General features: G+C 52.4%; 2 protein-coding genes and 1 non-coding gene across 5 annotated transcripts; all 3 read left to right on the forward strand.

The window, feature by feature from the left end:
• Nucleotides 1–12,398: 12,398 nt before the first annotated feature.
• PATL1 (PAT1 homolog 1, processing body mRNA decay factor) lies at nt 12,399–32,261 on the forward strand. Of its 3 annotated transcripts, none has more exons than XM_065403018.1 (19): nt 12,399–12,488; nt 15,134–15,245; nt 15,537–15,751; nt 15,851–15,928; nt 17,095–17,289; nt 17,969–18,070; nt 18,613–18,702; nt 18,969–19,186; nt 19,299–19,388; nt 19,654–19,837; nt 20,238–20,361; nt 20,757–20,854; nt 21,019–21,078; nt 21,595–21,743; nt 23,027–23,186; nt 25,431–25,586; nt 27,265–27,356; nt 30,308–30,457; nt 30,920–32,261. In XM_065403018.1, the coding sequence occupies exons 1-19, from the start codon at nt 12,474–12,476 to the stop codon at nt 30,939–30,941; spliced, it is 2,310 nt and encodes a 769-aa protein (XP_065259090.1). In that variant the 5' UTR covers nt 12,399–12,473; the 3' UTR covers nt 30,942–32,261. The 3 variants fall into 3 exon arrangements, with proteins under 3 accessions (XP_065259090.1, XP_065259091.1, XP_065259092.1); XM_065403019.1 differs by having other exon boundaries at nt 12,419–12,488; nt 15,854–15,928; XM_065403020.1 differs by lacking the exon at nt 18,613–18,702 and having other exon boundaries at nt 12,419–12,488.
• A 2,895-nt stretch (nt 32,262–35,156) lies between these two features.
• Nucleotides 35,157–58,726, forward strand: OSBP (oxysterol binding protein). Its single transcript, XM_065402646.1, has 14 exons — nt 35,157–35,488; nt 45,104–45,312; nt 48,531–48,781; nt 49,682–49,880; nt 50,468–50,570; nt 50,888–50,942; nt 51,371–51,502; nt 51,711–51,956; nt 52,187–52,307; nt 54,338–54,441; nt 54,703–54,798; nt 56,109–56,281; nt 56,528–56,748; nt 56,849–58,726. The coding sequence occupies exons 1-14, from the start codon at nt 35,157–35,159 to the stop codon at nt 56,989–56,991; spliced, it is 2,385 nt and encodes a 794-aa protein (XP_065258718.1). The 3' UTR covers nt 56,992–58,726.
• A 3,653-nt stretch (nt 58,727–62,379) lies between these two features.
• Nucleotides 62,380–62,452, forward strand: TRNAV-UAC (transfer RNA valine (anticodon UAC)). The gene has a single exon. It is a non-coding gene; the product is annotated as a tRNA-Val (tRNA).
• Nucleotides 62,453–69,508: the final 7,056 nt, after the last annotated feature.

Below are 69,508 nucleotides of genomic sequence, written 5' to 3' on the forward strand. Positions count from 1 at the left end.
CTGCGTCCCCTCCAACCTCTCAGTCTATTTTCTTGGGACACTTCCCTGCAGCCTCAGCACCTTCTTCACCCTTATCTCAGGGCCTTTGCATGCCAGTTTCAGTAGTCAGCCAGGAGCTTGCTCTCACTTCTCTGAGCCTGCCCAGCATTGCTCTGTCCAAGGTACTATCTTTCTTCCTTCTGCAAGGCAGACAGTTCTCCCTCCTCGAGCTCCAGAGAGCAACTGAATCTGCTCTGCCCTGCAGCTCTTCTTATATGGGCCTGCCCGGCACTGATTGGCCCTCTCCTATTGGCTGCTTTTTGCGCAGCCTCCCCAGGGCTCCATTTACCCCTTACCAGTCAGTGTGGAGTGGATGCCTCATCACACTGCCTAATAGCTGTGTGTCTGAGAGCAGCAGTTGTCAAAGGCACCAACGTCTTTCTTCTCTGCAAAAAGGATTTCAGCTGTAGTAACCATACACTGCTTAATAATGTCCATGTAACGAGGGGATGTGGCCTCCCTCTGAGACTGACAGTGAGGAACCTCCGCCCAACCCCCGGGTGGGCAAAGCCAGGACACCCACCCCGCCAGAAGCAGAGACAGGAAGTATAAAAGGTGGGCCTTGCAGCTCAGTTGAGCTGGAGCTGCCGAAGGAGAGAGATGCCTCCCGCCCGTTGCTTGGGCTTGAGTCTGAAGAGGACCCCTGCTGTGGCGAGAACTGATCAGAGCTGCCAGAGCCACCAGCCGACCAGGGCACCAAGGAGCTGCTGGGACTCCTGCTAGCCAGTGTATGCTGGGGAGACGGAAGATGACCTCAAGCCAAAGGTACACCATGGGAGGAGTGTAGGAAGTAGCCCAGGGACACCAAACTGTAGTCCTGTTGTGTTGTTGCCTGAACCCCAGTCAGCGTGTTTTGGTCGGATCCCCATTGACCCAGTGGTGGAACATTCTACCACTGTTAGGACCCTGGGCTGGGACCCAGTGGAGTAGGTGGGCCTGTGTCCCCCTACACCCTGCTGCCAACCCCACCCCTGGGGTGGCAGCTTCCCCACCTTAGGCCAAGAGGACTGCGTTTGTCTGCCCTATGCCAGAGCCAGGATGTCAGACTGTCTGTTTGGTGCTCTGCCTTGCCTGAGGGTCTGAGCCCGTAGACCAGGGGTGGGCAAACTTTTTGGCCCAAGGGCCACATCTGGGTGGGGAAATTGTATGCAGGGCCATGAATGTAGGGCTGGGGCAGGGGGTTGGGGTGTGGGAGGGAGTGCAGGGTGTGGGAGGGGGTGCGGTGTGCAGGAAAGGTCTCAGGGCAAGGGGATTGGGGTCCAGGAGGGATGCGGGGTGCAGGAGGGGGCTCAGGGTAGGGGGCTGGGGTGCAGGAAGGGTGTGGGGTGTGGCAGAGGGCTCAGGGCAGGGGGCTGGGGTGCAGGATGCAAGAGGGGTTCGGGGTGCAGTCTCCGACCCGGCACCGCTTACCTCGAGTGGCTCCAGGGTGGCAGAGGCGCGCAGTGGGGCTAAGGCAGGATCCCTGCCTACGCTGGCCCCATGCTGCTCCCTGAAGTGGCCAGCATGTCCGGCAATGGCTCCTGGGGGTGGAGTGGGGCAGGCGGCTCTGCCGCTTGCTGCCCTCACCTGTGGGTTCCATCCCTGAAGCTCCCATTGGCCGCAGTTCCCCATTCTCGGCCAATGGGAACTGCGGGGGGGGGGGGTGCCTGCAGGCGAGGGCAGCGGACAGAGCCCTCTGCCCCGCCTCTCCCCCGGGGCCACAGGAACGTGGTGCTGGCCACTTCTGGGAGCGGCGCGGGGCCAGGGCAGGGAGGGAGCCACGAGGCTGGCAATCCCATGGGCCGGATCGAAAGCCCTGATGTGCCGGATCCAGTCCACAGGCAGTAGTTTGCCCTCCCCTGCCCTAGACTGTATGGTACTCCGCTCTGCCTGAGGTCCTGAGCTCCTGTTCATCGCTCCACCCTGCTGGAGGGCCCGAGCTTGCTAGATTGTTTGTTGCTCTGTCCTGCCGGGGACCAGAGACCTGGACTCAGGGGTGAAAGTGAGCCAGTAAAGGCCATGGCAGCGCTTTAATGTGGGCTGCATACGGGCCAGTACCAGTTTCTTACTGGTACGCTGTACTGGCCCATACTGGCTCACTTTCACCCCTGAGTCCAGGGATGCCCTTCCACTGAGCATCCATGCAATGAGTGTTCACAGGGACTGGGGAATGCCCCTGCACTGTGGCCAGAGCCGGTGCAAGGAAGTTTCGCGCCCTAGGCGAAACTTCCACCTTGCGCCCCCCCCCCTGCCCTGCGGCAGCTCCCTGCCCCCCCTCCGCCCTGAGGTGCCCCCCCCGCGGCAGCTGCCCCCCCCTGCCCTGAGGCCCCCCCCACGGCAGCTCCCCACCCCAGCTCCGCCACCTCACCAAGCACGCTGCCTCTACTCTAATTGTCCTCCCCTCCCAGGCTTGCGGCGCCAAACAGCTGATTGGTGCCACAAGCCTGGGAGGCGGGAGAAGTGGAGCAGCGACGGTGTGCTCGGGGAGGGGGGTAGCAGAGGTGAGCTGGGGTGGGGAGCCCTGCGGCAGCTCCTCCCCCGCCCTGAGGCACCCCTGCGGCAGCTCCCCACCCCCCCGGCCCGGGGAGCCGTGCGGCAGCTCCCCACCCAGCTCACCTCTGCTCCGCCTCCTCCCCGAGCAAGCCGCTCCGCTCTAATTCTCCTCCCCTCCCAGGTTTGTGGTGCCAAACAGCTGATTGGCGCTGCAAGCCTGGGAGGCTAGAGAAGTGGAGCGGCGACTGCGTGCTCGGGGAGGGGGCGTAGGAACGCTGTAAAAAAAATTTGGGGGCACCGCTTTTTGGCGCCCCCAAATCTTGGCACCCTAGGCAACCGCCTAGTTTGCCTAAATGGTAGCACCGGCCCTGACTGTGGCACGGTTACAAAGCCAGCAGCAGATCTCCATACTCCTCCAGTGGCTGCAGGGCGGCTGCAGGAGCAGCCCATTAGAAATTTGATATCTTCCTGCTAGCATGTAAGACTCAGGAAAGGAAACTGGCTGTGAACGCAAAAGTGAAACTGACAGAGCACAGAGTATCTATTTTGTCTTTACTAACTTTCTGCCACAGTCTCCTGGAGCACTGCTAGGAATTCTGCAAGCCAAAGAACATCAGACAGCAGCGAGTCTTTGAGGCGCCTAGCCCAATGGGACTCTAATCTCGGCTCAAGCCTGTAGGACAGGGGTCGGCAACCCTTCAGAAGTGGTGTGCCGAGTCTTCATTTATTCACTCTAATTTAAGGTTTCGCATGCCAGTAATACATTTTAACGTTTTTAGAAGGCCTCTTTCTACAAGTCTATAATATATAACTAAACTATTGTTGTATTTAAAGTAAATAAGGTTTTTAAAATGTTTAAGAAGCTTCATTTAAAATTAAATTAAAATGCAGAGCCCCCTGGACCGGTGGCCAGGACCCGGGCAGTGTGAGTGCCACTGAAAATCAGCTCGCGTGCTGCCTTCAGCACGAATGCCATAGGTTGCCTACCCCTGCTGTAGGCCCTACTGTAATGCAAATGCAACCCAGCCTCATCCATTCTGCCTAGTGCTCTGTCCCTGCTAGTGGTGGTTGGGCCACAGTTAGAGGTTGATGAGCATGCTCCATCCTTGGCTAACAGAGTTGGCCCTTTTAACTCAGACAGGGGCATCTCATGCTTTAAAATCCAGAGGTCCGAAGGTCAATCCCTGCTGCTGACAACACACCCCAAGCAATGCAGCATTCCACAGACAATGAACCATAATTATAATAGGTTTCAGAGTAGCAGCCGTGTTAGTCTGTATCCGCAAAAATAACAGGAGTAGGAAATTTGTTAGTCTCTAAGGTGCCACAAGTACTCCTGTTATTTTTGCATAATTATAATTTCCTAAGAAATTTGTTTGCATAATTATAATGACAACATCCACTTCAAAGGTGTTGCACTTATATTGCTGTTTCCCTAGCTATCCAGGTTCCCTTCCTAAAATAGAGTGTCCTAGTGGTTGTTAGACTAGGGCACTGGCGCTTAGGAGCCTCTATTTTCAGCTCTGCCTCTGGAAATCCTTAACATTAGTGCCTCAGTTTCCCCCAAATGAAACATGGAGATAATAATAATGATGCACCCACTAATTAATTAGTTAAATTTTGTAAAACACTTTGAACATCTAAGCATATAAGAAATTGATTAATATTATTGTCCTCCCAATTATGCACTCGGTGTGGTTGGAGGGTGTATATAAAAGAGTAAAGCAGGAAGGGAGTGAATGCTAAAAACACATGAATTATGAATATCTTGTTATTGTGGTTGCTATTTGTATAGCACTGACAGCGTGCACAGCACTTTATAGACAGGTATAGCGAGCAGGTCCTTCTCCTCAAAAGCTGACAATCTAACCAGTCAGCTTACAAACAGAGAGAAGAGGACACAACAAAAGCCATGTACATGGCTGGGGTGGCCTAGCGCGTGCCTCCAGGGCACCATGACTTAAGAGGGATGGGGGCTGGTGGAGATTTGCTAAAATCCAAGGCCAGAATCTGCCTCTTACAAGGTGCAGTATCACCAAACCCAGGTGTTCAAAAATCACGAGTCAGGTGCCCAAAAATTCATGAGCTGGCACTAAGAAATGCAGAAATCTCAGCAAAGACACCAGAAATGAAACGTATGTTATTCCTGGCCACAGAGGAGAGACAGGACTTGGCTGTAATCAGTGCTTGAAGTGGTAGGCAAAACAATTAAAAAAAAGAGGGGGTCTCATCACCAGCAATTAATTCTGCTCCCCAACCCCCAAACCAATACTATCCCCCCAGTTTTACCCCTCCCCCAATCAACTTTGCCTTCACATCTGTTCTGCCCCAAGCCTCACCTCTGCCCCGCCTGATTGGGGGAGAACTCTGCTTGCCTCCTGCAGTAACCCTGATGCTCTTCCCCAGGAGGTGGGGAAGTGGGGAAAGCAGCCAATCAGAAGGGGATTCTCCCCACCGCCCCAGTGAGCCTGAAATGTGCGCCCATCTTCAAAATTTTATTTGTTGGATCTGTGCCCCTTCATGACCCAGCACACTTTACTCACTGGCTGTAACAGATAACAACGGGATTCCTGCCTAAGATAGGCCTCACTGTTTGCTCTGGTGCTCCAGCTCCCAGACTGACTGACAACCCGTACTTTCTAGTACCACCAAACATCGTCTCCCTAAGCCCTAGCCTGGGGTAGGCAATCGTAGGAGGAATTGAGGACTCCACCTTATAAAAACCCACGGGGGGGGGGGGTGTATGACAATAGGTAGACATAGATATGAGAGAGAGGGAGAGAGATAGGACTGTATGGTCATATGAAGATAGATAGCAGGGGTGTAGATAGATAGATAGATTAGATAGAAAGAGGGGGTTTATGGGGATAGATAGATCGTAGCAGGAATGTAGATAGATAGATAGAGGGGGTGTATGGGGATAGATAGATGGTAGCAGGGGTGTAGATGTAGTGAAACATGCTGTGCTGGCAAACCACACACGTGTTTATTACATTTACTCCTGGCTTATTCTCAAGGTAAGCAATGCAAGGTAAAACTATGCTCAGGTTATTGATTAAGCATAGACTAGGCAATAGCTCACGTAGTCCCCTTGAATAGTTCACGTAGCCCCTTCACCAATCATGATTTATTGCACAAGGGGAGATGGCTATGGGTGAACCAATCAATATGTTACAAGTAACTATGATCTCATGCCTTTTGATCTAATTACTAATAAAAACCCCAGCTCAAGAGAGCTTGGGACGCCTGCTTGACAAACCTCTTGACTCCGCGTCTCCTTGATCCCAACATCTGGTGACCCCGACGTGATACACCGGATCCCGAGGACCCCTGCTCATCCGACTGGAATAGTCTAGGTGCACCCGCTGGAAACAGCCACTCGTGAGTATGGGGGGTGATTTATCAGTGCCACAAAAGGCTCATGCTAAGGAATTATTTAAGCTCATTGAGGGGAGCGGTTGCCCAGCGGTTACGCTGCGGCATGTAGAGGATTTTGTTAAGGAAATAGAATGTCAATGCCCCTGGTACCCCGAAGAGGGGTCCCTGCAGCAAGAAGATTGGCAAAAAATAGGAACACAGCTCTTTGAGAAACCGAGAGCAGCAGTGCAGCACCTGCTCATGTGGCAGCGCTGTACTGAGGCAGTGGGAAAACTGGGGCTACAGGCGTCTCTCACTGCCGCCCCGCTTCTCACGCTGACGACACCGCCTCCGTACCCGCGGGTGCTACCACCAGCGCCTGCGGTGTCGGATACGGGGCAGCGGCCCTCGGATCCCCCCATTGATAAAGGAACTGATCAGCCTTGTTTCCGGGGGAATCGTGGGGGCTGCGTCCGGGCGGCGGTTGCGTTGGCGCGTGAGACAGGGGAATTGAGTTTGGAGGAAGAACATCAGTGGGAGGGGGAGTTGCCCATGCTAATGCCTATAACGGCAGAAGTCGATGCACAGGGCAATGCCGTCAGACAGTGGACGGCGCTACCGTATACAGTACTGAGGGAGGTGAGAAAAGCTATCACGGAGACAGGCATCAGGTCTAATTTCGTGACAGGCATCTTAGAAGGAATTGGAAATGGCTACACAATGGCTCCACAAGATTGGAAAGACTTATTTCGTATGGTGCTGACCCCCGCCCAGTATATGGTGTGGGATAGTGAGTTCAGGTTAGCTGCTGTAGGTTACTCAACCCCAGCTGCCATACCCGACCAGATTTATGGAGCAGGCCAATTTAGCACTATAGAGAGACAGTTGGAGTTAGACCCAGACACATATATTCGTACTAAACTTAGTGTTATGAGAGCTTTCAGAAGGGTTCCTGTAAGTGGGAAACCGACTAGGTCTTTCACAGCCACCCGGCAGCAGCCTACAGAGCCGTATCCGCAGTTCATAGATAGGCTCAAGGAAGCAGTACAGCGGCAGATCGATAACGAGGAGGCACAGACAGAGCTTTTACGGCGACTGGCTTATGAGCAGGCTAATGCTGATTGCAAAAAGGTACTGCAATCTATAATACATCGCCCCTCGTACACTTTAGCGGACATGATTCAGGCTTGCGCTGATGTCGGTAGTCAAACCCATGCTATGGCTCTTTTGGCGGGGGCTATAAGACAAGGTAATAAACCAGCAGGAAATTGTTTTAATTGCAAAAAACCGGGACACTTTAAAAGCCAGTGTAGGGCACCCGGGGGAGGAGCACATAAAGGAAGACCCCAGGAAGGGGGTAGGCCCTCCAAAAAATGTCCTAAATGCAACAAGGGGTATCATTGGGCAAATCAATGTCAATCAGGACTAGGGCAGGGAAACCAGTAATCGGGCCCTCCCCGGGCCCCGGAAAAACAACGGGGGCGGAAGAATTGACTAGGGCACAACCGGCAACGACCGGCAGTGCTGGAATAGACTTGTATAATCAAGAAGAAAAATCCTCATTCTTACCGGGGGAAGTTCTTTTAATGCCTACTCAACTGAAAGGGCCCCTTCCTGAAGGGACGGTGGGCATTATACTCCCTCGGTCATCAGCAAGTAAACAAGGAATTATGGTAGTTCCAGGAGTGATTGATGCTGATTATCAGGGAAAAATATATGTTCAGTATTGGAGTCACCTGCCTTTTACTTTAAGACAAGGGGACTCCTGGGCACAGATGATACTGTTGCCATATGAGCTCCCTGGAGAAAAATCACAGGTAACACGCACAGGAGGATTCGGATCCACCCGTACTGAAGGCGACAGCGATTCTTCCTTTCACCCACAGGTGGCAGCATTGGTACACCGAATATCCCTGCAAAAACCTCAACGTAAGTATATACTCCAAGGTAAGTGGCTGACCGGTTTGTTGGACACAGGGGCAGATGTTTCTGTCATAGCTGAAAAGGATTGGGAGCCTACATGGCCTTCTGAGCTAGCCCCTGCGGTATTCGGGGTAGGAGGAAGCCAAGCATCTCAAAAGAGCTCTCAATGGTTACCAGTAAAATCCCAGGAACAAGGCCCCATAATAGCATATATTCAACCCTGCATATTGCCTTTACAGTTTAACATTTGGGGAAGAGATTTGTTAGAACAGATAGGGGCAAAACTGGTTTTGGAAGATGAGTAAGCCTCAGGCTCTTCCGTTACAGTGGAAAACTGATAAGCCAGTCTGGGTAGAACAATGGCCATTACCTAAAGAGAAATTAGAAGCTTTGCAGCAATTAGTTGAGCAACAATTAAAAGATGAACACATTGAGCATACTACAAGCCCGTACAATACTCCTGTTTTTGTAATTAAGAAAAAATCAGGAAAATGGAGGCTCCTTCATGATTTGCGTGAAATTAATAAAATACTAGAACCAATGGGCCCCCTGCAGTGTGGCCTCCCCAATCCAAATTTAATCCCATATAACTACCAGGTAGCAATAATTGATTTAAAGGATTGTTTCTTTACGATACCATTACAGGAAAAGGATAAAAAATATTTTGCATTCACAGTGCCAGTCCTAAACAATGCCCAACCCACAACACGTTATCATTGGAAAGTGTTACCCCAGGGCATGTTAAATAGCCCTACCATGTGTCAGTATTTTGTAAACACTGCTCTTCAACCTTTCAGAAATAAGTTCAAAAAGCTACTTGTTTACCATTATATGGATGATATCTTAATAGCCGGTAGGCCCCTACCCACCACATGGAAAAGTGAGTTAACGGATATCTTAAGTCAATCGGGTCTGGTAGTAGCCCCGGAAAAAATACAGGAAGCCGAACCTTTTCAATATTTAGGTCATAAAATGCTTGCAGCATACTCCATGCCCATACTTCCAAAACTTACCTTGCCAAAAAAATTAACATATGTAGTGCTACAGCAAATTCTGGGATCCATAAATTGGATAAGACCGTATTACAAGATTCCCACATCTATGCTGACTCCACTGTTTAATGCCCTAAAATTAGGAAAGCAACCGGGAGACATAATATCACTGACAAACGAACAACAGGAGGTAGTGCATAAGGTCAACGAAGCCATGGCAGAAAGGTGGGTAGATAGAGCAGTACCTAATGTGCCCCCGTCCTTAATCATTCTTGGGGACATTAAGCAATTCATGGGGGCATTACTTCAACATACAAATGAAAGAGAATTTATCCTCGAGTGGATGTATTTACCACACACACACAAAAACACACTCGTCCCATTGTCTGGAATGATTGCTCAATTAATCACTAAAGGACGCAATCGAGCATTAAACTTGTTTGCCATGGATTTAGTAAACATTATTATACCCATCCCCATCGCCACCTGGGAAGTTGCATGCATGCACTCGGAGGAGGTGCAAATAGCACTAGCCAATTATGTTGGGTGCGTAACTTACCATGCTCCAAAGGATCCTCGTCTCCAAGTTGCTCAACATATTCCACTGAAAGTATTCTACTTGGTATCTCCCGTTCCCATAAAAAAAGCTCTTACCATTTTCACCGATGGTGGCCCCTCCAGAGGGGTGGTCGCTTGGAAGAAAAATGACCAGTGGCAATCCCAGTTTACCTTACCGCAACGCTCTCCTCAGCGTGCGGAGCTAGCTGCGTTAATTCTTGCCTTTAACACATTTTCTGATCAACCAGTTAACCTCATAACAGACAGTTTGTATGCTGCAAATGTTGTTAGTAATATTGCTTCTAGTTGTGTTACTGCATCTTTGGATAATAATTTGCTTGGTTTATTTCTTTCCCTACAACTGATATTACGTCACCGACGACATCTATTTTTTATCGCACATGTTAGAAGTCATCAGCCTTTCCCCGGAGAAATCTCGCAAGGCAATGCCTATGCTGATAACGCCTTAAAGGCTTTCCCCTGCTCTCCTATGGAAAGTCACTCCTTACATCACCAAAATGCTAGGGCGTTGGCCAAGCAATTTTCCATACCACTATCTGATGCAAAAGCTGTTATTCAGCAGTGCCCTGAGTGTACTGGAAACCTCGCAGGACCCGCTATCGGGGTAAATCCTCGGGGGCTAGGTGCAAACCAATTGTGGCAAATGGACGTCACTCGGTTCCCACCATTAGCTCCCTGGTCCTATTTGCATGTAGTCATAGACACTTATTCTGGATATATATGGGCAACGCCACAAAAAGGGGAAAAGGCAAAACACGTCTGTAATCACCTCATTCGTTCCTTTGCAGTGATGGGAAAGCCATCAGCTTTAAAAACTGACAACGGCCCAGCCTATTGCTCTTCAGCAATGGCAGCGTTCTGCACGCGATGGGAAATCAAGCATACCTTTGGCATCCCATACAATTCCCAAGGACAAGCCATTGTAGAACGAGCTAATCGCACATTAAAAAATGCTCTCCTGCGGCAAAAACAAAAAGGGGGAATTGTCCCCGGCAGCCTGACAGAAAAGGAAGAATGGCTGGCTCAAGTACTGTTTACACTCAATCATTTAAATCTATTACCTTTCAATTCTCAATTTTTCACCAGGGCACAACGGCATTATCGGACGACCGAAGTTCTTCCTGCTCCAAAGGTAACCTATCGTCAGCTACCTGGCCCGGAGTGGAGCGAACCTGTGCCACTAATCACCTGGGGGCGCGGTTACGCAGCTGTATCAACACCAAGCGGCCCGCTCTGGGTACCTGCACGATACGTTCGACCATACAAGGATGGCGTGGCATCAGGGACTGAGCAACCCCATCCCTGACTTCAACATACACTTATATGATGAACAAGGAAAAGTGACAACGGGCCGAAAACGAGGGGGCCAACGAAATGCACCTGCCACATGGGGCCAAGTGAAGAACCTAGCTAATCAGGCTGAACAACTGTTGGAAAAACCTGCTCAGCAGTAAAAGCCTTAAATACAACTTCTAGAGCTCTAGCCTTGTTAAATGAGGAACAGAGCGAATTAAGACATGGACTTTTGCAAAACAGAGCGGCCATAGATTATCTTTTAATGCAACATCATTATGGGTGTGAAAAATTGGATGGTATGTGTTGCTTTAACCTAAGCAATAATGAAAAAGCAGTGGACAACCAAATTGTAAAACTACATACTTTAACAAAAGAAGTTACAATGGATGTTGGTTTTTCAGGATTCTGGGACTGGCTTACTGGGTGGCTGCCAGACCTATACTGGCTAAAGCACATGTTTGCATATGTTATTGTTATAGTTATAGGATTAATAGTTTGTTGTTGTATATTACAGTGTATTCCTTCCCTTATTAGCCTATTTGTCCAAGGCTGCCCTTGGCAACGACTTAATACTAAACAGAGCATTCATTATGCCTGCAAATTGCTTAAAAACAAAAAGGGGGAGGTGTAGTGAAACATGCTGTGCTGGCAAACCACACACGTGTTTATTACATTTACTCCTGGCTTATTCTCAAGGTAAGCAATGCAAGGTAAAACTATGCTCAGGTTATTGATTAAGCATAGACTAGGCAATAGCTCACGTAGTCCCCTTGAATAGTTCACGTAGCCCCTTCACCAATCATGATTTATTGCACAAGGGGAGATGGCTATGGGTGAACCAATCAATATGTTACAAGTAACTATGATCTCATGCCTTTTGATCTAATTACTAATAAAAACCCCAGCTCAAGAGAGCTTGGGACGCCTGCTTGACAAACCTCTTGACTCCGCGTCTCCTTGATCCCAACATGTAGATAGATAGATAGATAGATACACAGTAGGATTAGGGGGAGAGCAGCCCAAGGTTTTCTTAATTCACTTCTTCGCAGCAAGAGCCTGGTGAGAATGGAGGAGGAGGAAGATGACCCCTGAAAGCCGTGTTGGAAGGAAGACTTGCAGGAGGCGGGGGGTCACCTCAGGACAGGGTGTCCCGGAGAAGGGCAGGACGAAGTAACCTTGGGGTGGGCTAACCGAGCGAAGGGTTCAGGGGCACGTGAGCTCTGCCCATGCCGCAGCAGCGCTGCAGGGGAGCGTGGCACACGGGTGGGGCTGGGTACCCCCATGTGCAAGGCCTCCTGACAGTGCTCAGCAGCCCCCGCAGAGACCCCAGGCCAGGGGTGGATGATGAGACCCGGGGCCTTTGGCCGGGTGGCTTTGTCCTTTGGGGGAGTGGGGCTTTGGTGCCAGCCCCCGTTTTGTGGAGGCTGGTGAGGCTGCCCACAGAGCTGGGGCAAAACAGTGGCGGTGTAAAGCTGGGCCTGTCTCTAGAGAGGCCTCCCCCAGCCTCAGTGCTGTGGTCAATGGGAGAGGAAAGAGACACTGCCCCTTTAAGAGGCCACAGGCAGGGAATGAGACACTGCCCCTTTAAGACACCCCCGGCGCTGTTTCTTTAACGGCAAAAGCGGGGCCGCTAGACGTATCGCGCCTGCGCATCGGCTCTTTCTGGCCCCGCGGATGGGAGGGGGGGACTTGCGGGATGACGTCATGTACGTGTTCCGTGACGACGAAGCGTGCGTATCGAGGGGCGGGGGCTCGGAGCCGGAGCGGGGTCCGCGCGGGGCCTCCCTGGCGGTGGGAGTCTCCGCGCCGTTCACCATGTTCCGCTACCAGGTGAGGGGCCACCCGGGCTGCGACCTTTGACCTCTGACCCCAGTCCCTGGGTCACTTCTCCCCCCTTCCAGAGCCCCAACTTCCTCCTCGGTCACGGGGGGGCTGGCGGGCACGGGCCGGGGGTGTGGCTGCGGGGGGGACACGAGGTTCTGGCGGGGCTCGGGCCGGAGGGGTGTATCTGGGGAGGTACGGGCCGGACGGGGGTCTTTGTGGGAGGCACGGGGTGGGATATGTCTTAAGGGGAGATGGGGTCGCGGTGTGTGTCTGGGGGATACGGGCCAGGGTGTGTTTCGGGTGGCCTAGGGCTCGCGGGGGCACAGGGTTTTGGAGGCATGGGCTGTGGGTGTGTCTGGGGGGGTGCAAGGTTCTGGGGAGCAAGGGCCGGGAGGGTGTCCGGGGGGTGCAGAGTTCGGGGGGCATGAGCAGGGGGAGTGTGGGGGGACATGGGGTTCTGGGGGGCGTGGGCTGAGGTGTGTGTTGTGGGGGGGATATGCTGGGGAAGGTATAGATTGGCAGGTGTATGTCGAGGGAAAGGGATTCAGGGTGTGTGTCTGGGGGGTGCATGAGCTGGGTGTTTCTGTTGGGGGCATGGAGTTCTGGGGGGTCTCTGGGAGGCATGGGGTGGGAGGTATCTTTGGGGGAGTATGGGCTGGAGGGTCTCTGTAGTGTGGAGGGTGTGCAGGAGGCATGACTTAGGGAGGGGTTTCGTTGTGGGGGCGATGGGCTACAGGTCAAGAGGAGCCTCTATTGCAGGGTGCATGGTTGGGTACGTGACAATGTGGGTTGTATGTGTGTGGAGAGGGTAAGGGGATGGGTCAGAAAGGGATGTGGAGTAGGGAGTTCTCTCTCTCTGGGGCTGGGGACTATGGGTCTGTGGGATGCTTGTCCAAGGGGGAGGCCCTCCCACCTTGGAGTGGGGGTGAGTGTTTGAGAAGGTCACACTCAGTGGGTGCCCAGGAGACCTCCCTGTGCGGGAGCTGTTTGGCGATGGAGGCTGCTTCAGAGGGGTAGAGCTAGGTATGCACTTAGCAGTCTGGCACTTGGAATGCTTGGCTAAGGTGACTGCTTGGTATATGGGCTCTGCAGGCTCAGGCAGGGGGGCACACACAGGGTACAGATATTGCGGGCTGGAGTAGGGGGCTCTGAAGGTAAATGTACAGGGTGTGGGCTGGGGCATCTCTCAGAAGGGGGCAGCATGTCGGACAGGCTGGGGCTGCCTCTATGAGATGGGACTGCACAGAGTGTGGGCTGGAGTTAAAGAGACTCTGTGCTATAGGCTGGGGATGCCATGTAGGGTATGGGCCAGAGCACATCCCAGATTTGGGCTGTGGTGTCTTTCTTAGGGAGATAGATATAGGATATGGAGGGGACATGTCTCTCAGAGCAGGAACTACTGGGATACAGGCCCAGGGGCAGCCTTTCTGAGTATAATGTGCATGTGGGGTATGTGTGCCTCAGAACTATATTCAGATGGCTACTCTGGATATGTGTGCACCAGGTTGGGATCAGAAGTTGGTTTGGGAGGATGCCCAGGATGTTGGCCCATCAGATTGGGCTTGATGATGATTGATTCTATTCTGTCACATGCTATGTTATCTGAAGAGTTATGTGCCTGGCTGGTGGGGCCCTGAGAGTGGAACAGCTTGAGGGAAAACGTGATTGAATGGATGGTATGGGGTAGTAAGTGCCTGCTGGCCATTATGTGTTTGGGAACTGGGGCTAGGGGCACACTTGTTTCTTACCCAGCTGGCTTGGGTGGGGAAGGCATTTGAGTGGACATGCTTGGTCCATGCCCGGAGGCATGGGTACATGTGTCATAGTTGTAGGGTGTATTTGTTGCATGGTGTATGTAGAATGCCATGTTTGAGCGGGGTACATGGGAGGACTATGGGGGTATGCTTGGTCTGTCATGGGTGGGTGGGGGAGGAAGGTTCCTTCTATCCCTTGTATTTATGTGGCTCCCGTCACTATCACAATCTTTAGTGTATTTATCCTTGCAGCACCCATGTGAGGCAGGGCTGTGCTATTATCCCCTTTACATAGATGGTGAACAGGCCCTGAGAGACTAAGTGACTTGCCCAAGATGTCACAGTAGCAGAGCAGGGAAATTGATCTCAGACTGGCCCCCTAACCACTGGATTATTGTCCTTCCCCTCCTGCTGTGAGAGGAGGTGTGCTTGAAATAGGATGTTTATCTCGGGGGTGGTATTGCCTCATTTAAGGAGGCATGCTTAGTAAAGAGGGTGTGTGTAATGGGTATGTGGGAGGGGAGTGATGCCTTACCTGTGGGGATGCACTTAGTCCATGCTTAGGCAGAGGTACCTTGTCTGATGGTCATGGGTGCAGTTTGGATGTGTGGGGGTGTCTTGGGACACACTTGCTGTGGGGTGCCTTGTCTGAGGAGTTACGTTTTGTGTGTGCTGGAGGTGATGTCTCTCTTTTTCCTCCGAAGGGCCACATTTGTGATGTGCTGGTATAGGGAAATGAGACAATCTCCAAGAAAGGATTCAGACAGACAGACTCGGTGCCCCAGCTTTGGGCACGAGGTGGCTGAGGGGAGCCCACTTTGGTGATGCTGGTAGGGCAAATAAAACTGTGGCATATCTGGAGGCCTGCTCATTGTTCTCTCTTTGCTCTTTTCCAAGTCCCTGGAGGACTGTCCTCTGGATGAAGATGAAGATGCCTTTCAGACCCTGGGCGAGGAGGATGAAGATATCGACCAGTTCAATGATGACACGTTTGGAGCCGGTGCTATTGGTGAGAGCTGCATCTCCCGTTCACTTCCCCTTCCTCGTCTCTGCCCCCAGCTCTCCTTCAGGGAATGCCATATCTGGATGGAAATCCCCTCAGTCCTGCCCTTAACCACCCCACCCCTGCAGCTCCAATTCTGGGTTGCTCCACCCATAGCTCTGCTGATGTCCCTCAGTCCTGAGCCCCAGCATTCCCTGCTGTTCCAGTCCATTGGTGCCTGGGAGGTGTAATTGGCTGAGGAATAAATGAGTGGTACTAAGGTGCCAGCCCCGCTTCCTTTCTGTGGTTCCTTTGCAGATGATGACTGGCAGGAGGCACATGAACGGCTTGCAGAACTGGAAGACAAGCCTGCGACAGCTAGAGAGCTGGAAGATGGGGCGGTCAGTGATGAGATGGACCTGCTGGGGCACCATGAGGAGAACCTGGCCGAGAGGCTGAGCAAGCTGGTCATTGAGAACGAGTTGGAAGATCCAGCCATCATGCAGGCTGTGCAAACCCAGCCTCCAATGCAGGTGAGTGCAGTATTAGTGGGGGAGGAGCCTGGCTGCATGGAATGGATGGAAAGACAGGAGAGCCCTCTCCATGGTAACTCATCATACTCTCTTTTACAGCAGCCAGGAGGCCTCAACTCCAGCATCTGGGATGGATCCGCAGTTCTGAGGCGCATCCGAGGACCACTTCTCACTCAGGTGCTGTGTCCTGTCTCGTTACTAATCCTGCAAAGGGAGCTCAGAGGCTTTCAGGGGAGACATTTTCCTCCCACCTCAGGAATCCCTTTCCTGTGCAGAGCAGAAGCTTCTGCCATTTCCAGGAGCATAAGATTTGCCAGTTCTGTGTCCTGTTGCACTGGATCAGGCCACTAGCCCTTTTTGTCTGGTGTCCTGCTTCCTGTTGCTCGGATGAAGCTGTTGCCCGGGGGTGCTGGTTGTGGATGCATCAGAGAAAGTTTCAGTTTTCCATAATGTACTTAGCTTATTGTATTGCACCCCATGCCAGGTGGGCGATTCCTTCTTGACTTCTGTGAAAGCCAGCTTAGACCCTGAAGTATGAAGACCCATTTTGCTCTGTAAAGTGACTCTAAGATAGTATTGTGGAGGGTGGGCCAGCACTTACTTCTTGCTGACTCTAGATCAAACATGATCTATTCATGAGAAATAGTCTTTTAGCTGCCAGCTCCGCCAATTTCCTCTTGGATCTGCGAGCCAAGCTGGGTTGTTTCCTGCTTGTGTATTATCCCCAATAACCCTGCCCCGTTTGAGAGATGTTACAGGAGTAGTTAAGTTGATGTGAACTACTCGAGATAAAGATTCTGCCATCACAACTTAGCTAAGAATGCTGATCCTTGAACCAGAATAGAGTCCAACTAATTCTTCTGCATCTGGGCTGGCTCTGCAGGGCTAGTAGGGCTAAAAAGTAGCAAAAATATGTATACTGCCATGAAAGGCAGCAGATGGAACAATAATACATAGCATGCAGCTCTGTTCTCCCTGAGTCTCTCAGCGCTTTGCAGAGCTTTCTAGTGACAGATGTGGTGACAGAGGTTGTGACTTGTTCTTTGCTTTGCAGTGAATCCGTGGCAGAATCCCAGATAGAACTCAGTCACCTGACTTCCAGCCTAGGGTTTCATACTCTAGGCCAGGACACCTGCCCAGTAGATCATAGCTGCAGGTGACACATTGACGCTCCCCAGAGAGCATTTGCTTTCCTCACCATCTTCTCCCTGTTTCTCATTAGGCAGATTTCCTTGCTCTAGCTGTGCCTCTGTTCTCACCGAGCCCCACTGGCAAGCTGGTAAATTACACACAATTCAAAGTAGCTAACCACTAGCTGTGTTTTCCCCTCCTCCCATGTGCAGGAGATGCCCTCGGTGTCTGTGCTGGAATATGCTATGCCTCAGAGACCCCCGCAGGGCCAGGAGGATGAGCGGGACCTCTCGGAGCGGGCACTGCCCAGGCGCTCGTCCTCCCCAGTCATTGGGAGCCCCCCTGTCAGGGCTGTCCCCATCGGCACCCCACCAAAGCAGGCCGCCGTGCCCAACTTCAACCAGCAGGTACCTCTGCCCTTCACACTTCTCTGGCAGGAGCTGGATCTGGTCACCATTGTTTCAGGAAAAGGAGGTGTTTCCAGGAAGGAGCAGGGTAGAAATGAGAAAGGGAGGCCCCCAGAAGGTGAAGACCCTGAAATTTTTAGGACAGCTTAAGGGAGCCTGCCACTAGTTTTTTGCCACCACACAATCTTTAGAGCAGCAACACAGCTGGGTGCGTACCTGGATGCTGATAGGTGGAGAAGAGAGATTAATGGTAGGATGGGTAGGCTTGTCCTCTTAGCCGCTCTGTCCTTTAGGTGCCACAACTGTGCCCGGAGCCTGCATGATCCTCCTTCATATGCTGCTCTCACATGCCAGCAATTGGCAGACGGGGAGGGACATAGCATTGCTGCCCAAAACCAGATGCTATCCGGCCAGAGTCTCCTCCAGAAGAAACAGTCTGAAGATGCTGATGCTGCTGTGTGTACTGGGGGTTCCCCCTCTACCACAAGATGGGGAATTGGGGGAGGTGGAGGGGCTCTACATATGGCACACTGCAGGCTGGTCTGCATTCTGCTCCGTGAGTGAGCCCTGGGTGACAACTCTGTGGGAGGAGCTGCCTGGCAGATGTTGGCAAGGAAAGGGGAAACTAGTTTCTAGGACTACGATCAGTTCCCTTGTTTTGGTTTCTCCCTCCTGATAGATCCTGTGTCCAAAGCCTGTTCACATCCGGGCCCCGATGCAACAGCGTTATCCGTCCCCCTATGGCGAGAGGATGTCCCCAAACCAGCTCTGCAATGTCCCGGTATGGAGTGTCTCATGCTCTGTGTATTCCCAGCCTGACCCCTCACTCTCTAGGTCCCCCGCCCCCAATAACCGTCCCTTCTATCATCCCTAAAGTCCATTCTCTATCAACTTCACCCCTGGGCCTCTCACTCTGTCTCAGTAATTCTGAAGTCCTTTCCCATAACCATCACACTTGTCCTCTGATCCCTCCTATAATGCCATTCCCTTCCACAGATCCAGGCTTCTGTGTCTATACTAACTTTTTCTTAAAGGGGAATCATCTTGTGTTTAATGTTCTGACTTCCATTTGTCAGCTAGAGATCTCAGCACCTCTTTCCCTTTCCCCGTTCCCCTCAGGCCCGGGTGTATCCCACGTGCTGGAAGCTCATGTGCCTATCTCTTGGCCTCTCTGTTACTTATCTGGGTGTAACTGTGGTCTCTCGTTTTCTCTCTGATCCGAGTGTATCTGGAGCATGCACCTGCTGAATGTCCATGTTGGGTTGATTGGTTCTTTGTTTAGAATTAGTGTTTCCTTTTTGCTCTTCCGTTTTCTTTCCCCAGAATTCTTCCCTCCTGGGCCACCCGTTCCCTCCCAGCGTCACTCCCGTTTTCACCCACCTTCAGAGAGCGCAGCTTCTAGGAGGAGCACAGGTAAAGCTCTGACTATTCCCTCTTGTTCTCCGTCTTTCCTCAACAGCACCTTGTGTGCGCTGCGTTGTCCTCTGGTGTCTGTGTCCTCTGTTCTGCCTTTGCATGGCTGTCTCTGTGCTGCTCCTTCTCAGACAGTTGCTGGTGGTTCCCATTGCCTGCTCCCCCGGATGACTAGAGCTGTGCCACTCAGTCTTGTCTGTCCCACTCTCTCTGTCATAGTGGTAAGGTTTGTGGTGGTCTCTCTCCCCTCCCCCCCATCTCTGCAGGCTGGACGAATGTCTCCTAGCCAGTTTGCTCGTGTCTCTGGACTCGTTGGCAGCCCCCTCACATCCATGAACCCCAAGTTGCTTCAAGGCAGAGTTGGGCAGATGATGTCTCCAGCCAGTGGGTTCCGTGCCTTTTTTGGGGCGCCACCGCCTTCCGCGCCACCCCCATCCCAGCAGCAGCACCCCCCATGTCCTGGGTCCCACTTGCAGAACCTAAGGTACGACACTTATCCTCTGTCTCCCATCATTGAGCTCACTGCACCAAGTTTGAGAGTCTCTGTTGACTTTCTCTGGAGATGACAGACCTGAGGTTACAACTCTCTTCTCTAGGCCTCACCCGCAGATGTTCAGACCAGATACAACTCACCTTCACCCGCAGCATCGGCGGCTCTTACATCAGAGACAGCAGCAGAACAGGAAGTGAGTACTGGAATCACCTGCGTTTGGGTGGTGGGGGGTAATGAACTCCGCTGCGGGATGAGAAGATTCACCTGGGTTCTAGTGCCAGAGAAGGAGGATCTCACACACACACACCCCCACCCCTTGGGGGTCTCCTAGGAGTTCCTGCTCCCCACAGTTGGGCGTTGCCTCTCAAGAGCCATCCTGCAGTGCAGGCTGTTATCCATGTCTCTTCTCCACTGTGCCCTTTCTGTATCTTCTGAATTTTTATGGGTCCTCCCACCAGCCAGCACCGGAGTTTGAATGGCTCGGCAGGGGACCGAGCCGGCCACCGGAGCAGCCATCAGGAGCAGCTGCGGAAGGACCCCTATGCCAATCTCATGTTGCAGCGGGAAAAGGACTGGGTATCAAAGATCCAGATGATGCAGTTGCAAAGCACTGACCCTTACCTGGATGACTTCTACTATCAGGTAAATGCTTTGCACTCACTAATAGAGCCATCCTGACCTAGCTTCCACCTAGGGATGAGCTTGGCTGTCCCAGTGGCTACTGGCCTACTGTGCTAATCCCCTGTCTGCAGTACCTGCACCCCCAGATAAGTGACTGCTGGGAGGGTGGCTGCAGCTGAGCTCCCAGTATGATGCTGTTAGCTGGCTCTGTAACTGTGCTTCAACACTCACCCTTCACTCCTTACACCTGTGTCACTACACTGCCTACATCCACTCAGGCTGGCTTGTCAGCCCCACCAGCTGCAGGACTCTGTGTGTGATGGCCCATTGGTTCTTGGGGCCAAGCTGCCCATGGTTTCTCTGTGCTGGGATCCTAACCACCACCACCTCCTCCTCCTCCTCCTCTTCCCTTTTGTCTCAGAATTACTTCCAGAAGCTGGAGAAAGTGTCAGCGGTAGAGGAGATGCACGGCGATGGCCCCAAGAAAGAACGTACTAAACTCATCACACCCCAGGTGGCCAAGTTAGAGCATGCCTACAAGCCAGGTAAATGTCCCCTCCCTCAAACAGCATCCTGGGCTGGGGAGAGGTAGGGGGTTGATGGGCCATCAGGGAATTGACAGACCTGTGGTGATGTATTGGTCGTCAAATAGCATCTCATTCCCTAGCTGTACTGTTCTTTTAATGGTGGAGGATAGTTACCTGTCATGGGGCTGGGGGTAGAAGAACCGCTGTAGACTCGCTCTGGAGAGGGCTGGCGTTAGGGACACCTGCAGGGATTGCTTGGGGAGGGCAGGGAGAGATCAGGGTTCTCTGGGGCATTGGTGCAGAGGCAGGGTGAAGCTGGAGGAGTTTGCGTGTAAGATTTCTCTGGGGTGGATAGAGGAGCAGAGGCTTGGGGTGATGACTCCATCCACATTGCTATTCCTTTGTCCTTGCAGTGCAGTTTGAGGGCTCGCTGGGGAAGCTCACAGTCTCCAGTGTAAATAACCCCCGGAAAATGATTGACGCGGTGGTGACCTCCCGCAGCGAGGACGATGTAAGTAACAGCAGACGTGGCTGCCGTGCACAGCCTGGGCCCTTTCTTTCCACCCGGGGTTCGGTCCTCCTCTCTCTTTGCTCACTCCACTCCCCATCCTCTCCTTTCTGACACTGCTTTTTGTTCCGTGCTCCACCTGGGCCCGCCTCGCTCTCTTTCCCTAGGAGACGAAGGAGAAGCAGGTTCGAGACAAGAGACGTCAGACCCTCGTCACCATTGAGAAGGTGAGTGTGAGATGAGACCCCCACACACCACCACCCTTTGCTCCGCAGCAAGAGTGAACCAGGCCAGTGCTCCAGGGGAGCTGCCAAACCCAAGTGCAGCGGCTGCCCCTTGGGGATGGGGACATGTGTCCCCAGTAAGCCACACCCCCCTTCCCAGACCCCTGTGCTGAGCCGGGCATGCTCCTCACTCTCCAGGCACTGCCTTACTTCTTGCTCTAATCGAAGCTCATAACAAACAATGGAAACACCTTCCCTCTTCGTTGCCTGCTTCAGCAGCCAGGCCAAGGAGAGAATGGTGGCTTCTCTAGGCTGGGGCTGAGGCACACTGACAGCTTGCTGCCGCCCATGCTGTACCCACTCTGGGGATCGACAGCACTCTCTCTACAGGGCTTGCTGATCCAGCAGCACACTCTGGTTCTGAGTCTGCTCGGAAGGCAGTGGCTTCCTGTCCTGACTAGCTGTGGGGGATAGCAGGGGTTCCTGTGGCTGGCTCTGATCCGGCTGCGTGTCATGCAGACGTACAGCCTCCTCCTGGATGTGGAGGACTACGAGAGGCGCTACCTCCTGAGCCTGGAGGGGGAGCGGCCGGCCCTGATGGAGGAGAGAAAGCAGAAGATCTGTGACATGTATGACAATCTGAGGGGGAAAACACCTGGCCAAGAGAGGTGAGGAACGTGAGTCTGCTACAGCGCTCTTGGTGCTGCAAAGATGTGTGCCACCCCCAACCTCGTCTCCCCACCCATGTGTAGAGAAGGGAGAGGACTGGAATTCTTCCCTCATTTGCTTCGGGATGGGGTGAACGTCTACAGTCCATTCCCATACCCACATGTGTGGGGCAGCCCCCTTTCTAGTAACAGGCTCGCTGAAACAGCAAGGGAACTCTCCTTTGGGTGCTGCCCCCCTTCAGTTGGAAAGGTGGAGTAGGAAGAGGCCGAGGCACTGGGGGGGGCTCTTGCCCAGTACTGCCTGGAGTGAGGCCTCTTCACCAGTTCATATGCAGGGCAGGGTCTCTTCCAGGAAACATGGGAGAAACCAGGCAGGGAACCGAGGGGGCCTGGGCTGAGGAGGAAAGTGTGACCAGGGCAGCCCCAGGGAAGGATTTTATTGCCACCCTCGTACCTCACGTTCACAGGCCCTGTGGGGCCTGCACCTTTAGTCCTTGGAGATAATCAGCAAAGTTTTTGTTGTGCAGAGAAGGTAAACGTGTATTTCATGGGCATGGTGGGGCGATGCTGCACGGGCCCTGGGTGCAAGGGGGTAGCGTGGGGGCCAGTGCTGCACGGGCCCTGGGTGCAAGGCGGGGGGCGGTGCTGCACTGGGCCAGAGGTGCAAGGGGGTGGGGGGGAGTGATGCTGCACTGGCCCAGGGTCCAAGGGGGGTGGAGGCAGTGCTGCATGGGCCAGAGATACGGGGCAGAAGTGGTGGTGCTGCACGGGCACTGGATGCAGGGGGTTGGGGTGGTGCTGCGGGCCAGGAGTGCAAGGGGGTGGGGGCAGTGCTGCACGGGCCTGGGCTGGGTGATTCTCTTCTCATGCCTCCCCCCTCCCTTCCAAAAAACAAAAAGTTGACTTCTGCCCAAGCCTGGAAAACTTCAACCCTGTAAATGAGGAGGAGCTAACACATGTGGGGAGGGCTCAGCATGGAAACTGTAATGCGACTTTAGCTAGAGCTGTCATTGTTGCCCCCATTATAATAAACTACTAAAAGGAAGCTTGAAGGCATGAAGCAGCATTGTGTGATTTATTTTTTCCCCCCATGTGCTTCTCTTCAGGCCAGATCAGCGATGCTTTTGGGAAGGTATTCTTTCTGGCTGGGGAGAGGTCACAAATGCAGGCCCATGTTACAGGGACGTGGGGTCTCCTGTGAGTCCCTTGCATACACCCACTGTGAACTAAGGGGTCATTCCTATATCTGGCTAATGACAGTCCGAACGTTCTCCTCTTGGCAGGCCAAGTGACGACCACTTTGTGCAAATCATGTGTATCCGGAAAGGGAAGCGTATGGTTGCCCGGATCCTGCCTTTTCTGTCCACGGAGCAAGCGGCTGACATACTCATGGCAACAGCCAGAAATCTGCCCTTCCTGATCAAGAAGGATGCTCAGGATGAGGTAACCAAGGAGGCTGTGGCAAAAAGAACTTCCATTCAGGTTGTTGGTACGAGTTATCTGTTTGCATCTTGGAGGCAGCGTTGTCCAACGATCAGAGCAGGGGACTGAGAATCCGAACTCATGCCTTCACTCTCTGGCTCACTGTGTGAACATGGGGAAGTTGCTTTGCATATCTGCAACTCCATGAATGGGGGTAATAACTGATTGGTATCTACATAGTATTCCTGGCTTCATATGGGTTTGTGAGGGGTTTCAATATTTAATGTTTGTGAAAGTGCTTTAAGATCCTTGGACAGGATGGTCCAGTTAGATATGCAGATGTCCATTGTGTGCCCATTTTCATCACACACTTAACTCTCCCAGAAATTCTCCCTCTAGATTGAAACTGGCCATGATTTCCCAAAGGTAGAAAGTGAAAGCTTGAGGAAAGTCCCCAGACAATTAGCCTATTTCTTTCCCTACTTTCATAGGCAATGTCTATACTAGAAACATTACAGCGACATAGCTGTGGTGTCATCACTGTAGTGTAGACGCTTACTATGGCAACACAATGGGTTCTTCTGTTGCTGTAGTTAATCAGCCAGAGCTGAGCGGTGGGAACTGGGTTAATGGAAGAATTCTTCCATTGACCTAGCAGCGCCTATGACAGGGCTTAGGTTGGTTTATCAATGTCACACATGGCATGAAATTTTTCACAGCCCTGAGCAATGTACAGGAAGAGGGAAATAATTTTTGTTAAACTGAGCATTTTGTTTTAATTAATACAAACACTTGCCAAATAATTGAGAGAGAGAAGTTTGTGAAAGACTCAACACTTGCGTTTCTTCAACTGAGGAATGAGAGCACTCCCACTTCAGTTTTGTCTCTAAGGAGACATCTAGCAGAAACAGGAAAGACCAGTATTTCTAAGGTAAAAAGATGAGCTGGAAAAAAAATTAAAAGAAAACAAGAAGGCTTTCAGACCTTCTTCAGACTCTTTTTTTTTTTTTAAATAAGCAAAAAAGGCATTATTCCAATCTTCCTTTTCTTTTAAAATACAATTTAAAATGGAGAAATTCTCAAAAACGGCTGAACTTAAAAGGTCAAAGCTTTTTCCACCCTCTGAAGAAGTGTCAGCTGTTTTATGGGACACATGGAAAGTAATGGAGTTGAGAGATTGAAATTTCACTTCTGCTTATGTAAAGTTCACAGTTTGATCTTGGAGTTGTTGTTTATGTGGCTGTGAAGGAGAGTAAATACATAATATCACTTGATACCCTTCCTGAGGGGCTAGAGGGAGTCTCAATTTCCAGGTACCTGATCGAAAGCCTATGGAATTAATAATAGTACAGGGCTTTTAATAAAATAATAGAGACCAGAGTGAAATCACTAGTGAGGCCATTTGTTTGGGGTTTTTTTGCTGATTTTTTTTTTTTTTTTTTTTTTAAAGTGAAATGAAATGCAAAGACCTCAAACTTTAACCTCAATGTTGCATTTACAAGTACTCAAACGTCAGGAACTGTCAAAAAAACAGGTCTTGGAGTAATGTTAGCCACGCTGCACATGAGGTGCATTTCAGAGTGCTAGCAGGATCAGGTATTGAGGGCGCGTGCTGTGCTGTGCTGTAACCTGCTGAAAGATTCAGAGGCCAGACTTCAGTGCAAAGAACAGGGATCAGGAAATAAATCCGGTTCAGATAAAATAAGAATCCTCCCTGGACATTCACCCAAACCCATACTGAACCAACCCTTTTTCTGGGGCTGCCTCAGAACAATACGTCAGCAACAAGTGGAATGAGGGAATATTAGTAGCATGACTCCGTTTGTATTGCAGCAGCACGTAGAAGCCTTTGGTGTGATTGGGGTCCTATTGTTCTGGGTGCTGCACAAACACATAGACAGTCCCTGGCTTCAAATGGTGGCAATCTCCATAGACAAGATCGTGTGGGAGAACTTAATAATGTGTAGCCACCCCTGTCTCATCCTGGAGGTGATGCTGTCACTTCATTCCACGCAGGCAAACACCCCATTACTACTTTCCCTTCAGTTCCTGCCCGTCTTTTCTCTCTCCCGTTTTGTTAACCATCTCCACTCTGTGTCACTTGGATAACTGGATTTACTCAAAAAGGGAACGCCCTTGAGAGCCCTTGCCCTGCTCACCAATAGGAAATGATACCTGGATTCAGTCCTACGGCCCCTCCTGGAGCCTGGGGAGCTCCCTGCCTAGTCAGCTGTCTGTGACTGATGTTGCTCTTCTCTCCCTCAGGTGCTGCTGTGCCTGTTGAGGCCCTTCTCTCTCGTTCTCTATCATCTTCCGTCGGGGACAGTCACCAGCCTTCTGCAGCAGCTAGCGAACCTACCTCAGAGCGCCACGGCGCCAGCACCTGCCAACCTGCACCTCGCAGCTGTGCTCCAGAACAAGGTGCCTATGCCTGAGCTATTGCTGAGCACTGAGAGGCTGCAGCATCTGCATATTCATTCCCTTCACTGCTGGGAACCAATTTGGGTCTACACACATCTGGTACCCTCAGAGCGTGGGAGATGCTAGAGACACTTCCCCTTCCTTGAGTCTCTCCTTTCTATTTTTAAATGAGGGGTGCCCTCATTAGTCCAGACAACCTCCACCCAATAGGAGAGCGAGAGAGTTGGTCCCCTTCTCCACCCAGGAGGTGTGGAAACTCCCTAAATGTGATTCCTGAACCCAGAGACAGGCCAACAACTCATTGAGAGGCCGCCCTTTCTGACCAGCAGTTTCCTTGGCAGGAGAGGTAGCGCTGAGCTAACTGGCACTGGAGTCTCCTGCATTGAATTGCAGCAACAGGGGTGGATGAGCAAGGAGCTAATGGAGTGGGACTGACTTGGGGAAAGGGAGTAAAATCTTCCTGCAGAGCACTTCCACTATCTCCCCTCTCCTTGCACTGCACAGCCAGCTGCAGGATGGGTAGCTTTAAATGCATATCAGAGTGAAAGACACCTTAGAAGTACCACCAGTTGGATGTGCAGATAATAGGAGTCTTTCTCCTTGTGTGTCTCTTTCTCAGTGTAGGGTCTGTTTCCCTGGTCTTCACTGCTTTTGCTTTAATGGTAGATAAGGCTGTAAAACGCTCCTGGGGCCTGCGACATATCAGTTACTTTCTCCAGGATTCATTTGGATCCAGAGGAGAATTAATGTAAAGCATGAATCCTAGAATTATATTTATATTATATAGATCATCTCTAAAAGCTTGCTGAACAGATCCTAGTGGCTCTCCAACCAAGGCAATTAATGTGCCAAAGCACAATGATGCTGGCTGTAATTCAATGCAGGGACTGTACAATTCCCATAGCGCTGTTCCACCTTTGCAGTGTACTGCCCCAGAACAGCACGCTGCTCCCAAGCCAGCCCAGCACCGTTTGTGCTTTGGCTGGCTTGGGAGCAGCGTGCTGTTCTGGGCAGTACGCTGCAAAGGTGGAACAGCGCTATGGGAATTGTACAGTCCCTGCATTGAATTACAATCTTTGATGAATCTGGGAATAGGCTACTTCTGGGCAGGGGGAGTGTCTGCTTTGATTAAACCCGGCACAGCAGAGGAACCAGAAAAGTATAATGGGGCTATTACAGACAGACGGGAAACCAAGAAGCACATGTCCAGAAAGCTGAAGGGAAAGAGAAGACATGTTGTAGTTGTAGCAAAGCAACACCTCACGTTTCCAATCCTGCCCAGTGTCGCTCTTGCACAGTCTCAGGCTAAGCATGTTAGGTAGATGGTTTGTGTCTTAATCTGACTCTTTTCCTCTTTGTTGTTACTAAGTCTTGTATCTAGGGGTCCTGGTCTATGACTAGGGCTCCCAGGTGCTGTGGTAATACAAATAATAAATGAGACTGTTGGCCTCTGAAAACAGTGCCTGTGCTGGAGTAGGCCTCGCAGATACTGGCTGCAGTCAGAATGAGCACGGGGAAAGGCAGAGGGCAGAAAAGGGGAAGTGAAGGCTCCAAACTCAGGAGTAGGAAATGTGGTGGTATAGCAGCACCAGGAAGAGAGAAGAGTCTTCCTGCTGTGGGTCAGGCCCAGAGTCGTCCCCTCCTCCAGGCGCATGCTGTCTTACTTCTCTCTCTGCAGTTTGGCCTGTCCCTGCTGTACTTGGTCCTGAGTCGTGGGGAGGAATTGCAGAATTCCAATGCTGGTACGGAGCTAATGCAGGACAACCAGTGGTGAGTCCCAGCTGCATCCCTTAGCTGCGTCCCCCCTTTGAGGACAATGCATGTTGACCAGTGGTGAGTAGAGCATACCCTGGATCAGGGTAGATGCTGAGTAATATGGCCTCCTGACAGCAGATGGGGCTTGGTCTAGTAGTCAGAGCATAGGATTAGGAATTGGAACAGAACCCACAACTCCCCAGCCGGAGGAGGGATCGCCCTGTGAGCTGGCAGCCTGCTACAGTAATTCCAGGTTTCTTATTGGTGTCTTGCTGACAGGGGTCTGTTACTTACAAAGCTCCTGTGCATCCAGGAACTGATATTCAGTGGTTCTCTCTGGGCCTGCTTTGGAGTTACAGTTGTGGAGGAGGTGAGCCCCACTGAAGGAGTGGACACTTCCTGGCTGCCAGGGGAACATTCTGCACTGGAGTCCAGAGAGCCACAGAGGCACCACAGTGACGGTGCATAGTTTTGCTGAATGCAGTCTCTGGCTGAATCATGGGACTCCAAATGGCTGAAAAGGATTTAAGGTTATAGAGGGAAAACAACTGAACATGAGCTTCTAGTATGATGATGGAGCAAAACGGGTTAATATGATCCTTGGATCTAGAAACAGCAGGGAGGTGATTTTTCCATCTGTATATGGCATTGGTGAGACAGATAGTGGAACACTTTCAGCTCTTCTGATATCCACATTTGTAAAAAGGATGTTGAAAAATTGGAGAGAGTACTGAGAAGAACTACAAAGGGCTGGAGAAAATGCCTGTTAGTGAGACACTCGAGGAGTTCAGTCTGCTTACTTCAATCCAAAAAAGTTCAAGAGACGACTTGATTACAGTGTATCCGCACCTTCATGGAGAGAAGATACTGGGTGCTACAGGAATCTCATCTAAGGCAGAACAAGAACCTGTGGCTGGAAGTTAAAGCCAGAAAAATTCAACTTAAGGCACAATTTTTAACAGTGCAGGTGATTAATCATTGGAACAGACGATCCAGGGAAGTGGTGGATTCTCCACCTCTTGATGTCTGTCTTCAAATCAAGATGGGAGGCCTTTCTGGAAGTTGCTTTAGTCAAACACAAGTTACTGAGCTCAGTACAGGGGTAACTGGGTGACATTCTTTGGTTTTTGTTATGCGGGAAGTCAGACTAGATGATCTCCTGGTCCCTTCTGGCTGGTCAATTGTTAAGGCACTGGGTGTGGCCAAAGTGGTGACCAATCTGGACTCAGATGATTCCCAGAGTTCTTCAGAGTCTGACTGTTGAGCCATTCTTAATTAGCTGACTTCTTATAGGCCATCCCAGCTGTCTCTGGGAACTGAACCATGGCCTGCATACCCTATTGCAGGGGTGGCCAACCTGTGGCTCTGGAACCACATGCGGCTCTTCAGAAGTTAATATGCGTCTCCTTGTATAGGCACCGACGCTGGGGCTGGAGCTACAGGCGCCAACTTTCCAATGGGCCAGGGGGTGCTCACTGCTCAACCTCTGGTGCTGCCACAGGCCCTGCCCCCACTCCACCCCTTCCCGCCCCCTCCCTGAGCCTGCCATGCCCTCACTCCTTCCCCTCCCCCCAGAGCCTCCTGCACGCCACGAAACAGCTGATCGGGAGGCACTGGGAGCAGTGGGGTGGACCTGATAGGGGGCTGCTGACATATTACTGTGGCTCTTTGGCAATGTACATTGGTAAATTCTGGCTCCTTCTCAGGCTCAGGTTGGCCACCCCTGCCCTACTGGATCCTCACTTGGAGCCTGACTGAGTGATTCCTACCTCTCAAATGGTCTCCCAGTGGCATTTCAGCCAAGTTGGTGGAGGCTTTTTGAGCCTTTTCCAGTAGGAACCATTGCTTAGGGTTTCACTAGCACATGATGATGCTTCTTGACACTTACCCTCTTTCACTTTTTGTTTGGCTTTGGTTTCATTAGTGACTGTATGGGGAAAAGTTTCTCATAGGACTGGCTGCACCTCTGCCCCTTTCTGGTCTCTCTGAGTGCACCCCTCAGCTGTCAGGCCTCGTGCCTTTACCTGTCTCGGGGTGGAATTTCACCCTTCTCCCACGCTTAGACCAGCCCCTGGGCTATAGCATACTGTGTATCCACTGTGCTTACCCAGCGGGTCCAGCTGATTTGGACACTTGCAGTTTCTTGTCTTGGGGGCATCTGACCAGAGGTGAATAAACTGACCATAGAGCCTTCTTAAGCCAAAGTTAACAGGAGCAAATTTTAACAGGAAGAACAAAGCTTGCAGTAATTACATCGCTTGTGTGCATCTACACTTTGCTACTTGTGTCAGCGGTGCACGTCCTCACCAGGAGTGCTTGCATTGATTGAACTGTGGGATGGCTCCTGAAAGCCCGCAACAGTCAATGTAAGCAAGGCAGTGTCTACACTGATGCTGTGTCAACCTAGCTACATTCATATTGACCCTATGCTGCTCATGGAGGCGGAGTTATTAAGTTGTTATAGTGGGCAAGTTATGTTGGCGGGAGCAAAATTTTAGTGTGGACACTTAGAGTTAGGTCAACATAAGGTGCCTTGTGTCAACCTCGCTTTGTAGTGTAGACCACGGCTTAGTCTGGTTCCCCTGAGCAACTTTCCCTCCTTCCCTCTTATCCTTCTTGAGGGAATCCCTTTCTGAATAGCTACAGTCCTTTTGATCTCCCATGTGCATGGGCCTCTTCCTGGTCATGATATTGTCTCTTAATGACCCTCAATTGTTTGCAGAGGAATGGCTTATCTGGAGCCATTCTGTTTCCTTCCTGCTTGTTTTGCCTTGTATTCTCTATTAAACTACACCAATATAGTCATATAGCAAACACCCAATACCCAATTAGGCTATCAGTAGAACTCCCATTCCTGTGCCTCTGTCATCCACCTTGACCACTAAATCCTGCTTGGGGCTGATGCAGGGAAGTTCTGTCATCTCGCCACCTGCTCACACCTTCGTCTGTGTCCTTTTCCTTGGCAGGACAGAGCTGATGTCCATGACAACCCGAGAGCTTCTGCGGATCCCTGAAGCAGCGCTGGCAAAGCCAGTATCCACCCCTTCTAATCTGCTGTCCCTTTTTTCTCGCTATGTTGATCAGCAGAAGCTGAACGTGCTGGAGACAAAGTTGCAGTAAGTCCCTGTTTCTCATCTGGTTCAGGGCTATGTTTGCTGTCCTGCTTCCCTTGTGTAATAACAGGGAGGGGGGCAGGGAGTTGAGCAAGTGAGGAACGGGGAGTCAGGGTCTGTTGTCAGGAGCTGGGTGGAGGTCAGAGATGCTTGGGGGTGGGGAGGAAGGAGTATGGCTGGGGAAGAGGTGGCCAGGAGATACGTAGAGTTAGAAGGGTGTGGAGGGGGAGATTCAGGCGTTCAGCCCCACTCTCCACAGTTAAACCATCAGGGGATTTAGGAGAGCAGAAAAGTGGGAATTGCCAATGCTGAACAGGCAGTGATGAAGACAAGTGAACTCAGTGCCCTTAGATGAGGCTTGAATGTCTGCATGTGCTCCAGCCAAGGGGGGGGACACCGATCTCCATCACACCCTAGTACTGCGGCTATTTAACTTTCTTGTTCTCGTTTCTTCTGCCCTGCCAGGTTAGTGCAGGGGATACGGTAGGAGGTCTTGACGGGTCCTCAATGCCAGCTGCCATCCTTGCCGCCGCCACCAGAGGATTGTAGTGGAGGAAGGGAGGCAGTTGCTCCCCTGAAGCAAAGCCTTGTGGGATTTTTCTCTTGGATATCTGGCACGGGAGACCTCTCTTTTGCTCTGTGAACTTGGTTGGGTGTGTGTTTGGTTTCTCCTGCCACCCTTCGCTGCTAGGTTGCAATTCGGCATGTCCTTGCTGCATTCCCATTTCCCTCTGCATCTTCACAACAGCTGCTGCTTTCTCCCAACACAGCCCCTGTCTTCCCCCCGCCACCACCACATTCAGGCTACTGAGGGATTGGTGAGGAACCCACCCTCTCCTCCTTCCTGCCCCCTGTCCATGCAGAATCCAGATAGGTAGGGAGAATCCCCATGCGCTCTGGAAGGTGGAGTTGGGGGCCTAGAGAGACATCTGCTGCCCAATGTCTCCTAAATGTTTAGGAGGGTGTGACTTTTAGATGATTGGCCCTCTGACCCTGTTTCTTTCTTCAATCTTTGCTCATTGGCTAAGACGTGAGAATCTGTTGGCTCCCCCCTCTCATATCCAAGCACTGAGTTTTCGTCCCACCCCTCATATTGCACAGGGTGGGCTTTCCTGTTCCAGCTCGGCATGGGCTTCTCGTTCTTTCTGAAGTTGCACAAACTGGGCTCCCCTCTGTCACCCGTCCTAATCCTATGACACAGTGAACACACACCTTTGCACACTTGCCTCGTCTTCCTGAGAATCGTTTTGCACCCCTCTCTCTCACAGCTGCCCCTTGGTTCAGGCCCATGCTGTCAAGAGCCCTCCAAGACAATAACCAAGGGCCCTGGCTTTGATCCCTAGTGGATAGAGCTGCTAATCTGAATGAGTTTTCCATACCCAACCACTGCTAGATCCTGCTGTTTTGCTCCTTTTGGAATGTGGTGGGGTTTTTAATCTTTCTGTGCTTTTAACGACAAAAAATATTTGCACATGTAGGTATTCTACAACCAGTAAACTCCTCCCTATTATTAACCAGCTGCCCCTCCTCCTAAATCAGCTGCTTTCTCCTAATCCCTCTCTCCCCAAAGTATTCTCCCCTCCAACCAAAACCACCTCCCCATAACTCCTCTCCCTACACACACACACACACACACACACACACCCCGCACCCTCCATTTCCCTCACAACCGATCAAGTGGACCGTTCCTTTATTATATTATTCCTTTTTTGTGCTTCCCTCCCTCCCCATTTTTGGTTCTGATGAAAATAAAAGTTTCTAAATTTACATTTTTATAGGGTATTGTAAATAAAAATGAATTGTATACTTGGGGGAGAGTAGAGTGCTTCCTTCCACTTGGTGGTCTTGTGTCTCTTTGAGCTCTCTCCATCATCCCAAAGTGCCTTCCAGACAGGATATCATCAAATATCTTACCTCTAAAGCCTGAGGTGCAGAAAAGATTTTGATAGAGGGCTCTTTAATTTAGTGATCAAAAGTATAGCATTAGCCAAGATCTGGCACTTGAAGCTAGACATTTTCTGACTGGAAATAAAAACTTGTGCCTCAAAAATGAGGGTAATCGGCCATTGCAATCACTAGCCAAGGGCTGTGGGGGAATTCTCCATCTCTTTGTTGAAGCAGAATTGGACATCTTCCTAAAACAATATGCTCTAGTTCAACCTTGTTTCTAGAGGAGATGAGAACCAGTTATTTGAACCCAGACGGGATGGCTTTCAATCAAAAATTATCAGTGGCAGTAGTGTTACTGCAGCCTTGGAAAGGAGGATCCAGGCTTCAGACAGTGCCGCCAAAGAAGGATTGTTCCTCCTCTAGACCTCACCCCAATTCACATTAAGGCTGGTCAAGCCTTGACAAGGGGCCCAGTCTGGCTGAGAACCCAATGCAACCTCAAGATGGAGCCAACTGGAGGTGGGGGTGGGATGTCTAGCCTCATCTGGGCCCAGCCTATCAAACTAAGGGGGATTCAAACTCAACCAGGGAGCTTACCCTAGCAGCAACAATTTCCATCTCCACTCCAGTGGGGCAGGGTACACCTGAATAAATGCTACATGAACAAATGATACCTGGAGTAAAGCATAATATCAAACGTGCACAGATAGGAAGCTGCTTTAAATAAATACTTATTCTATACATCTAATTAAAATGAGGCAATGCAGCCTTTAAGAGTAGCTGCTGCTACCCCAGCAGCTCACAAAGAAAAGCACAATTCTAAAAGTGAGCAAGGTAGTGAGAGCATCCAGTGTATGAAATTAATTAGGCAATCACCTAGTTATTGGCTTGGGCTAAGATCCTCAAAGGTACTGAGGTGCCTAACTCCCACTGATTTCAGTGGGTGTGAGATGCCTAAATACCTGTCAGGATCTGGGCTTCTCTGACTCAGTAACAACTCACAGTTGCTGCAGATCAAGTGGTGATTGTCTGAAGAAATCAAGGTGCACTTTAAAGATGCAATGCTAATATGTACAATACACCAAATCCTTGATTATTTGTGTTAACAATGCCGTGATCTGGTATCAGCATCATCTAACCACACACAATTCTCTTTTGCTGTTTCTAATCCCATCTTCTCAGTTGAGAGTGTGTGATGTCAGAGCCTGCATGGCATCTGATTGGGAGGGGGCTTCATGGTGTATTTGGGGTTTGATCATAAAGGAGGCTTGGAAGGGTAAGATTTTTATCAGGAAATGTCAGTAAATATTGATTTCACTGTTACACAGACAAACTGATGAAACATTACCATCAATAATAATCAAAATGTACAGATAGGCAAAGTAAGCAAAATGCTGCTTGAGAACTTCTTAAGAGTGTGATTTAAGGATATTTACTTTGTATATGTTGACATGTGATGCTGACTTCCTCTCTGATCTTGGGCAAGTCTCTGTGCCTCAGTTCCCAATATGCAAAAAACAGAGATAATAATAATAGCACTGTCCTACCTGTCAGGGCTGTTTGCAGGAGAAATACATTAAAGATTTTGAGGTGCTTTGACATCTACTGATAAAAAGCCCTATATTATTATTTTCTGCATCCATTAGTCATTGTCCAATCCTGACTGGGTGGTAAGGTGAAGCGTTACATGACAGTGGTGCATTTGCCACCTTTTCCACACAATTATGCATTTCCCCCCCTCATTGCTCTTCAGTGGACAGTCTTTTCTCACTGCTGATAGGGAAATCCTTATCTTGAACTTCCTAATATTTTGGTCGTGACAAGCAGAATATACCCTCATGTCATGCTCTCTTTTCCTTGCCCTGCATGTCTCCTACTTTCCACCTCTAATTTATGGTCAACCGTTTGGCCAGGGTGTGTGTGGATTTCCCCTGATGTGGAACAGCTTGCTGGGACAAATCCATGCAGGGTTGGGGGAGCAGCCTGGCTTTAATCCACTCTTATGCCATCCTTTTCAGATGGCGGTTTAGGAGCCTGGGTGTCTGTGGGGATTTGATTGGGACACTGGGGATCCGTTCCCGGCTCTGCCACAGACAGCCATGTGACGTTGGCAGAGTCCATTGCCATCCTGGGCCCATTTGCCCAGCTCTGGCTTGGGGCCTCAAAGGGTCCAGACCTAGTAGATGGGGACACCAGTGGGGCATGCTGGGGTCCTGGCCCTGGGGACAGGTCAAGGATCAGAGATTGGGATCCCAGGATGAGAGTAACTCAGGGTCAGAGGTCACCGAGACCCTGGCTTGGACACGTCCATGAGTCCTGCTGCTTCCTGTGTAGTCAGCCAATCCTAACATTAAGCTGGCGGAGACCCCGCCCACTGGAGCCTACCCAGCCAATCAGACGCAGAATGAATCACCTCTCAGCGTGTGGTGTTGACTCATCAGCACCGCCCGCAACCAATAACTTCTCGGCTCTACGGTGACGTTACTTTATCCCCGCCCACATCTCCCCATTGGCTGCAGATAGCGACAAACAGGCAAAACAGCCAATGGGAAGGGGGAACGACGATGCCAATGGGATGGCAGTGACGGTTAACGCCAGCCAATAGGAGGCCAGGACCCGCCCAGCATAGGTCGCTAGGCCAATGGGAGCGCATGGGCGGGGCCGCGGTGCTGGTGGGCGGGACTCCTGCCCCCGGAGAGGGGTGGCGCTGCCAATGGGTAGCGCGCGGGGCGGGTGACGGCGCAGCGCACGGAGGGAGGAGGGGGCAGGGCACTTGGGCTCCGGCGCGACGAGCTCTCGGACGCCGCGTGAGATGTCGGAGCTGCGGGCGGCGGGGCCGGGGCCGGGGCCGGGGCCCGGGCCAGGCCTAGCGGCGGCGCCCGGACCCTCGGCACCGGCCGCGGGAGGCGGCGGAGGCTCCGGGCCCGGCCCCAGCACCCCGCTCCCCTCGCCGGCACCGAGCGGCGGCAGCGGGCCCGGATGCCCCGTTGGAGCGGGCCCGGGCGGGGTGACAGCCACTTCCGGGTCGGGCAGCTCCGCTTCCGGGTCGGCCCGCGAGGGCTGGCTCTTCAAATGGACCAATTACATCAAAGGGTATCAGCGGCGCTGGTTCGTGCTGAGCAACGGGCTGCTGAGCTACTACAGGTGAGACCCTGCCCCATAGCAATTGGCTGCGGCGCTGCTACAGGTGAACCCCCGCCCCCGGGCTGGGCCCCAGCTCTCCTGTCCCATAGCAATGGGCTGCGGCGCTACTACAGGTGAGACCCTGCTCCCTGAACCTGAGATCATTCATGCTTTGTGAGCTGACCTTCCCCAGAGCATTGGGTGCTGACCTCCTACACCCCCCTGGAGATAGCTCCTGCCTATTGAGTCCCTGCCCCACCCCCAGTGGTAGATCCCATCCCCTGAGCTATGGGTGAGACCCTTCCCCCTAGAGCAGTGGAGTCCTAAACTGCTTCAAGGAAGCCCCTCTTTCCCCTTCTGAGCAAGACAGGCTCCTCCCCACTGTGTCATGGCCCCCGTCCCCTGAGATACTACAGGTCATGGCACCCACTGTGCTGGGGACTGCCTCCCACTGGGACCCCACCCTAGGGAGAGTGATTTAGCCCTGTAGCTATTATAGATTCCAGCCCTTCCCTCACACTGACACATCTCTGGGTCTGGGATGTCCCAATGAAGAGGTTCCTTTTCCCACCCAGAGCAATGGGTTCCTCGAGTACTGTAACTCTTGCTCTGTAACCCCCTTCCTGTCTAGAACCCGCTGGGAAGAGCTCATTTCACCTTCTCCCAAAGCAGCATTGGGCTGCTCAGCTCCTGTCCTTGCATCAAAAGATTTATACATTAACTCAGATAGTGACTACTCCCCTTCTGCCCCTCACAAGGAAGGATGTTCTTGTAGTTAAAGGACTGGATTGGGTCATTCAATTCCCTGCCGTACTACAGACTCCGTGTGTGACCTTGGGGAAGCCAAATGTTCTGTGCCTCATCTGTAAACTGCAAATAATATTACCCTGCCTTGCAAGGGTGTGGTGAAGATGGGCCAGGTAAGTATGTAGACCAACAGACTCCTTCGGTAGCAGGGTCCCTGCCCCCACATGTGATGAAGATTCAAAACCCCTAGGGAAAGAGAGAGAACCCCCTTGCTTATGCCCTGAACAGTGGGCTTCTCAGCTGCTACAGGTACCTTCCCTTAGGAAGAGACACCAGTCATGTCCCCCCCACCTTTGCAATGAGCTCCTCAGTTACAGTCACTGGTGGCCACCCCTACAGAGAGAGTTTCCCAAGAGCAACAGGTTCCATGGTTGTAAATATCAGGGATCTTCCTGTATAGCAAGACCCCCGTAGAGAAAGAGAATAGCAGAACTAGAGGGAGTTCAGAGAAAGATGATGAAAATGATCAAAGTCCTGGATAACTCTCCCAGGCAGAGAGATTAAAAAGACTGGGATTGCTACTTTAGAAAGAAGATGAATGAGAAGGGTCATGGTAAAAGTCTGTAAAATAATGACTGGTTTTGAGAAAGGGAGAACATTCCCCCCAAGGGAGAGGCAAACCCTTCCATATCCTCACCCAGCACAATGGGCTGCTGGTCTGTTATAGATATGGGTGTGACCAGGGCCAGTCACTCCACTAATTCCCTGGGACTGCCACGCTCCCCCATCCAAACCCAGAGTGACAGGTTGCTGAGCTATTCCAGCTACAAGCAGAGCAGTGTTGCCTAGTGGATAGAGCACTGGACTGGGACTCAGGAGACCTAGGTTCTATACCCAGCTCTGCTGGGCCACCTTGGGCAAATCACTTCCCGTTTGTTTCCCCCATCAGTAAAATGTTGGTAATGATACTGACCACCTTTGTAAAGCACTTTGAGATCTACTGATGAAATTGCTAGATAAGGGCTTGGTACCATAATTGGCTCAGCCCTGTCCCAGGGAGAGACCCCTCCTCCTCACTGAGCTACTGCCAGGGCCAGAATTTCCCCTCACTTAGGAGAGAGATTCCCCCATGTTATCCCTTCTTTGGAACTACAGATGAGGGGTTCACTGCCAACCGCTGCCCCATCTGAACTCTCCTCCTCTCTCACTCAGTAATAACCCCTATGTACTGAGGCCATCTCTTCCTGATATTCCCTCTGAGGCCCAGCTGGCTGAGCAGAGCCCCAAGAATTCGGTAAAGTAGCGAGAGGGCGACTCCTTTGTTCTTTTGGTTGGTGGCTGTTGCCCGTCAGGAAACTGCAGGAGCAGGAGGCCAACTCTGAGTCTCGGCGCTCACTCAGCACCGCTCTGCTGTTTGGCGGGTAGAGCATTGAGCAGACAGCATTCACGTTCCCTTGTTCGGCTCAATTTTGGGGCATCCTGAGCTGCTGGCAAACCCTCCTGCTGCCAGCCCCTAATTCCCCTTCCCCAAACTGGGAGATGGCACCATGTTTCCTTACCTAAACTGGGTTACACACACACTGAGCTAGTGACCTATAAGTAGCACTTGCAGCTGCTAACCCTAAGCCCCTTGCAGCCCATCGTACATTGCCTTGCATGCCCTAGGTTGACACTCTACCCAGAATCACAGGCTACACACAGCAGCTCCCTCCCTGAATGGCGGTTGGTCCATAATATGTCTCCTGGGTTCCCTCCCCCTTCGGGGACTAATCTTAGCTTTAACAAAATATTTATTGTTCTAAGTGCATGGATCAGTGAGGTGTAAGCTCAGGGGATGTGTGGTCAGTCCAGCCCTGTAGTCCCTTGCGCCAGGAGGGAAGTGGAAAGCAACCTCTCTGTCCTCCCTAGTTTGGGTGAGTGGGGCATCAAGGGCATCGCCCACACAGCCAGAGGGGCCATGTGCACCTCCTGTGCCATCTGACTTTTGGACAGTGCAGGAGTGTTGGAGCTCCGAGGCAGCTCCAGCCTGCTCCTTGTGTAACGCTGCTCAGTCTGGCTGCTTGTGGGTACCAAGGCGGTAAAGTGCCACTGTGTGTGATGGAGGGATTCTGTGCCCTGGGCCCTCCAAGGTGCTGGGGTGGGAATAAGGACTGCTGTCCTCTAACAGGGTGAGCACGTTAGAGCCTTCTATAAAAATCCACTGAAATCTTTCTCAAGCCCCATCTGCCCTGAAGGATCTCAAAGTGGTGTTTAGACTGGATTCAAGCATCACTTTACCCAGTCCTGTGAATTGGAATTAGCCAACATGCCCAGGTTGGGGTGGGGAGTGTGATAAGATTTTAATCACCAGGGCTGCTTACATCAGCACCTTGTGCAGCCTGGTATCCACCACCCCACTGGGGCCTTGAGTCACTACCGCCCCTGAGGGCATTCCTTCGTGAATTGCTCGCACTACTGCTTGTAGTGCCTCAGGGTTTGCTGGACATCTCCCATCTGACCTGGCTTTGCGTGCTTAGTGTTGGGCAGCCAAGAAGTAATTTCATTGCCACCTGCATGGTAAGTATCTGCAGGTAGAGCAAAACTATTTGCACACCCTGCCTGTAGCTGACATCTGAGCCCCAGAGCCTGCACAAGGGTTAAAAGCTTTACCAGAGGCCTGAATTGAAGATGGGAGAGAGGGAGGGGATGGTTCCTCCTGCCAAGCCCAGCCCCACCCCCATGCTTGATGGGGGCTCCTTCAGATCTGCCCCTGGCAAGTAGATGTCTGACAAGCTTGAAGCCCCACCCCTGCCCCTCTGGCTATTGGGAAGGAGAAGGGTTTTTTTTTCTTCCATCTCCTGACTGTTGGGCTCATAGCGAACGTAAAACTGCCCCTACCCCAGCCTGCTAGCTGCTATGAGTGTGGATGTATGGGGCTATGGGTATACTACACATGCTACAGCTGTGGCTACCCCGTTGTAGCACTGTCCTGTAGAGGGGGCTTTGCAGCTGTAGCTACCCCACTGTATAGGGTGACCATATGTCCCATTTTGGCCGGGGCAGTCCCCTTTTTCAACTCTGTCCCAGCCATCCCTACTTTTTTACTGAAACTGGGCATTTGTCCCAGCTGCAAGGCAGAGCAGAGAGTGGCAGTTGCTGCCCGGGGGTCAGCTGAAGGCAGTGTAACCCGCCAGCACAGTGGAGAAATTTGCTGCTGGTGGGCAGAGCTGCCTTCAGAGCTGATCTCCCAGGCTGCACAGAGCTCAGCAGGTCAGCCCCAGCTGCAGGCGGTGCTGAGCTCAGCAGGCGGCACAGGGCTTGGCAGGTCAGCCCCTGGTGGCGTGGGGAGGGCGGCTCTGGGGAGGGGAACTGGGGGCGGCTTGGGCGAGCCCTCTGCATGGGGGAAGGGCGGGGGCAGCTCTAGCGAGCCCTGGCTGTCGTGTTTTACTATAAGAAATATGGTCACCCTACCGCTGTAGCACTGGACTCTAGAGGGGGGTTTTCCTTTGAGGTAGGTAATTCACATCCCCTAGAGGTGGCAACTAGGTCCATGGACGAATTCTTTTATTCACCTAGCTGCATCTACCCCAGAAGGTTATGTCAACCTAACTACAGCACTCTGCATGAAACTTTTCACAGCCCTGAGTGACATAGCTAGATCGATGTAATTTTTAGGTGTGGACCAGTCTGCTTCTTTACTGCATTGGATCCTCCTGAGGGCCTGTCACAAGGCCTGGCTTCTGCTCATATCTTTCCCCAGCAGCAGCATAAGGAAGAAGGATAGTCCAGTGATCAGAATACTTGCCTGACACTTGAGAGACATAGGTTCAAATCTTGGGTCTACCACAGGCTCCTTATGTGACCTAGAGCAAGTCATGTAGTCTGTGTGTGTGTCCCTATTTTACAGATGTCACAGTGGCATTGCCTAGCTTCTCCGGGGTGTAGTGGGAATGTTAGATTGTGAGGTGCTCAGATGGTGATGTAAGTGCAAGTAGCTGAGAGAGATTCTTGAGACCCTCACTGTGTTCCAGAGGGCTGGGAATGGCAGCTATGAAACTGACCGGCGTCTTGTTAATGTCACTCTGCTGATGCTCAGGAAAGCCAGGAACAGAGAGGCTGCAGCCACAGGAAGGCAGCTCTGCATTTGGTCATGTTGGGAGGATTTTCTTCCCAACCTTAAGGGCTAGAAACATAATTTCATAAATAAATGAAAGCTTAAATCCACAGAAGGCAGTGACTTATCCTTCCCACCCTTGACACCAGGCCTGTGGCATCTCAGAAAAGTCCCAGGCAAATGGTTCAGGAGTTGCGTCTCAGGCAGGCATTTTGATTATAAACTGTTTAAAGTGACAACACAGAGGAAGGACGCCCAGCCTGGCTGAATCTGGGGTGGGGTGGCTGCTTGTTAGCTGTTCTCCTCTAGCTAGCCCTGTATTATTCATAGAGTAACTAGAGCCTGGAGGGTAAGAATAGCTGGCAACACAAGCTCATATTACACGGCTGGGGGTGTGGGAGGGGAGAATGCATAGTTCCTCTCCCCCAGCCTCCTTGTCTGATACTCTCGAGCAAAGACTTCCAGGGTTTAGGGAGTACTCAGGAAAAGAGGCAGCCCCTGAGATAAAGCAGCTCACCCCCATGTTGTCTTCTCCCCCCTCTCCAAGAGGGTGACCTACATCAGCTTCCTTGGTGTGCCAGCCCCAAGCTGCCAAAGCCAGGGGGAAGGTGTGGGTGTGCGTCAGCCCTTGGCTGCCTAGGTGTTGCTTGGTTATGCAGGCAGGGAGATCGCCCTGCATTGTACCACAGCGATACAGTGGGAACTTCGAACTCATCCTGAGCTGGGGTGGGGGAGGGAAAGGTTGCAGCCTGAATAACTAGATTGGCTGGTGAAAAGCTCAGGTGACTGTCAGGGCAGGGAGGGTGTGTGTACTTGCCAAAAGTGATGTCCCCTGCTGGCTCAACTTATCTGTGGGGGGGAGAGACCCGTGACCTTAAGGGGTGGCAAGAGAGGACCTACCCTTCCAGCCATGCTAATTCTGCCATGGTATTTGGGGGCCTTTCTCTTCCCATCACTATTGCCCAATCAGTGAGATCAAAGGACAGGATCTAGCAGGGACATCTCTCCTGGCCAGCTCTGGAATTTCCTGCTGGGTGGTGGGTGTTCTGTGCGTGCTCCGCACCCTGCATTACTGGGCATGTTGACAGCAGAGTGTGACGTGGCTAGCCAGGAAATTCACTAGTCCGCTTGGTTAATATTTACTTTGGGAGCGAAGGCTGTTGGTGTGAACTCTGAAGCCACATTCACCTGGGGCTTAACACCCCCAAAAGCTCGACAGTCTGGCTGAGTCCCAGCAGCGAACGTAAAATCCCCAGCCATCTGGCCTGCCTAGTGTGCGGCTGGCTGGGCTAAATTACCAGGCAGTTCTATGAAGTTCAAGATGTTGCCCTATTAATAGAAATGCCTGCCAGTGTAGAGATCACATGAGCATAGAAAAGCCTCCCCACCCAGACCCTTAAAAGGGGATTGGCCTGACCCATTAATAGAACAAACTGGGAGCCACTGCCAATGTGGGGGGTGGCATGAGAGGCAGAGAGAAATGCCTCTGCAGCTTGCCATATGCTAGTGAAAGCTGGCAGGGAAGAGATCTGGCTGCTAATGTCCACATAGCAGGCAGCTCAAATCAGAATAAATAACCAGCATATGGGGTGCCCGGCACTCCATAACCACCCCTCTGGCTGATTCTGGAGTTCTGTCTAGGAAAAAGGATGGGATGCTGTGGGAACGGGGGGATGCTGAGATAGTGCCATGCCATAAGAACAGCTATATTGGGTTAGACCAATGGTCCAGCTAGACCACTATCCTGTCTGCCAACAGTGGCTGGCACCAGATGCTTCAGATGGGATGAACAGAACAGTGCAATTATCAAGTGAACCATACAGTCCCAGCTGCTGGCAATCAGAGGCTTGGGATGTCCTTGACTGTCTTGGCTAGTAGCCATTGATGGACCTATCCTCCAGTAACTTATCTAATTCTTCTTGAACCGAGTTATACTTTTTGTCATCACAATGTCCTTTGGCAAAGAATTCCACAGGTTGACTGTGCGTTGTGTGAAGAAATACTTCCTTTTGTTTGTTTTAAATCTGCTACCTATTTATTTTATTGGGTGACCCCTGGTTGTTGAGTTATGTGAAGGAATAAATAATACTTCCTTATTCGCTTTCTCCACACCATTCGTGATTTATAGACCTCTGTCATCTCTCCTCTTAGTCATCTCTTTCCCAAGCTGAACAGCCCATGTCTTTTTAATCTCTCCTCATATGGAAGTTATTCCAGACCCTTAGTCATTTTTGTTGCCCTTCTCTGTACTTTTTCCAATTCTAATCTATCTTTTTTGAGAAGAGGCGACCAGACCCGCACACTTTATTCAAGGTGTGGTCATATCATAATGTCACTATATAAATCCATGGTATTTTCTGTCTTGCTATCCAGCCCTTTAGGAACCTAATGGTTCCTAAAATTGTTAGCTTTTTCGACTGCCAGTGCACATTGAGCAGATGTTTTCAGAGAACTATCCACAATAACTCCAAGATCTATTTTTTTTTTAAGTCGGAACAGCTAATCTAGACCCCATTGTTTTGTATGTATAGTTGGGATTATATTTTCCAGTGTGCATTAGTTTGATTTACCTACATTGAAATTCATTTGCCATTTTGTTACCCACTTGCCCAGTTTTGTGAGATCCCTTTGTAACTCTTCAGTCAGCTTTGTACTTAACCATCTTGAATAATTTTTTGTCTGCAAACTTTGCCACCTCACTGTTTACCCTTTTCCCCCCAGATCATTTATGAATATGTTGAACAGCTCTGGTCCCAGTACAAATCCCTGGGAGAACCCACTGTTTACTTCTCTCCAGTGTGAAAACTGATAATTTATTCCTACCCTTTGGCCTTGGCTACACTGGCGCTGTACAGCGCTGCAACTTGCTGCGCTCAGGGTTGTGAAAACGCCCCCCCCCCCCGAGCGCAGCGAGTGCAGCGCTGTAAAGCGCCAGTGTAATCAGCGCCTGCAGCGCTGCTCGCTCGCAGTGCTGCGAGCTACTCCCCTCGGAGAGGTGGAGTACTTACAGCACTGCGAGAGAGCTCTCGCAGCGCTGGCGGCGCGACTACACTCGGCGCTTCACAGCGCTGCCGCGGCAGCGCTGTGAATTGCCAAGTGTAGCCAAGGCCTTTGTTTCCTATCTTTTAACCAGTTACTGATCCATGAGAGGATCTTCCCTCTTATCTCATGACTTCTTGGTTTGCTTAGGAGTCTTTGGTGAGGGACCTTGTCAATGACTTTCTGAAAATCCAAATACACTGTATCCACCAGATCACCCTTGTTCACATGTTTGACCCCCATCAAAGAAGTTTAATAGATTGGTGAGGCATGATTTCCTTTACAGAAGCCATGTTGATTCTCTCCCAACATATTGTGTTTGTCTGTGTCTAATAATTTTGTTCTTTACTATAGTTTCAACAAATTTGCCTGGTACTGAAGTTAGGCTCAGTGGCCTGTAATTGCCAGGACCGCTTCTGAAGCCTTTTTAAAAATCAGTATTACATTAGCTATCCTTAAATCACTTAAATCAACCTCTGTTCCAGATGACTGAAGTTACATACCACAGTTATGGCTTAGGTGTGGGAATCTCCTTCACATACTCTCCGGTGAAGACTGATGCAAAGAATTCATTTAGCTTCTCTGCAACAGCCTTGTCTTCTTTGAGTGGTTCTTTAGCACTTTGATCATCCAGTGGCCCAAGAGATTGACAGGATTCCTGCTTCTGATGTACTTAAAAAAAAAAAAAAAAAAAAAAAAAAATTGCTGTTAGTTTTTGAATCTTTTGCTAATTGTTCTTCAAATTCTTTGTTTAGCCTGTCTAATTATACTTTTACACTTGACTTGCCAGAGTTTGTTCCTTTCTGGTTTCCTCAGAAGGATTTGACTTCCAATTTTTAAAAGGTGTCTTTTTGTCTCTAACCGACTCTTTTACTATTGTTTAGCCAAGGTGGCATTTTTTTGTTTGGTCCTCTCACTGTTTCTGTTGTTTGGGGTATACCTATAGTTTGAGCCTCTATTATGGTGTTTTTAAGAAGTTTCCATGCAGTGTGCAGGCATTTCACTCTTGTGACTGTTCCTTTTAATACCCATTTAACTATTTTCCTTATTTTTGTGTAGTTCTCTTTTGAAGTGAAATGCTACTGTGGTTTGTTGTTTTTGGTATTTTTTCCCCCTACAAGGAGGTTAAATTTAATTACACCATGTTGCTATTACCTAGTGGTTCAGCTATGTTCACCTTTTGAACCAGATCCTGTGCTCCATTTAGGACTAAATCAAGAATTGCCCCCCCCCCCCCCCCCCTTGTGGGTTCCAGGACTAGCTGCTCCAAGAAGCAGTCATTTATAGTGTTTAGAAATTTTATCTCTGCATCCCATCCTGAGGTGACATGTTCCCAGTCAATATGGGGATAGTTGAAATCCCCCATTATTATTGGGTTTTCTGTTTTTGCAGCCTCTCTAATTTCCCTGAGCATTTCACAAGCACTGTCACCATCCTGGTCACATGGTCAGTAGTTTATTCCTACTGCTATACTCTGATTAGTCAAACATGGAATTTCTATCCATAGAGATTCTATAGTACAGTTTGATTCATTTAGGATTTTTACTAGATTTCAGTCTATGCTTTCTTTCACATATAGAACCACACCCCCACCAGCACGACCTGTCGGCTTTCCCCCTGCCCTTAGTTTAAAAACTCCTCTATGACAATCTTAATTTTACATGCCAGCAATCTGGTTCTGTGATGCCCCTCTCAGTGTTGACTTGGGTTACCCATTGTTTGCCTTTGTTCCCCAACCTTCTCCACCATAATTGCAGATCAAAAGCGGAGATGCGTCACACCTGTCGTGGGACCATTAACCTAGCCACAGCCAACATCACTGTGGAGGACTCCTGCAACTTCATCATCTCAAATGGTGGGGCACAGACCTACCACTTGAAGGCCAGCTCGGAGGTGGAGCGGCAGCGCTGGGTCACGGCCCTGGAGCTGGCCAAGGCCAGGGCCGTCAAGATGCTGGCTGAATCAGGTAAGGGGTGCCATGCGCGGCTTCTCCGAGGGAGCGCCATGGAAGAGGAGGGAGGGACCCAGTGGTGGTGCAGTACAGAGGACACGGGGGAAGCTAGGAATGAGTGAACACAAAGACTGAATTCCCTTCCTCTCAGGGAAGTGCTCTCCTAGATGGGGCTTGGGGTCCCAGGGTGGAGTGCTGTGTGTCAGGAGGGGGGATCTGAGCCCCCTAAGTAATTGTATCTCCCCCACTCCTGTGGCTCCCAGCTCAGAGCTCTCGTGGGAGCTGCAGGTGATGAGAACCTCGCACCTGAAAGCAGCACCAAATGCTTCACCTCGAGATACCAATCACCTTTCCATTTTAGGGATGTGATGTGTAGCCTGGGGGTCAATACAATTTTACTCGTCGCCCAGTTGGGATTCCTGGCATGTTTCGTTCCATCCTATTTAGATTCTCAGCTCCTCGGGGCAAGGACCACGCGTCTCCAGCCTTGCCCGGCACCAAGCCCATGATTCTCTAGTCACTGCTCAGAGCCCGCTGAACTGCGTGCCCAGTGCCCCATGGCAACACATGGCCTGGGGGCTCGTTGCCAAGGGCAAATGGACTCTGCTTTACCCAGTAGGCTGTTCAATCTCTGGTAGATCTGTAGCTCCAAAACTACACCCTGTTTGTCTGTATCACAAATCTGCCTGGCTCCCCCTCCCATGTCTAAGCTGCTGTGTTCTGCAGCAAGAGGCTTTTGAGGCCGTTCTTCCCCCTGGACTGATGTGTTTAGCTCCACTGAATTTTATTTCCCATGGGAATACAGGGGTCTGACTGTGGCTCAGCTACCGCCTCATGCTGACTGGGGCTGTGGCATGAATGCGCATAAAGATCTCTCCACGCTCAGGCAGCTGCAGTTTGGAATGTTCAGAAAAGTGAAATCAGCACTGTTGGAAGGTGTCCGGCCATCCCCAGGGACTGAATTTTGTGTTTGACAATCTGAGTTCTTGGCCTCTCTGCTTAGAAGTAGACATTAGCGCCAAGCGTATTGGTTTTCTAGCTTTACTATTGGGAGTGAGATCTGCATTTTTCAGTGAGCAGTACTTCAGATCCAATGTGAGAATTCCCGGATGGTCTCTGAACCTCTCTAATAGTGTCAGCTGTTACCTCCTTTAATACAAAAATGCCAGGTCTCCTCTGACTGCTGCTTGAGCAGCAGCTGTCACTTTCACACCATGTAATATAGAACAAATGATGGAACAGGTCTGGAAAATGAAAGGTTACTTGCAGTTTTGAGGTGGGGGGAGAATATCCCAATTTTTCTAGACCAGAGGTGGCCAATGTGTGGTTCTGGAGCCACATGTGGCTCTTCAGAAGTCAATATGCGGCTCCTTGTATAGGCACAGACTCCCGGGTTGGAGCTACAGGCACCAACTTTCCAGTGTGCCGGGGGGTGCCCACTGCTCAACCCCTGGCTCTGCCACAGGCCCTGCCCCCACTCCACCCCTTCCCGCCCTCTCCCCTTAGCCTGGCATGCCCTCGCTCCTCCCCTTCCCCCCCCAGAGCCTCCTGCATGCCACGAAACAGTGCGGGGAGAGAGGAAGGGGGAGAGAGGAAGGAGGAGGTGCTCATCAGCGGAGCTGCCGGTGGTGGGCGGGAGGCGCTGGGAGTGGGGGGAGGGAGCTGCTGCGGGGCTGCTGACGTATTACTGTGGCTCTTTGGCAATGTACGTTGGTAAACTCTGGCTCCTTCTCAGGCTGGCCACCCCTGTTCTAGACCTTTTCCAGATTAGCCTGTATGAACATAGCAAGTGATTAGCTATATCTGGTTGGGACAGTATGTACAGCTGCCAGCACAATGAGGTGTCACTCCTGAGTGGCGCCTTTGGGAGTGACCCCAATAAAATTATTTAATGTAGCTCTGCGTTGGCCTGCTTGGGATTTCTGGACCTCGTGTTTGTTTGTTTGTTTGTTTGTTTGTTTGTTTGTTTGTTTGTTTGTTTGTTTGTTTGTTTGTTTGTTTGTTTGTTTGTTTGTTTGTTTGTTTGTTTGTTTGTTTGTTTGTTTGTTTGTTTGTTTGTTTGTTTGTTTGTTTGTTTGTTTGTTCAGGACAACGTAGACCACTAAAAGATCAGCAGTCAGGTCTTTATTGACTCTGACAGTAATCAAGACTTAGCATTATCTCCACCATCTCTATCCGTGAATTCCAGGATTCAGGGCTCTGGTATTCCTGAAATGTCTTTGCTTCCCGAGTTCTAATATATACCCTAGTGTTGGCTCTCTTGCAGTTGAACACACACCTCGTATGCCAGGACTCCCAGCCACATGGTCAGATCAGAGCTTTCCCTTAAGATTTCCTGGCTTGATCTGTTCTGCTAGTGTCTTCCCATAGACTTCTTGGAGCCGCTTATGCAGTGAACAGCCCTGCCCATTACTTTCATACTGGCTTTAGAATAATCATTTCAGATTCTGTTTTGAAAGGGAGGGGAGCACAATAAATAGCCTGTCTGGAGTAAAAATCCCCTCCCTCTTTAACTCCAATCCATGCTCTTTCTCAGCTGCCTGGGGTCAGCAGACATATGCTGTTAGGCCAAGGAAGAAAGCTCAAAAGCCCCTGTCTGCTAAAGCTCTGCCCTAACAGTTCAACCAGGGCTCCAGCGCTTCAGCTGCTGAGATGTCACCTGGGTGGAAAAGGCAACACCTAATCCGCTCCAAGGGTAGAACCAGGAACTGAGACACATTGGTAGCTGGCATGGCGCATAGGTGTAATAATTCTTGCCAAGTGATTGGGCTCTCCCTTGAGCACTAGCTGGAGTTTCGTGATGTTGCTTCTGTAGATTGCAGTGCGGGAGCCCAGCTGCCAGGCTGGGCCACAGATGGAGCCATGGCTAACAGAGCTGGCTCTTTTAGTCCAGGCAGGAGCGGCTTATGTTTTGAGAACCAGAGGTCCTAGGGTCAATCCTCACTGCCGATGCCCCAGCCAGGGGTTGGGTGGTACAATTCCAACCTGAGCAGCCATTGACAGCAGCTGTCATCCAATCATTACTGACCTCCAGCAGGATTGGATAGGATGAGGCACCATTTCCCCTGAGCTGTCCAATCTACTACCATCACTTTGTGGAGACAAAATGTAGGAAGTGCTGACCACGTAGGAGCAGGGGAGGGTTTGGTAACACACGTGGCCGGTTGGTGCTGAGCATCCCTTCCTGGCTGGGTGTGACATGGCTTGTCCTTGATACCCCTCCCACCCCCCAGATGAGTCGGATAATGAAGAGTCCGTGTCACAGACGGACAAGACAGAGTTGCAGAACACACTGCGCACCCTGTCCAGCAAAGTGGAGGACCTGAGCACGTGCAACGACCTGATTGCCAAGCACGGCACGGCGCTGCAGCGCTCCCTCAGCGAGCTGGAGACCCTTAAGCTGCCCGCCGAGAGCAACGAGAAGATCAAGCAGGTCAACGAGCGAGCCACGCTCTTCCGCATCACCTCCAACGCCATGATCAACGTGAGTGTGGCCAGCGGCAGGGGGTGGAGCGCGTGGAGCTGCAGGGATTACACGCCCTGGCATGCGCTGCTCCAGATCGGAGAGGCCTCTCGGATCAGTGTGGAACTTTGCGTGCTAGATCATGTGCTGTGTGGGGCAAGCAGCCGTGGCCTGTGTCTGTGTAACACAATAAGGCCCTGATCGCTATTGCAATGAAGGCGATCTCTGGAGCAGAGGGCAGATGTATTGTCCTATGTAAGTCAGTACAGGCAACCTACGGGTTCCAGCTCAGTACAGTGATTTTTCTGAGGCCTGTGCAGGCGTGGTTCAGCGATCGCTCATCTGGCCATAGAGGGGTGAGGTGTCGCCCCCCTGGTGCCAGAGGGAGATGGGGAACCTGGTTACAGGATGTATCCCTGGGGGTGGGAGAGGTTCCTAGTGTGGGCCGGTCCCCAAAAGGGAGCTGAGGCTGTGAGGGAAATGGGGATCTATGCTCGCTCAAATGACTGGGCTGACAGTGACTTCAGCTGGGAGCCCCCTCCACTTCTCTGCCTGCTGTCCCAGCTTTGTAAACTGCCAAGCACTTGCTAGGGAGTCACTGGCCTCAGTGCTGCCTCTAGTCCTCAGAACCTCAGCATAGGGGCTCACAAGGAAGGTGATGTTTTGACAGGCCAGAAGACTTATTGTCTGGGTGGCTGCTGGACACTTGAGCGGGGGTGGTGGCTGGGACACTGCCAGTGGCTTGAAAATTCCCCTGCAGCTCTTGTTTGTCCACAAGGGGGCAGCATTGCCCCTAGTGGGAATAAGAGGCATCTGGAGTCTATGGACGCATGCTGAACAGATCCCGCTAAGCCTAACACAGCGCTCCCGGAGCAGGGTGGAGTGCAGAGCTGTGGCAGTGACCTGTGCTCTTCCTCGCAGGCCTGCCGAGACTTCCTGATGCTGGCGCAGACGCACAGCAAGAAGTGGCAGAAGTCCCTTCAGTATGAGCGAGACCAGCGCATCCGTCTGGAGGAGACCCTGGAGCAGCTGGCCAAGCAGCACAATCATCTAGAGAGAGCCTTCCGAGGGGCCACCGTGCTGCCAGCCAGCGCCCCCCGAGGCGGGGGCTCTGCTAAAGGTCAGAGGGCAAGGCTGCTGCACTGCAGCAGTCTGCTGTTGCTCTTGCTGGGTGATGCAAGGACTGGTGTGATTGGGAGCTCTCCCTCAGCTCTCCGTTGTTATGCACTGTTCCCTTCTAGAGCTCCCCCTGCTGAGAGAGGCTGGGACTGGAGTAGCCAGGAGCTTCTGCTACAGCAAGTGCTCCTGCCCTGCTCCTGCTGGAAGAGATCAGGACTGAAGTAGCTGGGAGCTCACCCCAGAGCAGCACTGCTGCCCTCCTCCTGACAGTGTCCTCTGGTCTGGTGGGAGAGGCTGCGGCTGGAATAGCTGGGAGCTTCTGTGACAGCCAACACTTCTGCCTTGGTCCATACAGTGCCCCCTGCTGGGAATGGTCAGGACTCAAATAGCCAGGAGCTCCCCTATAGCCAGCACTCCTGCCCCGCTCCTTGTAGCGCCTTCCGCTTGGAGAGGCTAGGACTGGAATAGCCAGGAGCTCCCCACACAGCCAGCACTGCTGCCCTGCTTCCCATGATGCCTCCTGCTGGGCTCCAGGCAGATGGAGACTGAAGACTCTCATGTATAGCTTGCCACCATTCCCTCTTGCAGATGAATGCTGCCCAGGGAAAGGAGACCTGAGTGATGAAGATGACGATAATGAGTTCTTCGATGCACCGGAGATCATCACCATGCCAGAGAGCATGGGCCACAAGTGAGTGATCTCAGGCTGAGTCTCGGGCATCGTTCTCCTGTTCCTCTGCCTAGCAGGGAGGATGCCCCTTCCCTACACGTACGTCTGTGGATGATCATGTAGATCTGCTTCTGCTGGTAAGGACCATACTCTAGGTTACTGTGATGAAGAGGGGTAGCTATCAGCATGGCATGGGCCTCTCCACCTCCCTGCCATGTCCTGTATCATTCCTCCGCTCTCCAATGTGCCTCAGACTGAGAAAAGCCTCTGATGGCTTGGGGGAGGGAGGGCATTGAGGGGTGCAACGTGCTGACTTTTGTTTTCTCTACTTCCTGCAGACGCACCGGCAGCAACATCAGCGGCGCCAGCAGTGACATCAGCCTCGATGAGCAGGTAGTTCTGTGCCTGGGGCAGGCAGTCTTTTTGCTGATGGAAGCCCCCAGAGAGAGAGAGAGACTGTCTGGGGGCATGGGCAGATATCCCAAGGAATGTTCCTGGCACTGGTGACTTGAGCTTGCTGGGTGCTTTAAGCAGGCATGAAGCCAAGGGCCTGACAGGTTTAGCCTAAACAGGCAGGGCTGTGGGTATAGGAGTGCATGTAAGCTGAGTGGGGAAGAACTAGACCTTCTGGCAGTGCAGTGGGAGGAGATCTGGTGGGCTGGGTCAAGGAGGGTGTCCCAGGCATAGGAAGCTGCATGGAAGGAGGCTGGAGGTAAAGAGAAGGACATGAAGGGAGGGAGGGAGTTGAGATTGAGAAGAGATCTGCAGACTGGCTTTCCCTTGGTCATCCCAGCATGGTCTTGCCCATGTCTTGCCCTCAGTACAAACATCAGCCAGAGGACACCAAAAAGGAGAAGAGAACTCGGATTCCCAACAAGCCGAACTACAGCCTCAACCTGTGGAGCATCATGAAGAACTGCATTGGGAAGGAGCTCTCCAAGATCCCCATGCCGGTGAGTCACCCAGCCTGCGGGGGGGCGCTCTGGGGCTAGCTCTTTGAAAAAGGGTGACCTCCAGTTTTCTGAGGAACAGCTGGGACTGAGGCTGCAGGTTGATGAGCCCCATTGATCTAAGGTTGTTGGGTTCCCAGTGCCGGGGCTCCCTGAGCAGCCAAGGTCCTGGGTTCATCCCCTGTCTCTGACTCCTCTCTCCTGCTCCCAGGTGAACTTCAACGAGCCTCTGTCCATGCTGCAGCGCCTCACCGAGGACCTGGAGTACCACGAGCTGCTGGACCGAGCAGCCAAGTGCGAGAGCTCCTTGGAGCAACTCTGCTACGTGGCCGCCTTCACCGTCTCCTCTTACTCCACCACCGTCTTCCGTACCAGCAAGCCATTCAACCCTCTCCTGGGGGAGACCTTCGAGCTGGACCGGCTGGAGGAGAACGGCTACCGCTCCCTCTGCGAGCAGGTGTGAACCGCCTCTGCCCTAGAGGGCAAGCCAGGCTGCCCTGCTGTCTGTGCTGGGGCTCCTTAGAGATCTCCTCCAGCTGAAGCTCCTAGCGCTGCCATCCCTGCCTACCCCACCCCAGGTCCCCACGGTTGTCTCTCTTAGGGAGAGCCAGGCGCTGGGCTTGGGAGTGGCAAACGATGGCACAGGTCCCTTGGTGACTGTCTCATCCCCTCCCTTATCTCTCCCAGGTAAGCCACCACCCTCCCGCTGCCGCCCACCATGCTCACTCCAAGCACGGCTGGACGCTTCGCCAGGAGATCAAAATCACCAGCAAGTTCCGTGGCAAATACATCTCCATCATGCCCCTCGGTGAGTCCTGGCCACCAGCACCCCCACTGCTAGGCAGTAGGGTGGGTTCCTTAGGCCATGGCAGTGTCTCCCTGGCCCCTTGGGTGAGGGTTCCCATCTCCGCTCCCCTTGCTGTGACCCTGTATGCCAGCGAGGGTCTCCAGCCCCTCCTGTAGTGTTGTCAGCTGCCCAGGAAGGAGGATGGTAGAGTGCGGTGAAGATGCTGCCCCAGCCCATCGCAGGAACATGCACTGGAGAGCCAGATTCCTGGGATCCATTCCCACTCCGCCACTGCATTGCAGAATGATTTTGGGTGAGCCTCCATTTCTATAGTGGGAATGGTCTGAGCTGGTGGGGAGCTTGGAAAGCGCGAAGCAAATGCCATTGCAGCAGGCTAACCCCAGCCACACAGCTAAGGTGACATTTATAACCCCTAGCTCTGACCTAGAGCTTTTCAGCCATAGAGATCAGGGTCATGACCCCTATTTTACAGAGTGGGAACTGAGGTACAGAGAGGGGACGTAACTTGTCCAAGGTCACCCAGCTGGCTGGGGCACAGCTGGGAGCTAAGTTCCCTCTAAGCTGTGCAGCCGCACAGCCAGCTATAAAAGGGCCGCGCAGACTGGGAGAGGCTCCCCTCCCCCAGCCCAGCCCAGCCCTGCTGCAGCTGCTGGGCCAGGGAGAAGCACCCCTCCCCCAGCCCCAAGCTGCTGTGGCGAGAGAGGGCTGGGGGGAGTCCTCTCTCTCCCCACCACAGCCCCAGGGCAGCCTGCACCCCAAACTCCTCATCCCTGGCCGCACCACCAGCCGGAGCCCTCACCCCCTGCACCCCAACCCTCTGCCTCAGCCCTGAGCCTACACCCTGAACCCCTCATCCCTGGCCCCACCCTGGAGCCCGCAGCCCCGCCAGAGCCCTCACTTCCCTGCACCCCAACCCTCTGCCCCAGCCCTGAGCCCCCTCCCTCGCTCCGAACCCCTCAGCCCCACCCCTGCCACACATCACTTCCATATTGGGGCACAGAACAAACTTCATTCTGCACATGGACGTAAAAAATTAGAGGGAACATTGGCTGAGAGTAGAACCCAGGTGTCCTGACTCTCAGCCCTATCCACTAGGCCACGTTGTCTGAGTTTCTTTGCCAGTGGAAGGAACAGTGAATATCATGGGTCTGAGGGAGTTCTAGTCAATTGGACGGTAACTCCAGAGTGGTGGGGGATTGGTTGTACAATTGGAAGTCTGGAAAGCTGCTTATTCTGTTGAGAAATAGGCATCTGCAGTATTTGCTGGAGAGTGTCTTGCTCTTTTGTACCCCTTGTGCAAGAAATCGGACACGCTCTGGGACCCGTCCTTCAGCCCCCTGGCTACTCCTTGTGTGCTGCTGCTTGGAATCGGTTACATGGCACGAGCGTCTGTCCAGAAACCGTGTTCACCATAACGGCCAATACACACATCCAGCTGAAACCACCAAAACAAAGAAGTGCCACTGCGTGACTGCAGTCGGTCACCTCTGAGGAGATTGGAAAACGAATGAGCCCAGCAGTGTTATGGCTCCTGCAGGGACATCCTCAAATCCAGTGCGCCCCCGCCTCGGTCCCTACAGCGCCCCCTTCTGGGAGAGGCTGGGGCTGGAGTAGCCGGGAGCTCCCCACTCACAGCCAGCGCTCCTGCCCTCCCCCCTGCAGTGCCCCCTGCTGGGAGAGGCTGGGGCTGGAATAGCCAGGAGCTCCCTATACAGCCAGCTTGGTACTTCCTAATTGCATGGCACGTGTGACTGTCGGATAAAAGCAGATTGGGTTGCTGTTAAGTGTTGGGCTGGGTGAAGTCGGGTTCGTGTTGCGTTGGGGGCTCTCCTAGTGATGGGCGGGAGGCCTGGATGGGCACAGGTGTGTGCTGTCTGCAGCGTTGTAAGGCAGCTGTTGGGGCTAGACTGGCCATTCCCTTCCCCCATTTTTTAGTGCTTCTGCGGCGTGGGCGGGTGGAGTTTGTCCTGTCCCAGCGCGGAGGGGATGTCTGCTAACAGCTGTTCCAACCTCCACCTCCCCGTCTCTAGGTACCATCCACTGCATCTTCCACTCCTCCGGAAATCACTACACATGGAAGAAGGTGACCACCACAGTACACAACATCATAGTGGGCAAGCTGTGGATAGACCAGGTGAGCAGGCGGGTTTGGGAATGTGTTCATGTGGCAACAGTGGGAGGCAGGACTCCTGGGTTCTGTTCCCAGCCCTGCAGTGGTCCCGGGGGCAGGCAAGCCCGTGGGAGCCAGGACCCCTAGGTTCTATTTCCAGCCATGTGACTTGGGCTAAGCATCTAACAGCCGTGGCTCAGTTTCCCCATCACTACCATGGGGGTGGGGGCTTGGAAAGTGTGAGTATCGCTGAGCCTAGTTAATCCAAACCTTTCTCCCCCACAGTCCGGAGAGATCGAAATAATCAATCACCAGACTGGTGACAAGTGCAATCTCAAGTTTGTTCCTTACAGCTACTTCTCCCGAGACGTGGCCAGAAAGGTAAGTCTCCTTCCCCACCCCGAGCAGGGCGCAGTGCTCACCAGGGCAGTGCAGTAGAGGGGCTTGGGGGATAGAGGAGGGGAGAGAATAAAAGGGCCAGGTGCTGTGGGGCGCAGAGGGGGAGACAGGATGGGAAAGGACCTGTGTAAGCTGCTGCCCCATGGCAGGTGAGGGAGAAGACAGCACATGGTGTATGACATGGCAGCCACCTCTGGGGAGTAACCTCCCCAGCCAGCCCTGGTGTTGGGGCTCAGCTCCGATCCCAACTTGCTGTTGCTCTGGGATCGTGGGAGCGCTGAGATAACAGGGCTGGGGGTGGATGGGCTCTGGGGAATTTGTGGAGGGAGCAGTGGGTCTGGGGCGAGGAATCTGGTCAACTCCTGAGCGGAATGATGGGTTAATGAGGAGGAGGGAGGTGGAATATGGTGAATTCTGGCTCCTGCAGCTGGCTGCTTCCTTTGGCTCCTGGGAGCGGCACTAGAGCAGGGGCGGGCACACTTTTTGGCCTGAGGGCCTCATCGGGTTTTGGAAATTGTATGGAGGGCCAGTTAGGGGAGGCTGTGCTGCCCCAAACAGCCAGGTGTGGCCTGGCCCCCACCCCACCCCCGCTCCCTGTCTCCTGACCACCCCTGGAACCCCCACCCCTGACTGCCCCCCGACGCCCCATCCAACTCTTTCTCTCATTCCTGAATGCCCCCCCGGGACCCCTGCCCCCATCCAACCACCTCTTCTCCCTGACTGCCCCTGAAACCCCTGCCCCTGATTGCCCCCTGCTGCCCCAAACAAACCCCCATCCTTCCTGCCTGTCCCCTGGGATCCCTGCACCCATTCAACCTCCCCGTTCCCTGCCCTCTGACTGCCCTGACCCCTATCCACAACCCTGCCCCCTGACCACCACCCCAAACTCCCCTGCCCTCTATCCAACCCCCCCCCTTACCGTGCTGCCTGGAGCATCGGTGGCTGGCGGCACGGCTGTGGCTGGAGCCAGCCATGTCACCGTGCAGCACAGAGCACCGGGTCAGGCCACGGCTCTGCAGCTGCGCTGCCCGGCCACCCAGAGCATTGCGCCAGTGGCATGACACGTTGATGCTGCGGGAGAAGGGGAACAGTGGGGGAGAGTCCGGGGGCTAGCCTCCCGGGGCAGGAGCTCAGGGGTCGGGTAGGAGGGTCCTGTGGGCCGGATGTGGCCCGCAGGCTGTAGTTTGCCCGCCTCTGCACTAGAGGCTCACATGGGAGCTCCCTCATCTGTGCTGGGTGGCTGGGGAGACAGCTGCACCCAGTGCCCCACTTTGTACTCTCCATCCTGGCAGGTGACGGGGGAGGTGACAGACCCCTCGGGGAAAGTGCACTTTATCCTGCTGGGCACCTGGGACGAGAAGATGGACTGCTTCAAGGTGCTGCCAGGCAGTGGGGAGAACGGTGCCGAGGGGCGGCAGAGAGCCGAGGAGAGTCAGGTCCTGCTGTGGAAAAGGAACCCCCTCCCGTGAGTGAGGGCTGCTGGGCTGGGGGCGTGGCTGAGACACTGGTGGGGCTAGATGGTCCAGCATAGCCCCAGCTTCCTTCTGGGCTGTCTGATACGCAGGTGCCGGCTCATGTCGATCAGGGATTCCCATGGGACGGGGAAACCCCTCCCCACTGGCGGAGCAGGCAGCAGGGCTGGAGGGAGGATGCCATGGTGGCAGGATCTCCATGGGTCCCGTCCCACTGCCATGTCTCACCCTCGGTACAGGAAGAACGCTGAGAACATGTACTACTTCTCCGAGCTGGCGCTGACGCTCAACGCCCCCGAGAGTGGCACTGCCCCCACCGATAGCCGGCTGCGGCCCGACCAGAGGCTGATGGAGAACGGGCGCTGGGATGAGGCCAACGCCGAGAAGCAGCGGCTGGAGGAGAAGCAGCGCATCTCCCGCAAGAAGCGCGAGGCCGAGGCCATGAAGGCCACAGAGGACGGTAAGGAGACTGTTGGTTCCCGGCCCCTGCCCCTCTCCTCCCCCACAGGCGGTGCTGGTGTGTCTGACACCCCTCTCACAAATCTTCCTTCCCCCTCCAGGCACTCCCTATGACCCCTACAAGGCTCTGTGGTTCGAGCGGAAGAAGGACCCTGTCACAAAGGAGTTGGCGCATGTGTACCGAGGAGGCTACTGGGAGAGCAAAGAGAAGCAGGACTGGAGCTCGTGCCCGGACATTTTCTGAGCTGGAAGTGGCAGGATCAGCAGCAGGAGGAAGAGAAGGAAAGAGGATGGAGGTTGAAGGGAAGCAGCCGATCACATGACTTCCTTGCCTAGCGCTTTCCTCGAGTGTCTGTCTGTCTTAACCAATCGCTCGTTCCGAATCAATCACCCCAAGCAAAAGCCAGTGGCGGTGATTGGCTGGGTTGCCTTAGCTGATTGACACTGATGTTGATGATGTCTAGATCCCCAGGGCTGGTGCTCTGTGACCCGGATGGCCGTGTCCCCCAGCTCCCTTAGACAGCCATCTATCTGTCCAGCTCGGCCCGACCCCTCTGGGAGCTGAGGGGGGAAGAGCTCGGGAGCTGTTAGAAAAGGACTGTCCCTTGTTAACACCCTTAGACAAGGGGATGCATGCAATGGGGCTGTGGATCAGAACAGAAGCACCCCAATGTACTTCCCATGGGGGGGGCTGTTTGGGGGAGCTGGGGATATCCTGTATCTCGTATCTTGGTGGGGAGGGGTCAGTCTCCCCTCCCTTAGGTGGGAGCTAGGGGCACCCAAGTGGCTAGGGGAGCCTGGTGAGTGCCCATGGAGATGGAGGAATGTTGCGGGAGGCAATGCAGAGCCACAGCTTCCCTTCCACATCCCGGAGCAGAGGCGGAGGCTGTGACTGGCCTTGCTCTCTGAGAACCCTGTTTGGGGCAGTCTGCTGAACTTTCCGTCAGATTTCAGAGAGGGCTGTGGGCAATGAGACCCCCACCCCCTCTGCTCTCACCTCCTCTCCCGCCAAGAGGAATGCACCCCACCATCTTCCCCCTCCCCATGTGCACTCTGGAAGGTGGGGAGCTGCTGTGGGGGTGGAGCATCCCTCTGGCCAAGCGAGCGCCTGTTATATATCTGTATATTATATATATGTAGAGAGAGCTAATATTTTGTTTGATTTCTGCCCCCCCCCCAAAGTGGGTCCCATTTTTGTAACACCCCCATCTCATGTCTCCTGCACAGTGAGTACCCAAGCTCTGCAGAGCTCCCACCCAGCCCTTCAGGCACAGCACTGACCTGGGTGAGAGGGGGAGGTGGTGCTTGGGCCCAGAGCCATACTTGGCTTTGGGCTAGGCCCCTGCCCACTTGGGCTAGCATCCCTCCTGCTCCACTTGGCCACTCCCCTCCACGTTAAAGTCACCTGCCCCTTCCAGCAGGGAGGACGGAGGCACTGACAGCGGCCAGAGCTGGATCCTGAGGTTCAGAGGTGCTGCCATAGCGGGAGAGGATCGGGCAGGGCCAGGAATCAGGCCAGCCCCCCAAAATCAGAGGGGCGTCTCTCTGCAGCCCCGAGCCCTGGCTCAGAATCACACACTGAGGTGCCTTCCTTGTATCTTTCATTCTGGGTTCTTTTCTCTCCCCCTCCCTCCCCCCCGACTCCACTGCCTCTGCCAACAGGGTGAGGGGGCAGTGCTCATGCTGCCTGTGCCTAGACTGCTGGCTGGACGGGGCAGGTCCCCTCTCGCCAGCTGGGTGAGATGAGGCCAAGCCCAGCGCTAGCCGATCCCTGCTTTTTGGGGCAGGAGAAGGCACAGAGGGGGCATGGGCCCTCTATTTCCATGGGAGGGACACTGGTAGATTTAAATAAAAAAAATAAATTAAAAAAAAAAAAATCAAATCCCTCCACTTCTAGTTTTGGGTTTTTTGCCTTACTGTTTTTTTCCTTTTTTTTTTTTATTTCCAAGAAAACAACTAAATTAAAAAAACCTGAAAACCCCAGCAGTGTGTGTGTGTCACTGCCAGCTGATTTACTGTGGATACCATCTCTTGGCTGGGTTGGTATGTGGACCTGCCCTGCTGGGGCTGAACTGGTCCCTGGCTTGGGGCTGTTTTTTGGCTAGCTGCTCCTGCAGAGGGCTGGCAATCAGGATGTTGGTCCCAAAGTCCCCTTTCCCTGTGTTTATGGTAGGTTCATCTGTGTACCTGGAGAGAGAGGTCATAGAGTGAGTGAAGCCACCCTGCCCCCCCCCTGCTTTTCCTTCTCGACTTGTGTAGGTGTGTCTCTCCCCCTCTTCAGCATGCAGGCCTTCAGGTGGGCTGTATATGGTGACATAGGCCTGCAGGGCTAGGACATGCTCCCTTCATGCCACTGCTCAGCAGAGTGGGCTTAGGCTCTATGGAAAGATTGAGGGTAGGGGTATGATTTTGCAATGGGGGGATCACAGGCAGAGGGCAATGAACCCCCCCAATTCCCATCTCCATCATCACTTGGCTTCCCTAGGACCCCCACTTCCTGGCTTTTGCCAATTCTTCCTCTGCTGGTTGGTGATAGGCTGAGAGGGCTGGGGGAGACTAGGCCCCCATACCCCTTGGCTCCTCCTAGTCTCAGCAGTGGTGGACAGCTGTCCCCTGGTTCAAACAGGGCCACACAGGCTTGGGGTGAGAGGAACATTAACTGCTGGGCTGGCAATGTTTTAACAAGGGCCTCCTTTCAAAAAATGTTATGCCACTGGTACATAGGCTACTCCATTTGGGGGAGGGGGTCATTCCCTGTCCCTCTGCCCACACAATGCCTTATTGTCCCCTCTCCCACACATTTCCTCCTCCCCCCCCCCCCCCCCCACTGGCCCTGCTCATGTTAGCATCATGCACACAGCCCTGGTTGGAAGCTGTTCCTTTAAGCACTGGTAGGGGTGGGCCTGTGGTCACCAATTGTGGGGGTTATGGACCCTCTCTAGGCTGGGGGATTAGATGGGGAAACTTGCCCTCCCCCCCTGTCCCCACCAGCATAGGAGAGGAATACAGCTCCCTGGGTGGGCGGGGCATGGCTCCAAGTCATCTCTTGGTTTCAGCTCTTCTGCTCTGCAGCTGGGCTGGTGCTGGTGCAGAAGGGCCTACAGTACCCTAAGTCCCCAAATCCTCTTGCACTGGTGGAAGGCAGCATTGTGTCCCCTAGGGGCCCGGTAGAAGTGGGAAGCTCCCCATTGCAGCAGCACCTGATAACAGGAGGGGGGGCTCTCAGAGGAGTGCACTGCTTACCAAGCTGAGCTAGCCCTAGCCCATACAAACTATTATTTGCTGAAGGAACAGGAGTACTTGTGGCACCTTAGAGACTAACAAATTTATTAGAGCATAAGCTTTCGTGGGCTACAGCCCACTTCTTCGGATGCATCCGAAGAAGTGGGCTGTAGCCCACGAAAGCTTATGCTCTAATAAATTTGTTAGTCTCTAAGGTGCCACAAGTACTCCTGTTCTGTTTGCGGATACACACTAACACGGCTGCTACTCTGAAACCTATTATTTGCTGCTTCCCCTCCTTCCACTAACCAATTTTGCTCCATGCTGCACCCATGGGTGCCCCCTAGAGTCAGTTTCAGATTACTACATGCCTCCCCTACCCACCCTGGCTGGAGGACTGGGAGGGGGAGGTGCAGGGCAGGGATCATCACCAAAATAAACTGACTCATATAATGCATTAAGAGGAGCAGGGGGAGGATTTGCACCCCCCTCGCCTCCTGCTGCAGAAGCAGCACCCGAGGGGGTGATCCTTCCTGGCTTAGCCCTCCCTTTGCACCAATTTATAGTGCAAGGAAAGAGAGAGATTCATCCTGCTACTCTCAGCTCAACTCCTCAACCTACTCCTGCAAGCTGAAAGGTTGGGGCAAAGCTGCTTTCAGAAATAATGACACCTAGTGCTAGATCATTAGCAGAGCAGGGTTGTTATCCCCATTCTAGAGAGGGGGAAACTGAGGTACAGAACACGGGTAGGAATTAACCACGGGCCTGCGGGTTGACCTTGGGCGACCTGGGCCTAGAACCCAGCTATCGTGAGTGCCTGTCCACCAAGTAATTAAACATGCAGCCCGGGGTGAATGCAAATGGGGCTGCTGCAAAAACAGGGCACTCACAGCAGGACACTCCTCTCCAGCCTGGTTTATGGCTGCCAGCCTGGCCAGATTGTAGTGTTGCCAAGTCTCAAGGGAAAAACCCCCCAGAACTGTCTTTCAAACTACACCCAACCCATTTCAGAGGGAGGGGAGTGGGGGCAGTGCTTAATTTGTAATGGAAAAGCTCCCCCTGCACACACCAAAGGGGGCAGGAACAGTGGGAAATTTTCCTCCTCTGGCTTGGAAAGGAAAAACTCAAATGTTTGCAACAGGGTTTAGCCAGGGCAAAGTGTGTGGGGGGGGGTGGGGGGGTGGGGAGATGACAGACACATGCCTTTGTCTTCCCAAAGTCAACAGCCAACACTGACTAGGCAAGGTCTTCCCCACCCTTCAGCCTGAAGCCTCGTTGAGGATGAGTGGGGTGAGCACTAAGCGCTGCTAGCACATGGAGGGAGAGCCAGTCAGCAAGCAAGAGGCAGGAGATGGCCAGAGCCGCGAAGCTGCAGGCGGCAGGCTGGGGAGAGACCAGCTCCGCCCCCGGGCTCGCCCCGCCCCCTGCTCCCCAAGACCACGTGCAGTTCAGAGCCGCCCGCCCGCCCCCCTCCCTGCAGCAGCCAGTCTCCCCCCACCGCCCATCCTGACCCCCACCTCTCCCCTGAAAGCCCCTCACGGCCCCCATATGGCCCCATCCACTCTCCGAAGACAGCCCCTCTTTGCGTCCCCCAACACCCCATTACTCAGCCCCCACCTAACATCCCAGACAACCATCCACTCCCCTTTGAACTAGCCTCCCCTCCGATACCTGTAGCCTTCACCCACCTACCACTGACCTCCCCCCTTTATCCAGCCCTCCCCCAGACCCGCCCCCCCCCCACCCAGCTAGCACTCCCCAAGTTCTGTGCAGCACTGTCTCCTAGCTCTGGCGCTGCCTGGGGGCAGGGAGCATTGTTCACACAGGCAGGGTGCTGGAGGTATTGTTGGCCTAGTGGGTAGAGCACTGGGCTGGGATTCAGCCCTGCCTGCCAGTCTCAGCCTGGCTGGGTGACTGTGGGTGAGTACCCTCGTCTCCCCGCACCTCAGTTTCCCCATCTGTGAAATGGAGGCAGTGACCTTGTCATCCTCTGTAAAGCTATGTGAGAGCTACCGAATAAAGAGTGCTAGCTAAAAGTGTGGCATTGTTATATGCCAATTATTTTAGGTCACTCTATAACTGGTGCAAATTGGAGCAACAACAGAGGAGGAGCCTTTCTGGGCATGACTGTTTTTTCCAGGGTGGGTGCACTCAGCAAGCAGGTCCTTCCCAGCCCCACTTCCCTGGCCCCATGCACGCAGACTTCACACCTCCTTGGGGAAGCACCCGGTCATAGCGAGCGATCTGCAAGTAACCACCGCGCTGACCCTAGCTGTGTGGCTTCCCGCAGGCAGGTAAGTGCTCTGAGCACTGGGCAAGGTGAACTCCCAGCATCTCCTGGATCTGCCCACAGCAGCTGTATAACCCCTGGCCTGACAAAAGGGGGAAGGGGAGCTTCTTTTTGTAAGGTGGTTCCATAGTGTAGTGGTTATCGCATCTGCTTTACACGCAGAAGATCCTGGGTTCGAGCCCCAGTGGAACCAACTGTGGGCTATTTTACGGGCAGCCACGAATAATGCAAGTGGGCCCCATGTGTACCTCTCATCAGGAGTTGATTTTATCCCCCAGCAGGGAAGAGGCGCTTCCAGCCATTGTTTCTGCCACTTGCCCCAGCTTGCAGCATTCTGCGCTGCCCCCATGTGACCATTGCAAGTACTACATCCCACCCCCATTTCTCTGATATAACCCAGGGGTGCAGTGCCCTGTCTCTTCACTAGGGACTGGCAGAGGTACTAGCACCAGACCCCCCCCAAACAGGGCAAAAGGGGTCAGTAGAATCCCCCCACCACTCCCAGGGGGTGATCAGAGGGCTAAGCCTCTTGCCCCCTCACAGGTGTCTGCCCCTGCTGGAGACGATCCCTCCTGGGGGACGAATGTAACTGCCCATGAGGTGGGGAGAGAGAGAAGGGTTTCTCAGCAGTGCCAGAGGACTGGGTGAGGGCCAGAGGGTGACTGGGGTAGGTGGTCAAGGGGTCACTTGGCCCTGGCCTTTTCTCAGAGCCACCCGCAGTCTGCAGCCTCAGTACACCCAGGGAGATGGATCCAGCCCGTCCATCCGCCTGGTAGTGCTGCAGGGCTCAGCTGGGCCATGTTCGTGGGGTACAGAACCCTAGGAGGGGAAGAGCTGTGCAGCCAGGGTCCTCTGCTGATAAGCTAAGAGCCACTGGTGACGATAGGGCAGGCACAGGGCATGGTAAGGAAAGGGGCATTAATACATGTGGGGATTGGGGGTAAAAAAGTCATTGGTATCATCCAAACAGGGACTTGAACCCTCAGATTAAAAGTCTGATGCTCCACCAACTGAGCTATCCAGGCAGCTACTGTATGTTTTTTCCCACAGCTGAGAATCACTAATCCAAGCAATTGTATTGGCTGTAGTTTCAATACTTTGTATCTATGTCCAGGGCCGGCTCCAGGCACCAGCCGACCAAGCATGTGCTTGGGGCGGCACCTTGTAAGGGGCGGCCAATCTTGGGGTGGCGGGGGGCGCTCGGGTTTTGTTGTTGTTGTTGTTGTTTTTGTTTCAGCCGGGCGGCGCTCGGGGTGGGTGGGTTGTTTTTATTTCGGAGGCGTGGCGTGGGGCCTGCCGGGGGGGTGTTTTGGCGGCGCGGCGCTTGGGGTTTTTTGGGTATTTTTTCCAGCGGCGCAGCACTCGGGGGGGGGGGGTGTTTCGGCGGCGTGGCGCTCAGGGTTTTTTTTTGTTTTTTTTTCCCGGCGGCGGGAAGCTTTCCCGGGAAGCTCTTAGATATAATTTAGTTTAACAGAAGCAGGAGCTCGAATCTGGCTACCCATCCTCTCTGTGTAGACTCCTTCTTTCCCAAAAAGTTCCCCAGTTCCTCCCTACACCATCCTCTCATCCATTCCTTAAGACCCTGCAGGGTCTGCCTGTCTAACTGGCCCTGCCCATGGAACTGGAAGCATTTCAGAGAATGCTACCATGGAGGACCTGGATTTTAATCACTGTGACTTACCTAGCAGCCTAAATTTGGCCTCCAGGACCTCTATCCTACCTTTCCCCATGTCACTGGTACTCATGTGTACCATGACCACTGGCTCCTCCCCAGCACCGCACATAGCCTGTCTAGATGTCTCGAGACATTGGCAACTTTTCCACCCTGCAGGCAATTCCCCATGTGCTTCTCCCAGTCAGGGCCGGCTTTAGGAAGTGCTGGGCCCAATTCGAACATTTTCGGCGGGGCCCCAGCAGGGATGACTAAAAAAAAAAAAAAAAACCATAAAAAAACCCTTTCATTTCTTCCATGTATTATTTACTTTCCATAACTATATAAATATAACAAAATTATATATTACGTACATTGCTGGCTGGAGGCAGGGCAGGGGCAGGGCAGGGGCTGACTGGAGGTAGGGTCTGGCTGGAGGCAGGGCAGGGGCTGTGGGGCTGGCTGGAGACGGGCTGGCTCCAGGCAGGGGGTGCGGGGCTGGCTGGAGACAGGGGCTGGTGCGGGCAGGGCAGGGGGTGCAGCAGGGGCTGGCTGTGGGCAGGGGGTGCGGGGCTGGCTGGAGACAGGGGCTGGCTGTGGACAGGGCAGGGGGTGCGGGGCTGGTGCGGGCAGGGGGTGCAGCAGGGGCTGGCTGTGGGCAGGGGGTGCAGGGCTGGCTGCAGACAGGGGCTGGTGCAGGCAGGCCAGGGGGTGCGGGGCTGGTGCGGGCAGGGGGTGCAGCAGGGGCTGGCTGTGAGCAGGGGGTGCGGGGCTGGCTGGAGATGGGATGGCTGCGGGCAGGGCAGGGGGTGCGGGGCTGGTGCGGGCAGGGGGTGCAGCAGGGGCTGGCTGCTGCTGCAGGCAGGACAGGGGGTGCAGGGCTGGTGCAGGCAGGGGGTGCAGCAGGGGCTGGCTGCGGGCAGGGCAGGGGCTCCCCTGCTTCTAACGCCCCGGCCCTTTAAATAGCTGCCGGAGCCCTGGGGAAGCAGCGGGGCTCTGGTGGCTATTTAAAGGACCAGGGCAGCAGAGGCAGCTGGAGCCCCCCGCTACCCCAGGGCTCTGGGGGCTATTTAAAGGGCCCGGGGCTCCCCTGTTTCTACTGCCCCGGCCCTTTAAATAGCCGAGGGAGCCCTGGGGAAGCGGCGTGGCTCCAGCAGCTATTTAAAGGGCCGGGGCGGTAGAAGCAAGGGGAGCCCCGGACTTTTTAAATAGCCCCCAGAGCCCCACAGCCCTACCCCAGGGCTCCAGAAGTGGGGCTCTGGTGGAAATTTAAAGGGCCTGGGGATCCAGCCCCTGCTGGGAGCCCCAGGCCCTTTAAATTGCCCCCGGGGAAGCTGGCTGCCCCGGGACGGCGTACTGGCAGCGGCAAGGGCACGGGGCCCTCTTAGGCGCGGGGCCCGATTCAGGGGAATCGCCTGAATCGGCCTAAAGCCGGCCCTGCTCCCAGTTATCACAAATCCAGCTATCTATATTTCTAATGGTCAAATCCCCCATTACTATTAGGAAAAGACATGTAATAAATGGGATTCCCTCCCGCAAAGAGGTATCCTCAGTGCAAGAGGATACCATGACATCATCTGGAAGGAGTTCCTAAATATGGGATCATTTCCCTCCACTCCACTTTGATGTTCTCCTTCTCCGAGACATTCATCCTCCTCAACAACGCAGAGGCTGTCAGACTGCGGGTAGGACCACTCTACCGTGTCCTGGAAAGTCTCATCTGTGTACCTCTGTCTCCCTTAGCTCCTCCAGTTCAGCCTCTCTGGAATCCGGAGCCTGTACTTGGTTTCTGAGGGCCAGGAGCTCCTTGCACCGAATGCACACGTACACCACCTGCCACCTGCCCCCAAGGCTGCCAATCAGGCATTCTGCATTCAGTGCAATAAACTCTGCCACTGGACTTCTACTTGCATTCTCTTTTTTACTCCTGCAACCATTTTTGTTGGGTTTTATTTTTGTTTTGTGGGAGGGTCTTTATTGGCCTAAGTCTAGAGAATGTTCATCTGGTGTATCTGGCTTTCCCACTCCCTTGCAAAACTCCCATGTTTACTAGCTCCTCTGGTCACTTAGGAGCGGGCTTTTTAAAGCCCTGTTCTCCCTGAGTAGCCCCACCCCTAGTTAAGGGTTGATGGGTGCTAAATGATTTAGGGATCAAAGCCTCGTTAAGAAGCTCTCAGCCTTGCCTAGCAGGCCGGTAGGCTCAGCACACCCCCACCCCCACCCCGAAAAACAGACCACGCTATATACTTCAGTCAAGCTGCAAGCACACAACAAACAAACAAACTGACAACAAACTCACCCCAAGGTTCATATAGTCACTCCTCCTTCATCTGGAGAACTCCCTCACAAAACTCCCGTTAGCTGCTCCTGTTCGCTGGCTGGGATCTGGTCACTTCAAAGACATAGGACACGGTGAGCTCCACTAGAGGGCTCGCAAACTATTTAAAGACATACTACCCTATTCACTATAATCCACCGCTCCCCAACCCACTATGGTGGGTAACATTCATCCCCTCCCCCTCACTGACTCTCCACCCCCAGTCTAACCATCACCCCCATTCTCTGGGGAGTTAATGCTGTGACCAACCCATCGCCCCAGCCTCCGTCTCCTTCAGCAAACATCACACCCCACCTGCCCCAGACCTCCATCGAGCATCATTTCCCCTACAGTTGGGGAGCTGGTCCCTTTGCACTGTGCCACAATAGAGAAGTAGCCAGCAGGTGTCACTGTGAGATCAAGGAATAAAAGGAAAATGTTCTTTCATGTGCTCATGGCATGTGGCTCAGAAACCCACTAAGTCAAGGATGGTATTAGCCAATCATCTATGTTAAGTGTAGTATACACCACATTAATAAGTATTATGTGCATGGTATTACTATAATATGCATTACACACACACACACACACACACACACACGACTGTTGGGAAGTTTTGTTAACCAACTGTATTATGCTTTCCCCACAATTCTGGCACCCATGTCAAGTATCCCACAACACTTTGCAAAGTTGAATTCAGCTTTGACATTAGCCAATAGGAAATGTATCAAAGGCAAAATACTTTAATGTGTTGCCAGGGTACAAACTGATACCTTTGCAGACCAGTGCCTGGAATGCCAGAACAAAGATAAGGAAGGTATAGAACAACAAGTTAAGGAACTGGGACAAACTGATGGGTTGAATTTTAGTGACTTTAGAAAGTTTTGTAACTTGTAAAATCATCTGATAAATACTGCTATCTAGAATGTGTTTCTTTGAAGCACATGTTCTGTGTAAGGTGAACATGCAGCGAGAATTTGCTTCTGAGAAGTAGCTATGTATGTCTCCTTTACATATTGTACTGATTTGTCTTTAGACAATAAATTTGGCTAAGTTCAATTATTTGGTCTCTTGAACATTTTAAGAGCAAACCACGAGTGTAGTCAGACAACTGGCTATACCTTTAGTCAATAAATGGGAAACAGGAGGGCAAAAATAAAAATCAGTAGGTAATTAAAGCAGAAAGAGCCATTATTTTTCATGGATGTTTCAAGGAAATTTGGTGTGAATCACATCAGTTGTTTTTGGATGGAAAAGAAATTTTGGGAAGAAAATTACCACGTTTAGCAACGTTCTGGGGGTTTTCATCATCCAAATAAAAGTCATTGTTCAATGACAACCTCAAAAAAAATCTGAAAAATGTTGGGGGAAAAGAGCGAGAAAAGAGTTTCCAAAAATTTCATGGAAAATTAAATATATTTTCCAGCCAGCTCTGTCTGAGTGTGTACAGGAGCCAGAATGGTGAGGGGGTGGTGCTCTGAGCCCCAGGGCCTATGTAGAGGGACCTGTGAGCTCTGCCTTCTGCTGCCTGGAGAAAGAGACAAAAAATGTAGTTCCATCAACAGCTCTTCCTTGCAAGCAGCAAGGAAGGGGATGTTGAGAAAATAAGAAGGAAACTCCACCCTTTCCCCTCATCGGGTCCCTCTCTTTGAAGGGCTCACTTCATCCTGCTCTTCCAGAGACATCTCTTCCTGAGATGCTAAAGGGCCACCTTCCAAAGTGTGACTCTGTAATGTAATAGTTACTATGCCTGCTGTATACCTCAAAGGTCCTGGGTTAGAGCCACTGGATTTGTGCTGAAGTGACAATTTTAATATCAAACCCCATGCTGTGATTTCCAGGGGCTGATTGTGTTGTGCTGGAGTTTTCCAGGCCCTTGATCATTCTCTAAGCCCCATTCAGTTCTGCAAGATCCTCTTGGAGATGGGATGACCTGTACTGCATACTGATCAGGCCACACCATTGATTTATAAGCAAAAACATGATAATAGTCTCAGTATTGTTCTCCATCTTCTTTTTTATGCATCCTGACTGAGTGAAAAGCTACTGCATTGTATTACTCCAAGCATTCAACAATCACAGAAATGGAGGGCTGGAAGGGACTGTAAAGGTCATCTAGTCCATCCTCTCTATGTGGAGACAGGGTCAAGTAAACCTAGACCATCCATGATAAGTGTTTATCCAACCTGTTCTTAAACACCTCCAATGATGGGGATTCTACAACCTCCCTTGGAAGCCTGTTCCAGAGTTTAACTAGACATATAGTTAGAAAGTTTTTCCTAAAATCTAACCTAAATCTCCCTTGCTGCAGATTAAGCTCATTACTTCTTGTCCTTCCTTCAGTGGATACAGAGAACAATTGATCCCTGTCCTATTTATAACAGCCCTTAACAGATTTGAAGACTTATCAGGGCCCCCCTTCAGTTGTGTTTTCTCAAGACTAAATGTGCCCAGTGTTTTTTTAAACCTTTCCTCATAGGTCAGGTTTTCATAGAATCATAGAATCATAGAATATCAGGGTTGGAAGGGACCTCAGGAGGTCATCTAGTCCAACCCCCTGCTCAAAGCAGTACCAACCCCAACTAAATCATCCCAGCCAGGGCGTTGTCAAGCCTGACCTTAAAAACCTCTAAGGAAGGAGATTCCACCACCTCCCTAGGTAACCCATTCCAGTGCTTCACCACCCTCCTAGTGAAAACGTTTTTCCTAATATCCAACCTAAACTTCCCCCACTGCAACTTGAGACCATTACTCCTTATTCTGTCATCTCGTACCACTGAGAACAGTCTAGATCCATCCTCTTTGGAACCCCCTTTCAGGTAGTTGATAGCAGCTATCAAATCCCCCCTCATTCTTCTCTTCTGCAGACTAAACAATCCCAGTTCCCTCAGCCTCACCTCATAAGTCATGTGCTCCAGCCCCCTAATAATTTTTGTTGCCCTCCGCTGGACTCCTTCCAATTTTTCCACATCCTTCTTGTAGTGTGGGGCCCAAAACTGGACACAGTACTCCAGATGAGGCCTCACCAATGTCGAATAGAGGGGAAAGTTCACGTCCCTCGATCTGCTGGCAATGCCCCTACTTATACAGCCCAAAATGCCATTAGCCTTCTTGGCAACAAGGGCACACTGTTGACTCATATCCAACTTCTCGTCCACTGTAACCCCTAGGTCCTTTTCTGCAGAACTGCTTCCTAGCCATTCGGTCCCTAGTCTGTAGCAGTGCATGGGATTCTTCCGTCCTAAGTGCAGGACTCTGCACTTGTCCTTGTTGAACCTCAT

Source organism: Emys orbicularis, chromosome 4 (assembly GCF_028017835.1).
Source record: "Emys orbicularis isolate rEmyOrb1 chromosome 4, rEmyOrb1.hap1, whole genome shotgun sequence".
NCBI classification, from domain to species: Eukaryota; Metazoa; Chordata; order Testudines; family Emydidae; genus Emys; species Emys orbicularis.

Coding starts and splice junctions, on each gene's coding strand:
- OSBP (XM_065402646.1), top strand. CDS start 35,157: ATGTCGGAGCTGCGGGCGGCGGGGCCGGGGCCGGGGCCGGGGCCCGGG. Junction 49,881..50,467: donor AGGCGGGGGCTCTGCTAAAG/GTCAGAGGGCAA, acceptor TCCCTCTTGCAG/ATGAATGCTGCCCAGGGAAA. Junction 56,282..56,527: donor TGGAAAAGGAACCCCCTCCC/GTGAGTGAGGGC, acceptor CCCTCGGTACAG/GAAGAACGCTGAGAACATGT.
- PATL1 (XM_065403018.1), top strand. Junction 15,752..15,850: donor AAACCCAGCCTCCAATGCAG/GTGAGTGCAGTA, acceptor TCTCTTTTACAG/CAGCCAGGAGGCCTCAACTC. Junction 18,703..18,968: donor AGCTTCTAGGAGGAGCACAG/GTAAAGCTCTGA, acceptor CCATCTCTGCAG/GCTGGACGAATGTCTCCTAG.